At 36.1% G+C, this 56,735-nt stretch overlaps 3 protein-coding genes across 5 annotated transcripts; 2 read left to right on the forward strand and 1 right to left on the reverse strand.

Annotated features, from left to right (window-relative positions):
- Positions 1–29,416: 29,416 nt before the first annotated feature.
- LOC113332826 lies at positions 29,417–33,101 on the forward strand. The gene is made up of 2 exons (XM_026579331.1): positions 29,417–30,054; positions 33,058–33,101. The coding sequence occupies exons 1-2, from the start codon at positions 29,430–29,432 to the stop codon at positions 33,099–33,101; spliced, it is 669 nt and encodes a 222-aa protein (XP_026435116.1). The 5' UTR covers positions 29,417–29,429.
- A 2,091-nt stretch (positions 33,102–35,192) lies between these two features.
- LOC113333285 (probable glycerol-3-phosphate acyltransferase 3) lies at positions 35,193–37,329 on the forward strand. Of its 2 annotated transcripts, XM_026579796.1 has the most exons (3): positions 35,193–36,019; positions 36,141–36,740; positions 36,909–37,329. In XM_026579796.1, exons 1-3 carry the CDS (start codon positions 35,285–35,287, stop codon positions 37,029–37,031), a joined length of 1,458 nt encoding a protein of 485 aa, XP_026435581.1. In that variant the 5' UTR covers positions 35,193–35,284; the 3' UTR covers positions 37,032–37,329. The 2 variants fall into 2 exon arrangements, with proteins under 2 accessions (XP_026435581.1, XP_026435580.1); XM_026579795.1 differs by having other exon boundaries at positions 36,141–37,329.
- Positions 37,330–37,938: 609 nt separating this feature from the next.
- LOC113332748 lies at positions 37,939–40,418 on the reverse strand. Of its 2 annotated transcripts, none has more exons than XM_026579258.1 (3): positions 40,313–40,418; positions 39,174–40,025; positions 37,939–38,777 (listed from the first exon to the last, which is right to left on the reverse strand). In XM_026579258.1, the coding sequence occupies exons 2-3, from the start codon at positions 39,700–39,702 to the stop codon at positions 38,602–38,604; spliced, it is 705 nt and encodes a 234-aa protein (XP_026435043.1). In that variant the 5' UTR covers positions 39,703–40,025; positions 40,313–40,418; the 3' UTR covers positions 37,939–38,601. The 2 variants fall into 2 exon arrangements, with proteins under 2 accessions (XP_026435043.1, XP_026435045.1); XM_026579260.1 differs by lacking the exon at positions 40,313–40,418 and adding an exon at positions 40,194–40,274.
- Positions 40,419–56,735: the final 16,317 nt, after the last annotated feature.

The following is a 56,735-nucleotide window of genomic DNA, read 5'->3' on the forward strand; positions in this document are numbered from 1 at the left end:
TATGATATTGAATATGAACCTAATCTAGAGGAACATGAGTTGACTAATGACACCACAACTGCTAATAGGGACAAGTATGCATATTACTATGATGATGATGATGATAATGTTATGTTAGAAGAACATGTCTATGCTGAAAATGTTGTGGAACCTTTGGTTTCAAATACATTAGGCTTTTCTGCCCCGACCTTCATGAATGATATTTCTTCTAGTATTTCATATGCATGTGATGTTGATACTGATTTAGATATTGTGCAATTATCCTGTGAAGAGCATGACTTAGGTAAATCTTCTATTGACACTAATGATCCTATGCATGAAAACATAGTTGATGTGTCTGATTCCATACTTAAGCCACAATATATTGCTTATGTTGATGATAATTTGAATATATCGGATAACCATGATTCTGAATTAGGACTTGTGCAAATTTTTTGTGATGATGAGCATGCTACACATCTTGAGTGTGACTTAGATAATGCTGATGTGAATGATAATATTGATACTCTTGATCTCATGCATGTGAGACGCTTAGATGTCACTTTCTTGCCTAAGTCACTATCTGATACCCTTCCATCCAAGCTAGATTTGGTTTGTACCGATATTGTCAAACCAACTTTTCTGAGAGTCCCTAATCTAGGTTTGGAACTGTGTGCTTCCCAAGTCCTCTTGGACTATTTTGCATCTAAGTATAATACATTTGAGGAACCACAGTTGGAATTAGCATGTTTGCCCGTCCCTAGCACAGTTCATTTCGAGCTAGACCTTGTGCATGATGAACCCCCGAAACTGCGCGATTTTGTTTTCAAAATTATATCTTCTGTAAAATCCAGGTTTGGGGGTAGCTCATTTTGTTTCACAGCTTCACTTGCATGCCTATCATATTATTATTGTGTGAAGCTGTTGAAACCTCTACACTTTGTCTTTTGGGTTGATCCTCAACTCTTTAGATTGTTAGTGTATGGTGAATTTTTTGTATATAATCCAGTAGATAAAATTTCTTAAAAACCCTTTTGTTCCTTTTGTATATATTTTGCTAATCCAATATGATCTCGGCTGACATATGTTGGATTCTTGCCTTGAATAACGGAGTTCTAATATTGCTTTCGCCGAAATCGGGTATTCTCTTTCCTTTTTCTCTACTCAACATGATCCTCTTCATATGTTGTATTATAATTTTGTTCATATTTTGAAACATTGAGGACAATGTTTAGTTTAGGTTTGGGGGTGAAAAGTAGATACTTTGATAATATGCCATAATTGAAAACAAGAACTCTTTTTTTTTGAAAAAAAAAAAAAAAATGGAGCTCATTTACCTTGAAATGTTGACTCTTGTGCAAATATGTAATTATTAGGAGTCTTAGTCTAGATATTTAGGCACCCTGATTCTAGCACAATTCACATAGTGATAAGAAATTTGCACGCGCACGATCTACCAATACATGTATGGCCTCGATCTTCAAGGTGTTTGATAGGAAGTCACGATTGCCAATCACTTTAGAATACTGAACGAAACTTGACTAGCTTGTTCTTTGGTTGGTTGGGATAGAAGGTGGAGGTTACATTAAGAAAGACAACCATCGAATTTAACTGGGTGCATCAAAAAGGGCTACCTCTTGCAAAGTGTCATGTAATTTTATTTTTTTTGTTTTGTTTCTTTTTGTTATGTATCAAAAGAGCTACCATATGTAAAAATCAATTTCAAGTTCTTGTTAAAAAAAAAAAAAAAAACGATGTATATATTCAGAGAAAAAAAAATATCAAAAAAATACAAAAAAATCAAGTATTTATCAATTCCATTCTCTTGTTCCAAAAATAAAAGAGAGTAGTCAATGTAAATAAGAGTAGTCATCTTTTGTGTTTCATTGTAATAAGCAAGGAAGGGTGTATGCCATTGATGTACAACGCGAGTAATTGTGAAACACCTCCAACTCATTCACAATTCTCGTAAAGTCCGGACAGCTAGCTAGATTTCGACCTTGGTTCTTAGCCTGAGAAACTATCTCTTGGTGATTAGTAGTCATAACATCCGATCTTTCTTTACACATGTGTAGATACACTTTACACTCTTATCACATGTCCTTATTTGTTATCAGTGCTAGGATTGTGCCTTCGATAGCTAGATTGACATCTCCATTTTGCTGTGAGCTTAACTGACTTGCACATGTCACATTTGATGGAATCTGAGCTTATATTTTGACCTAGAAATTTGTAGGTACGTTCTAAGCAAACCTTCACGAGACTTCAACTCGTCCACTAGGGACACTTAGTGGTTTAAAAGGCTTATTGCATTCGCTAAATGCAATCGAGAGACCAGCGACAGTGGTATAGGTAGGATTTCCTTAGCTTTGTTTTACTTGAGGACAAGTAAAATTCAGGTTTGGGGGTATTTGATGAGTGCTAAAAAGTGCATATTTCTATATATTTTTCTTGGCATTTAACTCATCTTTTGTGCATTAATTCTACATTTTATCCCATATTCTGTATTTTCATTGTTTTCAAGAATAAATATTTTTCTTACTTAATTTTGCATTTTTAGGTAATAAATAAAGTTTGGATGAATAGCAGAGCGGAAAAGAGCAGAAAAGTAGTGAAAAGCCGGGAGGAATTACCCAGGAAACCGCGCGAAGAATGTTGTGCACAAGACCAAAAGGCTAGAAGTGGGCTTGAAGAAGAAGAATTGTCCTTAAAGAAGATATGGGCTTGGCATACCCAAGGCCCAAAACCCTTACTCAAACACATTTCCACTATCCAAGCCCGTCTCGGATTTCAGCCGTCAGATCGAAGCATTTCAGCATCCTACGGTCGCTCCGTCATCGCACATCAAACTCCGAAGCCCCCGCTTTACATCGCAACGCCCATCTCCATCTTGGGTCGTCCGTTTTGCTACATCCCTTCATCCGACGGTCGCTCCACGCTTACCTCCGTATCGCCGTTGGATCCACCTACCATCTTCCCATCCATCGCTCCTTGTCGCAGATCATCAAAGTTCGCTACACCCGCTCAACACCCTAGCATCCAAAACCATCGACTTCACCCAAACAAGTTCTTCTTCCCCAAATCTTTTTTCCCCAAAATCTTTCTTCTTCCCCCGACAGTTGCAGTCGAGCTCTGCTCCTGCCTCTCTTCCATGTCCACTGCCACCCTCTGCCTCACTACCATCTCCATACCCCGACACCACCTCAAACCCATCTCCCTAGCCTAGTTATTTTCCCCATCTCACAACCACTGAAACCCTAGGTTTTGGGGTGAGTAAAATAACTCGAACTAGGGAACAATTAGAGGAGCAGGAAGGTCAGAAGAAGCATGGGTCGAGTCTATTTGCATCAGAGGGTGAGTTAATTTTAGTTATTCTCGAAACCCTAATCCTGCTGATTTGGGGATTTTCAAATTAGGGTTTGTAGAAATTTAGGGTTTTGTTGTAAGCTATAAAAGGGAAGTGATGTAGGATGTTAAAGGTTGTTCTTGGTTAGCCGAGATACCCCCTAATTAGGTTAATTTAATTCTCAATGTCAATTTGATTTCACTGTTAATTTTTAGGGTTCTTCATTTGCAATTTTCATTCACTGTTTAGTAGTTTAAATGCTATGCTATTTCACATGATCATGTTTAGTTCCATTTTAATGTTAATTATGTTCTGAGTTCACTGCTGAGGCTCAGATGAAGCTTTAGTGCACTGTCTGATAGTGGAATGCTAGGTTAGAGCCTTAGTGCAGTGTTTTGATTGAGCAATGGGAAGAGATTGATGCTCATAGTGCCTGTGATTGATTGTTCTGTCAAAAGACAGTCAATGCTAGGGGCAAACTAGTGAGCAAATTAGTTTTCCTCCCATTCTAGATGTATGCATAGGATTTTCAACTCAACCTAGGATCACATTGTTTGGCTAGGACACAAGGTGGATTCAATTGCCTTAGTAACTTCACACAGTTCTGCATCTTTTTCCTTTTCTGTCACTGTTGCTCAATACCTTTGCCTTAGGCTGCTGCCTTTGTTTCACTACCACTGTTACCTCATTGCCATCCTCACTGCCATTTTCACCATTTCCTTTGCTTTTCTTCACTATCACTCTCCACTGTCACTGTCACCTGTTTTGTGTTTTGTATTTGTATCTGTTTTCTTGTGTTTGTTGTTTTATCATCCATTGTCTCATTATTTCACTACCATCTTCATTGCTTTGTAAATATCACAGTTTCACTGCCACTATTTGCTCTTTCTTCTCTTTTGTTTCTCCTGTTCTTGTTACTGCATTCACTGCCTAGTGCTCTGCTGCCTTGTTCTCCCCCAGCTGCTACTACTTGCTACTGCTTTTGCTGCTGTTGTGCACTGCTTCTGCTGCTGCTGAAGCCACCACTGCTGCTGCTGCTTCTTCTCCAGCCCAGCCTTGTCTGCTGCTGCTCCAAACAGTTAGCTTAGAACCAAAGGCTAAAAGCCCAGGTTCAAAGTCCAGGTTAAGGCCTAAAGCCTAGTTCATAGCTCAGAAGCCTAGCTAATCTAAAGGCCCAGCCAACTGAGCCCAAGGCTCAGTTCATTCCAAAAACCTAAGGCCCAGTTCACTGTTACCAAGCCCAGTTCACATCAAAAGACCAAAAGCCCACTGAGCCCAAAACCATTTCATTGTTACAAAAACCCACTAAGCCCAAAGCACAATTAGAAGCCCAATAGCAATTTAGAGCCCAAATATCTAGAAACTCCAAACACCCCCAGTCTCTGTGGATCGACCCGTACTTGCACGAGCTACAACTGACGACCGTGCACTTGCGGTATTACTGTAGGCCCGTTTTCATCTCACTTCAATTTTATACGCTTTCCCGGGTCCACCATTGCTCATGGTGGAGATTGCAGGCTGGAACTGAAGAGATGAATGTGTTGGTTCTTGATGCCTAGAATGTGTAATTAAGCTTAATGGTGCAGCAACTGGTTCAATGAGTTGTGCAGGGGTTGTGTTGCAGGAGCAAAGCTGAGATGGAACTGAAATGGGTATGCTGCAGTGAGTGTACTGGAAGGATGAGGTGATCCAGTCTAGGTGCAGTGAAGTTGTTGTTGAGCAGTAATGGGTTTTTTGTGAGGTGTTTGAATAAGGAGATGTATGTTAGGTTACAGGGAACTGATGTTGCGGGTTTCAAGAGCTGAACTGGTGGTGGATGAAATGAGTTGAGTCGCTGTTGTTGGTTCCAGGAAGAAGAGTGATTTGTGGTGCAGGGTGAGCTGATCATGAGAAGGGGAATGATTCAAGTCTGCAGCTGAGTTATGGGTAGCTACAGCAATTGATTGAAGCTACAGAATGAGCAGATAGATGAATGCTAGGATGTGTCTATGGGGCGTATGGCTGCAAGGAATTTGAGGCGAATGATGTTTACTGCCATTGGTTTTGGTATTACTTTTGATGATAGCGATGATAGTTATATTTTATATTTTGAGTAGTGAGAAAGTAATTTATTTTTGACACATACGACAGCGATCAGTAACGGTTCACGGACTTGGGCCCAATTACGTGAATAAAAGTCCTTTTTAATCAAATTGGTGATGTTTCCTATCTAGGAAAGTTGGCTATTAATCCAAACATATTTTATTTCCATATTAAAGTGTTTGTGATTCCTTCCTAAGTTAAAGTGATTTATTCACATAAATACAATATTTGCTAATTAATTATTTATTTAATTATTTTGGCAAGAGTTGTAACTTAGGAAAGACTCCCATAATTAAGAGAGTCTTGAAAAAGGAAAATAGTCAAAACTCTAGCTTAGCTTTTAAGCTACCTTGTTCACCATAAATAAAGGGTTCATGAGTGCTACACGTTTTTATCCCCTTTGGAAAATTGGTGTAAGTTTCATAAGGTTGTTTTCCATGTCTTCTGTTCTTCATGAACAAGAGTGAGATAAAAGTCTTTGTATTAGGGATCACATAACCCAGTTGGATTCAATCTTCGTGATTGATCATACAACTTGTAATCTAGGTTTTCACCTCTTGTCTATTCTAAGTTTTTCTCTTCTGATATAAAACCATTCAAGAGTTGTTGATCATAAACCCTAGGTTTTGATAGATTTCAGTTTCCGATTGTATACCAACACTTGTTAGTCGAACTCAGAAGCTAGAAAGAAAACTTCGATTAAGGTATCTCGTAAAAATCCTTAAGAAGTTCTAAACAAGATATCTCTAGACTTATTCTAGTTGTTCTTGTTGTAGAATTATTAGGGTTTTCTGAACTTGGAAATTGATCTTTGGAATCGCCCAAGTTCACTTACGAAAATCAGGTTCACGAACTCCTTGTGTGTATGCATACTGATTGTAAGTTAAAACCCTAATCTACAAGTTTGTTTTGATATTACTTTTACCTAGTAATTCTTTTTATCAAAATAAACACAAGATTTCCAAAACCTTGATTTACATCTAAAGGAAAATCAAATCGGTGTTTTGTGCAAACAAAAATCGAATCATATCAATCGTGTTGTTGTATCTTCTAAAGAGAGCCTTGGGTTCTGCTAGAAGATTTACGAGAAGAATTCCTAAAGACAATCGGTGTTGTGCTAGGAGTTTTTGCTGAAGCAGGTATTACATCTAGTCCGAATAGGTAGTAGGAAATTGGTGTAACAGCTTATAATCAGTGTGTGTTTATTATGGACTAGGTCCCGAGGTTTTCTGCATTTGCGGTTTCCTCGTTAACAAAATTTCTGGTGTCTGTGTTATTTCTTTTCCACATTATATTTTTTTATATAATTGAAATATCACAGGTTGTACGTAAGTTCAATCAATTGTGAATCCGACCTTTGGGTTGTTGACTAAATTGATTGATACTTGGATATTGGTTTTTGATACCGTCCAAGTTATTTCTTATATTCAATCGGGATCGCAAATTCCTATTTGTTTGATTGCGGATTGAATTGAGAAATTGAGATATAACTCTTTGATATAATTTTCTTAAGATTGAGTCTGACTGTCTAGTTGATTCTCTTGAAAGTTTATTGGAGTTAGTCCATACATATTGCCAAACAAATTATTGGGTGTGGTTGTTGTACCTCCGCTTTTTCAATTGGTATCAGAGCAGGCAAACACGCTAAGACCTCATAAGTCTGTGTGTTGTAGTAATCTGATTCTATGGACAAAAGTGTTATCTCTATAAACGTACCACCTGTCTTCGATGGCACGAACTATTTATGGTGAAAAATTGTTATGCGTTCTTTTATTCAAGCGCGAGATTTTCGATCATGGGTTTGTATAGTTAATGGCTATAATACTCAATTAGTTTATAGTAGACGGTGTAACAGTTGAAAAGGATATTGGTGATTATGATGATCTTGAGATTCTTGCTGCAAAGAAAAATTCTGAAGGATTAAATGCTATCATCCATGCCATTACCCCGGATATTCAGAACCATGTTACTACATGTAATAAGTATAAAGATGCTTGGAATATCTTAGAAACCGTATTCGAAGGGAATGTCGCAGAGAAAGAAGAAATGCTTCAAAATATCGCTTCTGAATGGGAAAACCTTCGCATGTCTGATGATGAAACCTTTGATGAGTTTAACCAAAGACTTTCTCGAATAGTTAACTCCTCGTATTCATTAGGAAGAACTATTCCGGAGAAAGATATTGTGTGCAAAACTCTTAGCTCTCTACCATCAAGATACGAGTCTAAGAAACATGCCATTGAAGAAGCAAACGATCTTTCTACACTCTCCAGAAATACCCTTGTTGGAAAGTTAAAGATCTTTGATAATAAACACGCATCTAGAAAAGAGGTGATTTCTCTTAAAGCTGCAAACAATTCTCAATCCTCTAAGGATAAATCTGGTTCAACAGATACTAAGGATGTTACTCCACGAAAATTTAGAAAAATCTTGAGAGACAGGAAAAAGAGTTTTCTAAAGTTACAATGTCTCCTAATGATGATGTACAATGCTATAACTATCATGGTTTCAGACACCTGTCTTCAGTATGTCCTAGATGGAGCCGTAGACAATCGGCATATGCAGCAGCTTTGCCTACTCTTGATGATGGACCTGAATATTATAATTCCCAAGAGTTCGCAGGCGAGGTTCCATAAGCTTCTGGAAAAATTCTTTCGGATACTGATTCTGATTCTGACGAAGAAGTGTTCCATGTGGATCCAGTCGCTAATAATCTTCTTAAGGAATGTCATAAAAAACTCTCGAAAGCTGAAGACACCATTTTCAGTGAGAAAGTTAAATATGACAGACTTCGTAGTTGGAATAAATACTTGAAAGACCAACTTGATTCTAGTGGTACAAAAGATTATCTCAACGAAATACGAAAGCTTAAAGAAGAAATTGCCGAAGGTCGAGATCGGGAAATTAATCTTCAAGCAAAGCTAGATAACTTGGAGAATACTGAGATGAACTTGTTATTTGATTCGGAACGAGAAGATCTCAAAGTTCAATGTGAATCATCCAAGAATGATCTAGTTATTGCACTTAAAAAGTTCAAAAGGTTGGAAGAAAAAAACTCGAGCTTAAAAGAGAGTTTTTCTAGAAATAGCAGCTCAGATAAATTAACCTCGATATTGAGAGCATGTAGAATTCATCGTGATACACGAGGATTGGGCTATGAAGGAATATACGCTACTAGTATTTGCAAAGAGGTAAAATTTGTCAAAGCTAAAGATTCTTCTAAACCAAAACCTTCCACGGTGGACAAAAGTGAAGTATCTCTACCAACTGCCGATGACGAAAAGAGGAAATTCTGTCAAGATCCAAAGCAAGCACATACACATTCAGGTAACACTAAACATAACTTTTTCCATTTTACTAAACATTGTTTTTATTGTGGAAAACCAGGTCACTTGCAAAGGAATTGCAGATATCTTAAACGAGATAAAACCAGATTTGATTCTGTTAAGATGACAAGATCTGATGTTCCGAACTGGAGAAAAACTGAGTCTCATAATATCAGTTCTTCTAGTATTCCCTCCAAGAATATTCAAAATTTTTAGTAGGGAGAAAAATAAATTTGTTGCTCCAAAAGCTATTCAGAAATGAGTACCAAAGAAGATCAATAAAGCAACAAGTACTGTTAAGAAGGATCTCCCAAACAAGAGTTCGACAAGGGATAACATCTTAAAAAGGTATGGAACAGTTATTGAAAGTTTCGAGGAAGTTTTTAAATTCCTAGAGTCCGTGTATGGTTTTGTTTCGAATACCTGTGGTGAGCAATATTTTGTTCACCTCAACACAACCTGATTGTGTTGAAAATGCACCCTCACCAAGAAGCCCTAGCAAATGCGGTGAGGATTGCAAAACAATCGGGGCGCACATATTGTGTTTGGTAATTTTTGAATATGTGGAACAATTTATTGTTTCGAGCTGAGTCTAACTCGCTTACATATCTCTCGAAATATGTGTTGGTAAGCTTTTGCTTTGGCCAAGTTCTGCTTTACCTAGTGAAGAAAGTCATGACAAGTTTCAATCACTTTGAAAATTGCTTACTTTGATGAAAAATAGTTTGTGACTGACAACTATATAATATCAACGTCCTCTAAGAATGTTTCAATGATTGAAATGAGAGTTTAGATTATATAACCATTGGAGGATATAAGCATTGTTGTGGAAACACATATATGTATAAGTCTTTATTCCTTGAACCTAAGTTTGCGAACTTTGTTGATCAAGAGAACCGGAATAGTGGCGTGAGCTAAGTCCGCGAACTCAGTCCGCGAACTGGCGGAAGTTCTCGACCCGAGAAATGCTGCTGGAGTTTGTGAACTCCGTCCGGGAACTTAAGTCCGTGAACCCAGTCCGCGAACTTGAGTAGGTTATATCTAAAAACGATGTTTGTGAACTTATTTTTATATAAACCAAGGAATGCAAATTGAAAACCGTGGCTATAATGTTCATGAACCGATTCGAGTGAATCAAATCGTTTTTGCTTCGATTGTGTCTTGTGTAGTTACATAAGATTTCCTTGCAATTGAACAACTCTCTAACTAGTTTATTTGAGTCATTTGAACTAGTTATGGTGAAGAAGAATATGGTTAAATACCACACGTATGATTCTTAATTACCTAACTTGATTTGTGATAAAAAAAAAATCTTAAGCATAATAGGTTAGAAGCAATAATCAAAACTATTGGATGTTGGTTTTTATTATCAAAAGATCTTTTTCATACTCTTATGGTAACCATTCTTGGTGTAAATCCTTATGGAAAAGATTATTCTTCCTTCTAAGCATATCAATTCTTGTTTATGCAAGGTTGTATCTTATAAAAGATGATCACAATACTTGATCTTCATGATTACATATTGTGTATTATTACCATGAGATAGTTCTATTGTTTAGTAACATGATCTCATGAGAGACTTTCAATGATTGGTTCTTAGTTCGTATCTCCTTGTGGGGTTTCTAAAATCCAATATATAAATCCTTATCTCTGGAGTAAGGTCACTCTTGTTGTTCTTTCGGGAATGACATCTTATGGGGGAGAGTTCTTAATTGAACTCGTGCTTAATTTCCATATCTTTGATGGGAGAAGCGGTTGTGGAACATGTAGGGGTTAACTTGTATCTTAATAAACTCCTTGATGAAGTCACTAACTTCGACTCTGGGATATCATCTAAAGTAAAGTTAATATGTTTTACTTTGGTCAAGAAGTTCCTCTATGAAAATTTCATTAGGATCCCACCAGTTTTTGTACTATTGCCAATTTATATTGACAAAAAGGGGGAGAATTATTTTGTAGTTCACACTATATATACATATGGTTTACGGATCATTATGTAAGGGGGAGTGGTTTTCATTGTGAGATGAAGTATTGACTAAGGGGGAGTGATATATATACCATAGTATTATTGTCAAAGTTGTGATACAATTGAACTTTGATGATATGTAATAATACTATGATGTATCTTCAACAAGTACAAGATGAACACACGCATAGTTGAAGAACCAAGGAAATCAAGCATGTTGGGTTTTGGAGCTGTAATGCTTTTATTTGTTTAAATCCATATGTAAAATGGTTTTATCACTAAAATTGACAAAGGGGGAGATTGTTAGACCATTGCTTGGTTGAACCCACTAACGTTGGTATGTCAAGCTAGTTGTCAAATTTAGTTGCCAAAACGCATTCTTGATTTAGTATACTAAAGATAGTTTCGGACTAGATTAGGTCTAAGAAGAGCTATTCTTGAAGGATGAAGACTGAAGATTGTAAGAAGACATCAACAAGGACTTCATCAGCAAAGGTATGTGGTGATCGATTTCATTTGATTCCTTGTTCAATTCTACCTTTTTAATTTATCGAAACAAGTGCTCACTCTATGGAACAATTCGTATGACGGTTAATATACATTTATGTATATATACTTGAGGTTATTTGAGCCATGACTTTTGTGACAATAACCTTTATTCTTGGAAATGTTCTCATGTTATAGTGAATGAGCTTACGAATTCAACGAGCCAAGAATCACTCAATTCCGAGTTATAACGATGAAGTTATGAGTGATTTATTAAAGTAACAATTATAAGTGTTGATGTAATTGTTACAGTTCGTTAGTAGGAAACAATCCATGGACTGTTTGTAACAGTTCACGGACTTGGGCCCAATTACGTGACTAGAAGTCTTTTTTAGTCAAATTGGTGATGTTTCCTTATCTAGGAAAGTTGGCTATTAATCCAAAAATATTTGATTTCCATATTAAAGTGTTTGTGATTTCTTCCTAAGTTAAAATGTGATTTATTCACATAAATACAATATTTGCTAATTAATTATTTTGGCAAGAGTTGTAACTTAGGAAAGACTCCCATAATTAAGAGAGTCTTGAAAAAGGAAAATAGTCAAAATCCTAGCTTAGCTTTTAAGCTACCTTGTTCACTATAAATAAAGGGTTCATGAGTGCTACACGTTTTTATCCCCTTTGGAAAATTGGTGTAAGCTTCATAAGGTTGTTTTCAATGTCTTTTGTTCTTCGTGAACAAGAGTGAGATAAAAGTCTTTGTATTGGGGATCACAAAGCCGAGTTGGATTTAATCTTCATGATTGATCATACAACTTGTAATCTAGGTTTTTCACCTCTTGTCTATTCTAAGGTTTTCTCTTCTGATATAAAACCATTCGAGAGTTGTTGATCATAAACCCTAAGTTTTGATAGATTTCAGTTTCCGATCGTATGCCAACACTTGTTAGTCGAAATCGGAAGCTAGAAAGAAAACTTCGATTAAGGTATCTCGTAAAAATCCTTAAGAAGTTTTAAAAAAGATATCTCTAGAATTATTCTAGTTTTTCTTGTTGTAGAATTATTAGGGTTTTCTTAACTTGGAAATTGATCTTTGGAATCGCCTAAGTTCACTTACGAAAATCAGGTTAACGGACTCCTTGTGTGTACGTATACTGATTGTAAGTTAAAATCCTAATCTACAAGTTTGTTTTGATATTACTTTTACCTAGCAATTATTTTATCAAAATAAACACAAGATTTCCAAAACCTTGATTTACATCTAAATGGAAATCAAATCGGTGTTTTGTGCAAACAAAAATCGAATCATATCAATCGTGTTGTTGTATCTTCTAAAGAGAGCCTTGGGTTCTGCTAGAAGATTTATGATAAGAATTCCTAAAGACAATCGGTGTTGTGCTAGGAGTTTTTGCTGAAGCAGGTATTACATCTAGTCCGAATAGGTAGTAGGAAATTGGTGTAACAACTTATAATCAGTGTGTGTTTATTCTGGACTAGGTCCCGGGGTTTTTCTGCATTTGCGGTTTCCTCGTTAACAAAATTTCTGGTGTCTATGCTATTTCTTTTCCGCATTATATTTTTTTTTTATATAATTGAAATATCACATGTTGTACGTAAGTTCAATCAATTGTGAATCCGACTTTTGGGTTGTTGATTAAATTGATTGATACTTGGATATTGGTTTTTGATACCGTCCAAGTTATTTCTTATATTCAATCGGGCTCGCAAATTCATATTTGTTTGATTGCGGATTGAATTGAGAAATTGAGATATAACTCTTTGATATACTTTTCTTAAGATTGAGTCTGACTGTCTAGTTGATTCTCTTGAAAGTATATTGGAGTTAGTCCATAAAGATTGCCAAACGAATTATTGGGTGTGGTTGTTGTACCCCCGCTTTTTCAAAGGTAGAACAGATCCCTACCTATATTGAGAGTTATGGTAAAACCGATCCCCACATGCAAAACCAATTTCTATAGCCACGTACACTTCAAGGTTTGTGTGATTTTGGAAATTGGGTTTGCAAAATAGGAAATTTCAATATGTCGATATAGTGAGTAACTTGAACATGTTCACAAATCTTATATGTTATTGTTCAAAGATATTCTTTGATACTCAAGGTGAGTTCTCAAAAATAAATGTTTGAGAATCTTTTTGTTAAGATTTTCAAATATATATGTTTTGTTTTTCCAGTAAGCAAAACATATCTCTGGAAGATATATTAATTAATTATCGTGTATTCTAGCTAATATTAAGTTATAATCCAGGAGGGATTTTGGTTATACAGTTGGATATTGGCTGGAATTAGACAAAACTGAATATAGGTGCTTATTGCATATCTTGAGAATCTTTTCGATTATGGAAATTTCTTGGTGTCCAAACTACCTTGGCATATAAAGAGTGAAGTTTGTTATTCTTACAAACTCATCCCTAGGCAGGCACTTCATATTATAGTCATTATTGGCTGACTAATAGTGTTAATTTTAATACTATCTTGGAGAGGAGATTAACCTAATTAGGCGAAATCTTTTACGTCTGCTAGTTTAAAGACTTCTTTGGGATCAAGAAGCGTCTACTAGTACCATTGGTGGGAAACTAGAATTGCATTGTTATTTTAGTTTTTAATTATTTATTTGATTTACTAATGGTTGTTAACTCTTGATTGCACATAGATTGATTATTCTTGAGAATCTTCTCTTCTGACATAAGATCACTCAAACTAGATCAATATATTGGCGGTAGTTCATATCTGTCTTTAGATATGACGGTGACTTGTGATCATCCATTATTAATCAAAATGCGGGGGTATCAAGTACACCACCAATTTCTCGTTTTGCAATTTGTATGGACAAAACATAATACAATTCCAAGTAGACCAATTTAATGATCCTTGACATTATGTATGTAGAGTTTATATATTACCTCTTTTCAATCAATATGTATCAGACAATGAGTGTAATCGTTGCTCCAGAATTAGTTGCAGGTCATGTGTCGGGGCATCAAGAGCCGTCCAATTATTATAAAATGAGAGGTGTATACACAGATTTAGATGTTGTTTATATAGGTTTACCCCCTCCAATCCGAGAAAGAATGGATAGATATCCCTGGCGTCGGTTTAATTATATAAACCACAGAAAACAATTGCATGCTTACGAGAATAATTATAGAAAGGTGGTGGCCTCCGACACACACATTCCATTTCATAGACTTTGAAATTGGTTAGTTTGTTTGACTAAAATTTAATTTAATTTTTAAAAAAAAATTTGATTAATGCAAAATAATTAATTAGATGGTACCATTGTTGTTATTGGAATTACCCCCTTGATTTGTATTTCATTGTGGAATTCCAAGTGGTGCGGGAGCCCCTTCACCGTTAACCAAAGTGAATGGGTGTCAAATGATAGATGAGAGATCCTTCTTCCCTTGTTTTCAGAATCAACCATACGAGCAAATCATAAAGAGTTGAATAGATGTGGAATACATTGTTCAGCTTTGAAGCTTTTCCTAATGGAAAAGGCACACTCAAAAAATGTCGAAGAATACGAGGAAATCAAAAGAGTATTTACCTTATGGTTATTGGGTCAGACGTTCTTTCGTAACTCAACACGTTGGTTGGATTGAAGTGTTACAACATCTTGATATTGCACCAAATTATTATTGGGGGTCTAAAATTTTAGCAGAATTGTACAATGCCCTAGATGCAGCATCCATAGGTGTTTAGAAATTCACTGGTTTTTGGGGCGTCATAGAGGTAAATATCTAAATTATGATGTTCAAATTAAGTATTTTTTTACGAACAAAACAAACATGGGAAATATACTAAATTATAGGTTAATTTGCAGTATTAGTGGTATACCTGCTTTCGCGTTGGTAAATCAATTCTTAGAGACAATGCCCATAGAGTTACAATAATGGACATGCACCACAAGAATAACTGGGAAAGAGACAGCGGTAGCGAAAGGGCGCTTTCCAGTTTTGTTAATAGGTATCAAAAAATAACACGGAGCCACGAAAATATCGTTGTTCATCCTTACAAAGATTTTCCCGAGTTCACAAATCCTCAAGTACAAACTATTCTTGATTATTAACTCTGAAGAGTTGTCTTTTACACCCTGGAAATGAACAAAGGTGTTTGGTATTTGGGAGAAAGACTATTTTTCCAGTTACAACATACTTTTGCAATTGCGATCAACCCCCCAAGACAGATGCAAGTCTCCGCATCAGATTATGATAGGTTGAGAGAACATCCATGGGATAAGTTTGAATTAAATGCTCAACATTATATTACTGAAGCACAATATCTGCAATGGTACCAGACGATTGTGAAGCCTACCATTGGTGTGATGCACATCCATGGGTTTGATTTCCCAGCGTTAGGACGTGTAGGTCGTAATAGGAAATTCATTCCTAGCCAGCCTCCTCTAGAAGAACCATGCTTTATGACTTACCCCACTACAGATGTAAGTTCTTCATCATTTTCATCAAATATGCCTGAAGCACGCTAGGAGTTTCCAAGCATAACTTCACAAGGCGAGCCAATCACAATATCGATTGTTTCTCAAGCTATGGAACATACCTATCCATATTACAATGCGGAGGCCAGTGAAGATCAATTGAAACAAGATCTTAACAATTTGTATTCGTTAATTCAACAAATGACGAGTTTGCACATGCAGACAGTTCAGAAATGGAATACATATACCATTTTGGATTTATCCCAACTATAAATTTTGATGGTCGTAATCATTTAGGCAGTACTTTTAGGTGTTAGAGCATAGCTCGGTTGAACCCACCAAGCGTTGGTATGTCAAGTTTAGTTGTCATATTTTAGTGAATCAAAACTCATTTTAAGAGTCACTTGATTATGTACTAGAGTCAACTTCGTATAGGTTATCTTAAAAGTATTAGGATATGAGACATTACAAGTATTGTGAAGACCTGAAGAAGTGAAGAAGTAAGAAGCTACAACGACAACATCGTCCTTCCACTTGAGGTTAGTAATATTTGACTTGAACTATTTCATTCCCTAAAGTATCTTTCAAGTCGTGCATATTGAAAACGAAACTACGAAGCATGAACACTCTAGATAGACATAGTATTAAGGAATACAATATGAAGTTTATTGCTTAACCATTAAACTTTGTAGATAAGACATCGACATAATCGTTTAAATGCTATTGTGATTATGTATAGGTATGAGGTGAGGATTTCATCCTAGGAAACAATGTTTTACATGTGTTTTAAGGAAGTAAGTTCATAAACTTGTTTATGAATCGAAAAGGAAATCGCCAGGCGTTATTGGGATTGCTATTCATTGCGTATCTTGTGAACATCCAATATATGTGATTTAGTAGAACTGTTCACGACTTGTTTGTGTTCTTGGTAAAACTATTCACAAAGGCTTGACTTATGTATTGGTATGACTTTTATTAGTGAAACCGATCTTAAGTAATCACTTGAGATGGTATGATCGAGTTTGTGATTTTTTGAACCGAATATGGGTAAAGGGGAACCGATCCTATGAAGAGGTGCAACACATCACAAAGGGGAATCGATCATTGTATGAGGTGCAACAAGTTTGGGCATGTGCAACACATATGAGTTAGATACCATATATATGTGGGGAACCGATCCTAGTACCTAGTCAACCGAATTTTAGAAAGCTACTGTGACTATGCACAGTACTCACATGGAGGTAGAACCGAAACTTGCTTTGGTAGAACTGTTAAACCCATGATTTGTGATTGAGTGTTTCTTAATCAATCACATAGTTCTTGAAAGTCAGATGAACCAATTCTAAACTTGTTTGGAAGTGTGAAAAATCGGTTTCAAGGTTGTAAGTATGAAAGAGGACTTACAAAGTAAGGATGTCGACATACTTTGAACACGTACACTAATGTTTATCTTTTATTTTTCAAAGTTATTCCTTAATAGCTACAGGAAGAAAATCCCAGGATCGAAATATAAATAAGTTAAGAATCTTTTAATTAAGGTTAATAATTTTATTTTAGGAAAATGAGAACTAGTAGTGTGCATTTACTAGTTGAGATTTTCCAAAGAGATTTTCGATCATTATTTTGACAGAGCATTTCCAGGAATTATGAAAACCGAATTTGGAATATATTGAATATCTTTGAGAATATTTTCGGTTTTGGAAATTCCTTGGTGTCCAAACTTCCTTGTCTATAAATACTTGAAGTTTGCATTTCTAGCAAACTAATCCTTCGTGACAGCAAACTTCCTCCGTTGTGTTGTTACTGGTGTAGCCGCCTATTCGGAGAGGAGAGTAACCTAATTAGGCGAAATCTCTTACGGCCGCTCAGTTTAAAGTCTTCTTTGGGATTGAGAAGATCTACGAGTACCGTTGGTGGGAAACTAGATAATTGCGTTTTATCTTGTGTTTTCGATTGATTTGATTGACTAACGGTGGTTGAACTTTGATTGCACCTAGTTTGTTTATGCTTGAGAATCTTCTCTTCTGATATAAGATTCACTCAAACTAGATCGAAGTTTCGACAAGGATCTTTAGACTGTTGTTAGTCCTAAAGACGATCTTATGATAATCCATTGTGAACAGACTCCGTTCTGTCCGTGATTGATCACAAGAGATTCAAGTTGTTGTGTGCAGGTGTTTATTGAAGATCTAAGAAGATTTGAAGACAAAGAAGATATTGAAGATTTCTGATTTGGGGTTCATAATCTTTGGTGTGCACAATACTTGTTTCGGTATAAGAGGATCCAACTATAATTGGTTTATCCTTGTGGTAGATTGGATTGATTAGTTGTGTAGATCGACATCAATACAATTCTTTGTGATTAAAAGTATTGATTGAAAAACATTAACAATTACCTTTGGTGATTGAACATAAGATAGATCTAAGAACCTGACAATGGAGTTTATGTTAAGATAAACAGAAGATCCTTTGTCCGACTCACATCACTTGGTTGAATAGAGTTGATACCAAACAGATTTGTTGTTCCTTTACTGTTTGGAATACGAACCAAAGTAATTGTTCCAAGTACGTGACTTATTCATAAGTTGGAGGTGTGGGAATACAGACGGAACTAGGTGAACTATAGGTTTAGTTACTTGGTCTCAACTATACGAAGTTAGGTTTAATTTTGTGTAGCGGCTTAATCCTAAGAGTATTCCATTCTGGACAAGGTCCCGAGATTTTTCTGCATTTGCGGTTTCCTCGTTAACAAAATCTTATTGTGTCATTTACTTTATATTTCCGCATTATAATTGTTTTATTATAATTAAAGTAAATTACACAAACGTTAATTCCTATTTACTTGATAAGCAATCCTATTGTGTTTGGTTAAGTCTGAACCTTTTTATCAAGTAAACATACTTCGTTGTTGTATTGTCTCGATCTCGTATCCATAGACGATCACACGAAGTGTGAACCGATTAGTTGCATTGTCTCGACTCAGTCCATAGTATCACTTTCAGATAAAGGACTTATAGGTAGAAAAAGTTTTAGCTTGAGGTATATTTGGGTACCCTCGCCTTTTCAATTGGTATCAAAGCAGGCAAACACGAAAATATCTAACAATTTGTGTTTGGTGCGATCCAACCTATAAGAATTGAATCTAATGGTCGATTCAGTTAAGGTAATGGAAGGATTTGACTACTTTACAAGATCGTGGTGGAAAACACGTATGAAGTATGTAATACTTTTATTCCTAAACCTGTTAGGAATTATGCTTATGTATGTCTTGAGTGACTTACATAATCCTTTGGCTATCATAGGATTGTATATCATTATTGTGAGTAACAATGATACAATGGCATATGTGACATGTTGTATGTTGAGAATGCCTAAGATTCTGCTCGAAATTTTTATGAACATCGGCTATTGTGTTCTGGCAAAATCAGGAATCTTAAATATATTTTGGATGGCCTACCAATACACATGTACATTTTCAGATCAAGAACTGTCAATGTTTCGCTTTCTAAGATGCTGTTTTGAAAAATATGTGATCCTGTAAGGGATGAGTTTTCATTTAATAATTCTACTAACAATGGTTTGCTTCATACACCTCACAACTATTTTGATGAAGCAAGTGATCTTTTGAAACTTTACTGGGATTATGATTCTGATGGTATTTTTAACAAATATCATATCTTGTTCAAATCTATCTCTGTATACTCTAGTAAATTCTTGAATATAATTCAAGTAATATCATCAACTTTTGGTAATAAAAGAGTAAATAGAATTTTGGACAAAAACATGGAATCAAACCGAAATAAAGATCCAGTCCATGAAAAACCGGTTTTCCAAAAGAAGGACCTAGATACAAAATCGGAATTGTTTCCCCACAAGTCACGGTTTCCGATTTTGAGAGTATTTCTTAAAACTAGTTATTTCCGGTTTTTGATATCAAGTCTTCCTATAAAAGATAATCTCTTGCTATGTGTTCATACATATTGGGGAAGATTGGTCAAAACCGTAACTAGGGTTTTTCATGTGTTCGCAAGTATGAAAAAGAGGAAAACAAGAGAAAAAATCTCTGCATTAGACAAGTATGTCTTGAATCCTTTTATTCCTCCCTGGGAAGTTGAGAAAATCAGGTATCCTCACTTGATCAAAGAGAAGCATGCCCTTACAAATTTTGTGGATAACACATGTTATGAAAGATATCAAGCCTTGAAGGGAGTAAGCTTCACTGAAGAGAAGAGATTCGATCCAGATGTTTCAGAAACCAATTATGTGAAATTTGTTCAAGACCGAATTTGGGGAAATATGTTCGGATTTGAAAAATATTCACCTGACATAGTAAGAATATTTTATGGTAATATTCACAATATTAATCATGAAAAACTTACGTTTAGCACCATGGTTGGAAGTACTTTTCTTCATGTCAACAGAAAGATGATATCAGAAATCATCAACTACAATGAGAAGGGTCATATGATTACTGGTTTTGAAATTGAGAACGATAACATTTCGAAACTCATCACTGGTAAAACTGTTGAATGGAGAAAGGGAAAGATGCTGACCAAAGATGTACCCTTTTATCTTAGGGTTTTCGGTAAACTTGCTGTAACAACCATGTTTGCTTGTACAAGAGATTCTTCTCTACGGAATAGAGAATTTGCTGAATTGGTATATTACCTTCTTGAAAGCAAGAAACGGATTGATATTTGTGGTATTATTCAAATGATTAAAATCATTGAATATTTCAATGTCACATGTTTCCATAGAAATCTTGGATATCCCTGTCTCATCACCAAGTTGTATGGAAGTGCAACAAGAAACAATTTTGGAGATGAGAAAAATACTAAAACTATTTCTCAGGAAATCATCAATCGGATGAATGGAACTCAAAAAGGATCAAGTATCTTATACGATCAAACTTATAGTAATGGATATCTCACGTTCCATATTTTACGTCTGGGAGACAATTGGACTGTATTAAAAAACAGTTGGCATTTTCCTATAGAAATGATCTGGAAACCCTTGAAGGAATCCTAAAAATCAATAAGAGTTCCTGAAAGGAGAACAGGAAGAAGACTCAGAGGAAGAATATGATGAGCAAACAAATGAAGTCTGATTAGTCTTCAAGAAAAGAAAAAAAATAGATAATAGTTGTTTTTTGATTATTTCAATGATTGTATTAAGTCTATTATGAATAAAAACTATTATGAATAAAATTATTTGATTTATAATTTTTCTTGTGATGGTTTTGGATTTACATAGCATGTGCTTGAATGCTTTATTATTGCTATGGATGTTTATGGGATGTTTGATTTCGGTTTTATTACCTTGATATTTGATCTCATAATGTTGTGAACCCTTATGGTTTGGGTGACTTTTTGATTCAGCAGGATTAAGTTCTAGCCCATGTTGGTAGGCTTTATCAAAGGATCATGAGGGGTTCTGGTAGAAACAATATGTGAAAAAGTCACAATATGTTGAATCGGTTTTGGTTTAGCATAAAAGCATATGTGTTTCGACGGTTTCAACTTTTGCTTGCAATTGTTTAAAACCGATTTTCAACCTTTCTCTGGTAAAGGTTGGTTGTTGTTATTCTTTTTTTTTGCATAAGGATGACAACATAATGATATTTCTATATCAATTCTCCCTGGAAGAAGATGCAAACATATTGGAGAAGTGGATGCGAAATTTGAGGTAACAATCTTGTTAGTTAATTGTTTTCTTGTTTAAGAAAAGCCTGATTTTTATTTCATATATATTTTGCTTTTGCTTAACAAAATTTCGGTACAATTGATGTTTTATTCCATTATGTGTGTGTGTGTGATTCAATTGGTTCCGGTTAAGAAAAAGTATTGTTATCTTGCTTTATTGTGGGGTATCAATTGTTTAGGCTTACAAAATTTCGGTGCAATTGCAGTGTTTTAATGCTTATGTTGATTCAATTGCTTCCGGTTGAGGTGAATAATTTTGCAAGTTGACTTATTTGGTTTGTATGGATTATTTATGGCTTAATGAAAGAAAAGGTTTACGGGATGGATTGTTTAGTCCAATTCAATTCCGGATAAGAGAAGTTAAGTTTATCTTAGTTAAACTTATCAAAGTGGAGGTTTCGGTTATTCAAGTATAATCGAATGCCTTAACAAGAAATGCTAGTTAACTAACCTAGTACTTGTCTTTTTTAAAATTGAAAGGTATAAGTTATATGGATAATTAAAACCTGATGAGAAAAATAGAGCTATCTTTATTTTGGTCTTATCGAATAAAGCGGTTGTATTTGTACAATCAGCTTAGCAAAGGGACTAAGTTGCTTAGTTATTTTTTGGTTTGCTAAACTAAATTTGGAAAATTGCTTCGGGAAATTGTTTCCTTGATAACATATCAAAACAAATTACTTTGTAGTTTCGGTTTTGATATTGGTTATCAAAAATGGTGTGTGGAACCCTCGTGCTTAACTCTATATGTTTGCAAGTCTATTTTTGAGATTTGTAAGATTCTTTTCGTGTTGTCCTTTATTTTTCCGTTTCTTTATCATTTTGTGACAAAAAGGGGGAGAAATATATGGAGTAAACAAGTGATACTGGTATTGATTTTATATTGATTGGTATCACTAAGGAAAAGAACATTTGTGCTTAAACGTTTATCTAACGAAAGAGTGAAAGCATAGACTAAGGGGGGGGGGGGGGTAGCATATCATATTAATTGGTATAACAAAGACGTGCGAATTAATGAAATCTACCTATCTCACCTTTAGGGGGGGTATTAGCTTTGTTATTATAATGTCAACCGCGACATTTAAGGATTGAATGAATGCAGGTTATTGTGCTGTTGAATTCGGGAATCAAGCGTATGTGTAATGAATTCATGTAATTTGTTTATCCATATGATTGTAAGAGTTTTGTCACTAAAATTGAAAAAGGAGGATATTGTTAGAGCATAGCTCGGTTGAACCCACCAAGCGTGGTATGTCAAGTTTGGCTGTCATATTTTAGTGAATCAAAACTCATTTTAAGAGTCGCTTGATTATGTATTAGAGTCAACTTCGTATAGGTTAGCTTGAAAGTATTAGGATATGAGACATTACAAGTATTGCGAAGACTTGAAGAAGTGAAGAAGTAAGAAGCTACAACGACAACATCATCCTTCCACTTGAGGTGAGTGATATTTGACTTGAAATGTTTCATTCCCTGACGTATATTTCAAGTCGTGCATATTGAAAACGAAACTGTGAAGCATGAACACTCTAGATAGACATAATATTAAGGAATACAATATGAAGTTTATTGCTTAACCATTAAACTTTGTAGATAAGAGATCAACATAATCGTTTAAATGTTATTGTGATTATATATGGGTATGAGGTGAGGATTTCATCCTAGGAAACAATTTTTTACATGTGTTTTAAGAAGTAAGTTCATAAACTTATTTATGAATCGAAAAGGAAATCGCCAGGCGTTATTGGGATTGTTATTCATTGCATATCTTGTGAACATCCAATATGTGTGATTTATTATAACCGCTCACGACTTGTTTGTGTTCTTGGTAAAACTATTCACAAAGGCCTGACTTATGTATTGGTATGACTTTTATTAGTGAAACCGATCTTAAGTAATCACCTGAGATGGTATGATCGAGTTTGTGATTTGTTGAACTGAATTTGGGTAAAGGTGAACCGATCCTATGAAGAGGTGCAACACATCACAAAGGGGAATCGATCCTTGTATGAGGTGCAACAAGTTTGTAGCAGAAAAGGGGAACCGATCCTATGGACATGTGCAACACGGTTTTAGGCAAAGGGGAACCGATCCTATGGACATGTGCAACACATATGAGTTAAATACCATATATATGTGGGGAACCGATCCTAGTACCTAGTCAACCGAATTTTGGAAAGCTAGTGTGACTATGCACAGTACTCACATGGAGGTAGAACCGAAACTTGTTTTGGTAGAACCGTTAAACCCATGATTTGTGATTGAGTGTTTATTAATCAACCACATAGTTCTTGAAAGTCAGATGAACCAATTCTATACTTGTTTGGAAGTGTGGCAAATCGGTTTCAAGGTTGTAAGTATGAAAGAGGACTTACAAATTAAGGATGTCGACATACTTTGAACACGTACAATAATGTTTATCTTTTATTGTTCAAAGTTATTCCTTAATTAAGGTTATTAATTTTATTTTAGGAAAATGAGAACTAGTAGTGTGCATTTACTAGTTGAGATTTTCCAAAGAGATTTTCGGTCATTATTTTGGACAGAGCATTTCCAGGAATTATGAAAACCGAATTTGGAATATATTGAATATCTTTGAGAATACTTTCGGTTTTGGAAATTCCTTGGTGTTCAAACTTCATTGTCTATAAATACTTGAAGTTTGCATTTCTAGCAAACTAATCCTTCGTGACAGCAAACTTCCTCGGTTGTGTTGTTACTGGTGTAGCCGCCTATTCGGAGAGGAGAGTAACCTAATTAGGCGAAATCTCTTACGGACGCTCAGTTTAAATTCTTCTTTGGGATTGAGAAGCTCTACGAGTACCGTTGGTGGGAAACTAGATAATTGCGGTTTATCTTGTGTTTTCGATTGATTTGATTGACTAACGGTGGTTGAACTTTGATTGCACCTAGTTTGTTTATGCTTGAGAATCTTCTCTTCTGATATAAGATTCACTCAAACTAGATCGAAGTTTCAACAGAGATCTTTAGACTGTTGTTAGTGCTAAAGACGATCTTGTGATAATCCATTGTTAACAGACTCCGTTCTGTGCGTGATTGATCACAAGAGATTCAAGTTGTTGTGTGCAGGTGTTTATTGAAGATCTAAGAAGATTTGAAGACAAAGAAGATATTGAAGATTTCTGATTTGGGTTTCATAATCTTTGGTGTGCACTAATACTTGTTTCGGTATAAGAGGAACCAACTATAATCGGTTTATCCTTGTTGTAGATTGGATTGATTAGTTGTGTAGATCGGCATCAATACAATTCTTTATGATTAAAAGTATTGATTGCAAAATATTAACAATTACCTTTGGTGATTGAACATAAGATAGATCTAAGAACCTGACAATGGAGTTTATGTTAAGATAAACAGAAGATCCTTTGTCCGACTCACATCATTTGGTTGAATAGAGTTGATACCAAACAAATTTGTTGTTCCTTTACCGTTTTGAATACGAACCAAAGGAATTGTTCCAAGTACGTAATTTATTCATAAGTTGGAGGCATGGGAATACAGACGGAACTAGGTGAACTATAGGTTTAGTTACTTAGTCTCAACTATACGAAGTTAGGTTTAATTTTGTGTAGCGGCTTAATCCTGAGAGTATTCCATTCTGGACAAGGTCCCGGGGTTTTTCTGCATTCGTGGTTTCCTCGTTAACAAAATCTTGCGGTGTCATTTACTTTATATTTCCGCATTATAATTGTTTTATTATAATTAAAGTAAATTACTCAAACGTTAATTCCTATTTACTTGATAAGCAATCCTATTGTGTTTGGTTAAGTCCGAACCTTTTTGTCAAGTAAACATACTTCGTTGTTATATTGTCTCGACACCGTATCCATAGACGATCACACGAAGTGTGAACCGATTAGTTACATTGTCTCGACTCAGTCCATAGACAATCACTTTCGTAGAAGGACTTATAGGTAGGAAATTTTTTATATTTGGGTACCCTCGCCTTTTCATTAGGGTCAATGCATCATGGCACGCGCCTGACGGTACACGAGGGGTGGGAGAAACACAAGTGTCGGATACAGAAAATCAGACTATGCATGTTTCCCAACATCAAGTAATTCAACCAGATCCGAGACGCCTTCAATATCATTCTCGCCCTGGAACCCGAATGAGGATCATGTTGCACCACCACAAGCAACCTCTTATACATTTGTAAGACCTTCAGGTTTACAACCACCCTCTTATATCTTCCCAAATTACGGAGAAGATATAAGTCAATTCTCAAGTTTTTTGGAAAGTGGGAGCATATTCAGGGTCTTGGAATGGAATCAAGGTGAAGAAAGCAATGATGAACGACATTAGAAGAGTTGTAACTTTTATTTCTGCAACTAATACAATTCTGATTTTAGTTAATGAAAAGTAGTACTGTATGTTGAAATCAAATTACATATATATAAATTAAGCATTATAATTACCTATAGTTAGGAATTACCATTTAATTTACTAACACAATTAACCAATCGATAGACTTGCAGTTGACCATCTTCAATGAGATGTACTCGGTGGAACATCATCTAACAAGAAGGGGTCGTGTTCAACTGCCTATGGCTGCCTATGGATTTTGAAACAATCTTGGAAACGGAAAACCATATTTTTCAATCTTTTTCATTCATCTAAAGATCTTCTTGCCATCTCAGCATTAGTTTCACCCCTCGGTCTAAATCGATTGGCTAGCATGATTAAAGCTACAAACACACTTACTTCTTCATAACTGTCTGAAAACAATTTTGTATGTCGCATATAGCACGACAACCCGGGTTACAAATGTCACTGCAGAACTTCTCGTAAATACTTGCCCAGAAATTCACACCCGGATAGTGTGCTTCAGCAAGCTGAGTTTGTAACAACACAAAATTTCTACAAATAGCTAAATCTTCTTCTCGAGTATACTGAGCTCGCCGAAGTAACAATGGTCGAGATATATTTCTACAAATTATAGTGAGTGAAGAGAAAAAATTGGTGTGAATTTTGAGTTGAAATGAGCTGAATTTATAGGGAAAAGAATAAGAACCGTTGGATGATGAAAATCATATGTAGCCGGGCATAAAAGAGACGCAGGGATTGCTCTGAGCCGCCAGCGGGTTTACTTGAACCGCACGGATGGAAAAATCCTGCTTGCGGTTGGTTGCTGATGAACTGCGCGGTATGTGAAGAGACGCGGCTTCTCAAGGACGGCAATTGGCAAACCATTAAATTTGCTCGTTTGTCCAGTCATTTTCCTTTTTTGTTGAGTCCATAGTGAGATCAAAATGAACAAATTCTTGATTTGTTGAGATCATAAGAAATTCCCTTAGTTGTTACCTTCTGTAAACAAGTTAATACATAATTGTTGGAACTCCAACTTCATTTTATGTTCATGATCAAAGCAATAACGAGCTTAGTAATTGTACTCGTGTTGTTAGCCGCTTCAAAAACTCAATCCGGGCCCGTCATTGGATTACTTGTGCTGGAGGGGTCACTTCATCTTTATCCGAGAAGCCCAAAATAGAGGTGATACAGGCGGATTCACCAACTTCTCAACAAACGAAAAAAATCCCTTTGAAAAACCAATTTCTTAATCCTGTTCATGGGAATTGGAATGAGCATATGCTGGATTCGTCATTTGATAAAGACTCCAAATCTAAAATCAAATGCATCAATTTAAAGCAAGGAAATGATCAACTGAGATGACGCTAACATGTGGGAAGTTTCTCAACAAAGGTTGCCAACCCATTAGGCAATCCACTGAGTTCCCGGAGTTCTGGAAAATTTACACTTACGCGTTGCATGTTAACATCTGCAACATCTATTAGTGTAGCAAGGAATTAACGCCCACCTATTTATTGTGTTATCCGTTTATTAATGTATTCTTTAAACTTCTGGCACTTCTAGCCACGCTGTTAACCACAAGTTTTGTCTTGGTCTGTTCTTTGAGACTAACCAAAATCCATAGAGCTAACACACCCTAAATTTATAACAATGATCCTCATTGCTTACCAGTTGTCTCTGCCAAGTGACAAACCCTAACCACAAGCATTATAGAAAATTGAAAACCACATAATAATTTGTTGGCAGTCTTGAAAATCAGAAGTCTCTAAGACTTTAACAATCAATCTTTTCATGTGGTGTTATTGTAGTTTCTCCCATAAATTCAGTGACCAGGACAATGACAATTTAACGATAATCACAGAATTCGTAGAAAATTAGGTCAAGAAATATACACAAGCGTCCGGGTCTCCCGATAATTATCTAACTTGTTGGGCATGACATGCATGACCACTAATAATACATTGATAAATCTCTTAGAAAATTTTGGTTATGTTGCAGTGAATGCTTCAACATGATTTTGACGTTAGATGGTGAGCGTCTTTGAATGCTGTATGTGACGTCTCAACTAATTTTACGTACAGCTTGCACTTGACACGAACTCCGGTAATTAAATCCGAACATGATATTCATGTCCTAAGCTAAGCTAAGCCACGTTGCTAGACTTGTTTGTTGCCAAGTGGTATCTGTTTTTGGAGAAAATTGGACGACCATTGCGGCCCAACTTCTTAACAGTGAGGACCGAGGAAGACCAACACGGATCATCGAAAGAAATCAACAGATCAAACTTCTAAGAGCATCTCCAATGCTAGGGCTGAAGGTCTTAAATTAGTATGACAATTAGGATTTGGGATATTTAGATTTTGGGTCTCAATTTTGTGACCAGTTTTGAGTTTGGGTCCTGCGAAAATTTTAATTAGAGTTTGGGTCTCAGGACTGTCATTGACCGCGTTGACAGTTATGAAACTGGTTAAAAGAGGAAAAGACCAACTAAATCTAACGTTTCTTTTTATTTACTAACTATACCTACCGTTTACACGTGTGTGGAGGAGAACTGCCCAAGAATCGACGGTTCAAGATAAAAAAAAAATTTGACCTAACTATATATCGAAGAGAATAGTAAAACTTACCATTTTTCTAGGGTTTTTTTGCTACGCTCAACACGGACATTTTTCGTCTGAAAAATGGTGATTTACTAAAATCGACCACAGAAATGTGTTTAAGCCTGATTTGAGTTGAGTGTGGTCTTATTATTGTCGTTGTACAAGATTTCTGCAGTTGATTCATTGTTTGATTAATCTGATTTGAGGTAAGTTAAAAAGTTTCATTTTTGGGGTTTTGTAGACCCATTGATTTGGGTTTTTTTCTGGGTTGTTCTGATTGATGTCTATGAATTTTAGGACAGGAATGCTAATTTAAACGATGAATTTTTTTTTTTCACTTTGTCTTTTAGGGTTTTGTTCTGTTCAAGTATTTCTTTAGATATTCCTTTTGATTATTTTTCTGCTTTTGTCGAGTGATGTTTAAATAAAGAAAGGGTACATGGAATAGTTAATTCACTGATGGAAGAGTTTTATTGTGGTCCTTGTTTTGCCTTTAATAATTTCTGTGAACTGTAAAGAAAGGAAAAGGATTTTTTCCTGTGTTGTTGTACTGTGGTTGTTTATCAATTACTGAAAATTGACTTCACGGTAGAAAGAAAAAAAATTGTTCCAGTAACAGGGCTAAACTAAAGGACAAAATAAGTAGAGAAATGAAGTAATTTTATGGTTTGCTGAATAGATTGGTTGTTTTCTTGATTTTGTATAGGTTCCATAGAAATGAGGTCACCTGGGGTAGTGTATGAAGACTACTCCAGTGGGTGGAAACTTCACTCCCACTTCTTAGAACTATTCATGTTAAACATTTCGGTCATATATAGTAGCTTATACCGAGGTGGCATTACTGTATAAATGGTGCTCACGCAGATTATAAGATCATGTACTCGGTTATATTGATATTATTTTGACATTTGAGGTGGCATTATTGTGTTCTATGTTGTTGTACTCCAAGTACCGTGGTTGTGATTTTTTTTTTTTTTTGGATCAACTATTGTGGTTGTAGTTATTGTGTGTTGTTGAGTCATTGTTGGGTAACTAATGCAAGTATGTGTGGGTATTAAAATACAGGTACCATGGATGACTTGTTTAGATATTATCCCACTAGAGGTGGATATCTTGTTGGAAATATAAAAGAGCCGAGCATCCTAATTTGGAGAAAATGCCTGACTATAGACCAGAAGAGGACTTGGACTTCCTTCCTATTTTGTACCCCAATAAAACTGCAACACAAGGCAGCTGTCAAGTTGAGTCAAGCACAACTGGAAGTCAAGCATCTGGTGTTGTAGACCCATTGCAAAGTAATGAAGTTTTTTCACAGGTTGATGATGATGAACTATTTGCTAGTACATACAATACTAGTGAGACAGTCAATATAGAGGAACAAGATATACCTGATGAAGACTACGATAGTGAAGATGTGGAACTCTTACATGAACCAGAGATAAATGATGATGAAGAGATTGATCTCACTGGTAAAATTCAAGAAACGTTAAATTCAACCCTTGAATTCAAGGAGTTCGTTGAAGATACACAGAAGATTGATGGCGACTTCAAGTTATCTGAAAAGCAAGAATTTGTGGAGAAGCTATTTGTTGGGCAGCAATGGTTGAGCAAACAACATTGCAGGGATTATTTGAAGGATCTAGCACTTGACATGAATTATTGTATGGTACAAAAAAAGAACAAGGAAAAGATTCAATCATACAGATGCAAGGATGAAACTTGTGAATGGAAGATTTACTGCTCTGTACTACCTGATGGGCAAACATTTGAATGCAAAGCAGGTTAGTAACTCGAATTTGCTTCTATTTTACATTTATAAGCTTGACATACTTCTTTATTTCATGTTATCTTGTTATTTTTGAATTTCATGAGTATCATGTATTGACTTGTAGAGATGGTCCTACTTTTGAGATTGACTTTGTGGTGTTCAAAATTTCAGGTCATTTCATTCACACCTGTGAGTCTATACATGGGCTCAATCATCCATTAGCCAATGCAAGATGGGTGGCCAAGGTGATGTTGGAATGCTACAAGGCCCATCCTAACTACAAGCTCAGGGACTTTATAACTGAGGTGAAGAAAAATCATAAAGTTGATATTTCTTATTTTACTGCATGGCATGCTTTCCATTTGTGTAATGAGAAAATTATGGGTAGTTACGAAGAAGGTTATTCTTTACTTCCTGCTCTATGTGATCAAATTAAGAGAGAGAATAGCAGGAACATAGTTAAATTGAAAACAGACCCTGTAACCGGGAGATTTGTGTCATTATGTATTTCATACAGGGTGTCTTTAGATGGGTTTTTGAGAAATAGACCTATACTAGGACTAGATGGATGTCATCTAAATGGTAAATATGGTGGTGTATTGTTGGCAATCACATCTCTTGATGGCAACAATGGTTTATTTCCCATTGCGATATATCAGTCAGAGTGTAAAGAAAGTTGGATAGATTTTCTGAGTATAATGGCTGAAGAGTTAAAGCAACATCCAATGGCCCTGACTTTCATTAGTGATAGACAAAATGGGCTGATTGAAGGTGTTTCAAGAAATTTTAGTGATGTAAATCACAGTCATAGGTACTGTTTTAGACATCTTTACAAGAATTTTAAGAAATCACATCCTTGTAAGAACCTAGAGTTTATTGTATGGAGAGCAGCAAGGTCATTCTCTGAAGTAGGTCATAAAATTTGGATGGACAGACTTAAAGAGGCAAAGCCTTCTGCACCAGAGTGGTTTGACAGAGAACCAGTTGAGACATGGGCAAGATATTATTTTGATAGGTCATCAAAGTGTGAGCATGTTACGTCTAACTTCTGCGAAGCCTTCAACTCATGGATTCTGGATTACAGGAATATGCCTGTATGTAAGTTGGTGCAAAAATTTCATTTACTTATGATGCGAATATTCTTTGATAGAGAACAAGTGGGTGAGCAAATGCCTGATGGTGGTGTGGTCCCTAGAGTGACAGATATCGTAAAGAAGCATTTGTACTTCAGCCACGAGTTCACTAAACAACCGTCAACTAAGCATCTTTGGTCGGTCTCTGATACAAAAAGGGACATATCTTGGGTGGTGAACCTGGAGGAGCACACTTGCACCTGCAATGCATGGCAAGTATGTGGAGTACCATGTGTACATGGTATATGTGCAAGTTTATATCATAGAACAAAGAACCATGACAAGTAAGTGACAAACTGAATTACTGAAATCACTGAATTGAGCTATTTTGCTTTTAACTCTCAACTGTTTGAATACTAATTACTTAAGTCAACTGAATTTATGTTTGCAGGTACGTCCATGAATACATGTCTGTTGACACCTACAGAAAACTATATGCTCCTTCTATTGAAACTCTATTGGATAAAGCTTTATGGGCAGTGGTAACAATCTTAAACAATGTTGTTTTTTAATATGACATCTCTTATATATATCTCTTATACATATCTTATTCATTTTTATACAGAATCCCATGGACGTGAAACCTCCTAAATGCTCTAGGCCACCAGGTAGACCTAGAAGTCAAAAAAGAAGGGACATAGATGAGGGTGGGAATAATAGGAAATATATGTGCGGGAAATGTTATGTCTATGGTCATAATAGGGTAACTTGTAAAGGGGATGCTGCTGAGGACCAACATCAAGGTAATATATATGTGTGGACATTGACTGTGTATGCTCTGAATTACTTTGAATTTGGCTTATGATCAAAATGCCTTGTGCTGGGATTTTTTTTGCAGCTCCAGCCACCTTCACGGGTCCTCATGTGAGGCCCAATCCAGCATTTAGGCCACCTCCACCAACACCAGCTACTGCATCAAATTCAACTACGACATCAGCTCGAGGTGGTGGTACCAGAAAGAGGAGAGGTGGTGCAACAACATCAGCTCCAACATCATCTACTGTTGCACCTTCTTCAGTTGTCACTGCATCAACTTCAACTACACTAGCAGAACAAGGTCATGCAAAAAGAGGAAGAGGTGGTAGGGGTAGCAGAGGCGGAAGAGGAGTTTCTACTGCACCAGTTGAACCTGTTGTTCAAGTTCAAGCATCTACAACTGTTGCCTTTGTAAGAGGAGTTGCTACTACCAATGCAAGAGGTGGTAGACCAAGAGGAAGGGGATCTAGATCCAATGCAAGGGTAAGGCTTGTGCATAGAAGACATGGCGAGATTGTTGGTTTTGGTATATTACAAGCTGAACCGCCAACACTGCGTAGAGAACCAACACTAGCTCAGGTAACATTCAGGCTCAATTTATTCCCGTTTGTCATTCTTTACAACTTGTAGTTTCTTGTTGCTTGTCATTTTTTTGTAATTTACAATTTCTTGTTACTCAATGTTTTAGGTATTCAATACTGGCAGAGGGGGTGGCAGAGTGGTTCGCGGAGGAGGTGGCCTAGTGACAAGGGGTGGAGGTATATTTTCATCATCATATGGAAGGGGAAGTAGGAGGTTCATAGACTGGTTTGGCACACCAGAGCAGTGGTCCAATGATGAAAACTAAATGCATCAGGCTTGTTTAAGCTCTTCGTAGTCTTTTATTTAGCATACAAGTTAGTTTCTTTTGCAGACATCTTACTATGGGATAAAGGCGAAACATTGTCATCTTTCTTTTGAGAATATGAACAAGTTGTAGTGACAAACAAGTTGGGTACTATTGAATCTGATAACTCTTGGTTTATGAATGCAACTTACCTCTGGTTCTTGTATTCATGTGTTCTTCATTTTATATTTGTGGACATATATGTTGATGTGTGAAATTGTGAGCTTAAATCTGTCCGCAGGTGTAAAGTTGATGTGTGAAAAATGGTTGAAACCTGGTTTGTGAAGAGGTTTGAGGTTGGGTGCAACAGTCAGGTAACAGATGAATAATCCAGACCGTTGGTGTACATCTATTTTGCACCGTCAGATGCGTTTCAGGAGATACTAAATAACACGTGTGTTTCACATGTTTGACGGCAACTTACGTCGTTAAGTAAATATAAATTAATTTTAATTATAATAATTTTCTTAACTGTCAAGACGGTCAATGACGGTCCTGAGACCCAAACTCTAATTAAAATTTTCACAAGACCCAAACTCAAAGTTGGTCACAAAGTTGAGACCCAAAGTCTAATTGTCTCTTAGGATTTAAGCTCTTTTCCACCAAATTTTTTTCTCCAATGTAAGGATGAGGGTTATAAAAAAGATGACATGACTAAGTGGGAGTAAATGAAAAAATTTAAATAATACTTTTTTCATGACATTAGGTCTTAAGTCCACATCATCACTTTGTCTCTAAATTTAAATAAAAAGGTGTAGGTAAGACCTTAAAGATTGGAGATAGACTTTAGGTCAAAATTTTTGTCTTTATTTAATTTTGTCTTTTAACAAATGACCTACCAAAAAAAGATGATAACCTAGGATGATCTTGACCCTTTGCATTGGAGATGCTCTAATGCTAGTGTCCGACAAGCTCGGTTGCAATTGTACTCATTTAGGTAACACATTGGGAATGAGAGTTATTAATTCATAAAGATTTTACAATTACTCTGTTTTTTCCTCGGAGCATACATACATGAGATTGTCCTAAGAATCGAATTCGCATATACAGTGAATTTCCTCATAGAAATAAAACCACTCTATAAATGATGTAGTTGGATTTTGATGGTCCGTAGTCACAGTGATGATTGAATTCACCTACTAATATTTACGTACGAACACTGCCAACATGCCTGGATGCATATCGGACGGGTCGTAAAAAATTGCAATAAATTGTTTTGAACAACTAATAAACTTTATCATAAATTTTTTGAGCTGCATTATCATCTTAGATCTTCGGGGCAATTTTTTTTTTAATCGTTATTATGGGTGTCATATCAATGTATTTCTTGCTGTCTTTTTGGCAAGATGTTTTTCTTCTTCAAACAGGAGAAATTGTACGATATTTTAAAACCAAAATTTTATCTTTTCATTCATTTTGATGGCTTTTTCATTCATCAACGGTATGGGTAAGAAACTCGCATGGCTAGATTTAGTCGAGAAAAGGAAATAATTTTCATTTTCCTCATATGAATTACATCACATTTTGGCTGTATTAAATTTCTTCAACAATAAAGTACATAATCAACACATGAGACCCATCTAGATTTATTTCCGCACTGGCGGAAAAAAAAACCTAACAGAAGTTAAAAGCTTGGGTACACCTATCAAAATGTATGTATTGTCTAGTTTAGTGTTTGGGTATTAGCTAAGGTTAACAGTTGAATGCATTAAGATTTTGTTTCACCATATAATGTGATTGCGAAATCCAGTTGATGAAACTTAAAAACTACTAACAACAATAGAGTTAAATCCAGAATCCAAACATTTATAATTTATAATTCTGCCCAACCTTTCTAACATTGAATAGGTGCTGGGCAGAGTGGAAACTCTCTATGTCGGGAGAAATTTCGGGAGATCTCTTAGATGAGTCGAGCATTATTGTAAATTAAACAAGTTAAGGAGTACTTATATCCTGACTCTGACTGCCCCAAGCGTTATCATTCCAATAGACCAAAGGTCTATAACCTAATTATAGTTCAGACACATAATTGTGAAAGTGAAGGTAGCTTTCAAGGACATATCGACAATGGTTATTTGAGGTCTTTGTCCTAATTGCTTATTACAAATTTCCCTTCTAAGGTGGTTATAGATTTCTTGGATACTACTAATAATGAAGAATAAGAATGGCAATGGAATTAAATCAATTAAATATGATAAGACAGACTTACTTCATCTTGATTGAAGTAAAACATGTCATACTCTTGACAGTGTATTTTTCTTGACAATCTAGTGGTCATTTTTTTCAAGACAGCAATCAATGATTTTCATTTTTTGGTTATTTCTATTTTAAAATTCCTTTTTCTTATTTTAGTTCATCCTTTTTTTGTGGGAAAAAATAGGCTTCTATAAGAACACTTGTCAGAGAAAGAACTAGATCATATCCACATATTTATCACAAAAAAATAAGTGAGCAAAGATTTAGAAAGAATGGCAGAAAAAGAATTCTCTTTCAAAACTCTTCTTCTGTTCATAAGTAGAATCTTTCATAGGAGACTACTAAAGAACACTCATTTCCAGCAAAGGAGTAACAGAGATTGCAATTCTAATGCACTAAACATTAAGATTCAAAAATATCCATCACTCATACTTAAATCAGAGTCAGAATCAGAATTCTCAAGCCAGACTTTGATTTTGGACGTAGAAGGGGCGTTGTTGAAGCCGTCATCTTTGTTTCACTACTTCATGCTTGTAGCATTTGAAGCTGGTGGACTTCTTAGAGCTCTTGTACTGCTTCTTTTGTATCCTATTATTTGGTTGGTTAATGAAGATATAGGGATCAATATTATGGTTTTTGTTTGTTTCTTCGGAATCAAGAAAGATAACTTTAGAGTAGGAAGATCTGTTTTACCTAAGTTTTTCTTAGAAGATGTTGGGTTTGAAGGTTTTGAGGTGCTAATGAGATATGGAAAAAAAGTGGGTGTCAGTGAATTACCTAGAGTTATGATTGAAGCATTCTTGAGAGATTATTTAGAAGTTGATTTTGTTGTTGGGAAAGAGCTGAAAGTGTTTCATGGGTATTATGTTGGTTTAATGGAAGATGCTACGAAAACTAGTTTGAATTTGCAAGCGATGTTTGGAGAAGAGAGAATGAATTCCAAGGAAGTTGTTGGGTTCGGAAGTTTTCATAAATCACTTGAACATCACTACTTCTCTCAGTGCAAGGTAAGGAAATTGGTTTCCTAGTGAATCATGAACCTGCCCTTACATGAACCATAAACAATATCTACATAATTCCATCTCCTTTTCTTGTTATGATCTTTATGGTTTTGTTGTCTTTTAACAGGAGATTTACTTGGTGAATGAAACAGAAAAGAAAAAATGGAAGAATTTACCGTGGGAGAAATACCCGAAGCCGTTAATCTTCCACGACGGCAGATTAGCTTTTAAACCAACTCCAATATCAACACTAGTTATGTTTATATGGATTCCATTTGGAATATTTCTATTCACTTTCAGATTTCTTATTGGTATTTCATTACCTTACAGTATCAATACACCTATACTAGCCTTCAGTGGTATGAGATTAAAGCAATCAAAACCAATTCCAACACCAAAAAAGATAGAAAACCAAAAGGGTGTTCTTTATGTTAGCAACCACAGGACACTTATGGATCCTATTTACGTATCTGGTGGACTTAGGAAACATTTGACTGCAATGATATACAGCTTGAGTAAAGTATGTGAAATCGTTGCACCAATAAAAACAGTAAGATTAACAAGGGATAGAGAAATTGATGCAGAAATGATGGAGAAAATGTTGAAGCAAGGAGATGTTGCTGTCTGTCCCGAGGGTACTACTTGCAGGGAACCCTACCTTCTAAGGTTTAGTCCATTATTTGCAGAAGTCAGTGATGAAATAATTCCGGTTGCTATTCACGTAGAGGTTGGTATGTTTTATGGAACTACTGCTAGTGGGTATAAAGTTTTAGATCCACTTTTCTTTTTTATGAATCCTCATCTTACTTACAGTATAAAATTCCTTGAGAAGATATCAACGTCTGAAATTTTTATGAGAATGAAATCAAGAACTGAAGTAGCAAATTATGTTCAGGGTGTGATTGGTAAAGCCTTGGGGTTTGAGTGCACAAATCTCACTAGGAAAGACAAGTACTTGATGTTAGCTGGTAATGAAGGTTTTGTTGGTAAAAGAAAATCTTCAAACAATTCAAGTTGATTACAGGGAAACCAAGGGTTAAACAAGATACCCATGCAACTTTTACTTTTCTTATTCAATCATATAAACACTATATTTTAATTTGTTGTAATTTATTCACGATAATAATAAGCGAGGGCAATTCAATTAGGCTGTAAGCTGTTTTTTTATGTAAATTATACCTGGTCTAATGAAACATTAAGCCTTAATCTGGGAAAGAATAACCGTAAAGGGCTGAAGCCGTCTCATACAGGTGGTTCCTGGTGGCTCTGTAGTCTGTATGTTGTAAATAATTATTGATTCTATTCTCTGTGAACTATTCTTGACTCTGACAGATGTACATCAAGCTTTTGCTTTCGGGTGAATACAAGGAATTTCCATAGGATGTTTGGACACCTTAAAAATCCTACAGTTTAAAGTAAAAGAGAGAGGCCTGAAACTTGGTGGTTGTACTAAGAGGTTTTAGGTTAGAATTCCACTTGAAGTCTTGAATGGAAGTGGGAGATTTTTCTTTCTTCCTTTGCCTAACTACCTGGGTTCGTAGGTAGTAGACCAATTCCAATAAAAGCATCAAAAAAAAAAAAAAAAAAAAGTAAAAAGAGAGTTATAATGCTAATATTTTTGGCATGAAATCTAATACTTAAAGAGAGTTAGATCCATCGGTTATGGTTCAATATTCATTGCTTGGAATGGGGAAGGGAGAGAGAAGTTAAGAGAAGTTTGGGATCTTCTCAACTAATTCCATTCCCATGTATGTAATATAAAAACCCATCAGGTTTGGAAGGGACGTGCCTGATGGAGTAAACAGAAAGAACCCACACCATATTGTATAGTTATGGTCATAAAACTACAACAACAGAATGATTGATCCCAACATTATGTACATTAATTTTGGCCATTCACTCGAATAAAAATACAGATGAAAGTTCGTTGGTCGACTAGATCCAGGCTGACAATAAACTGTTCAAACTTTTTGAATGCAGTTCTACTTTAATGACTCTCTTACAAGTTAAGGAAATTTTCGTAAAAGAAGATTCTTTTTCTTTGTTTGTTTCACTTACAAAGACACCAATCAATGTGATGATTATTCTATGAAGCTAAAATTCAATTTAAGAAAATTATCGCTGTATTCTTCAGAAGAATATAATACAGTTATATTAACCAAGAAGTTCAAGATGTCATTGCAGTATGATAAGTTGATGGATTAAACTGGAGCATGGGAATTTAAGAGGCGGAGGAGGAAAACGTTGAAAGGATTTTACTGTTCTAGAAATCAACATCATTTGGAGCCTACATTAATGCTCCTTTCTAGCATGTGAAGGTGGATTCTCATCATGTCAGATAATACGATGCATAGGATTGAATAAAATTATCTAAAGAATGTGGTATCTAGCAGTACATGGAAATATTCCTCAATTATAATCTGATAATTGTGCAAGGGAAATGTTTCCCTAACTAGGGTGAGTCTTACACAGGGGGGATGGCATATGTCACATCACATTCATATATACATAAGCAAAAGAGGGTCGAAATAAGCAGTTACCAGAGCAAGCTAGCAATTAATCTTTAGGCGGCAATGGCAACTACCATTTCATTCTGTAACTCTACTCCTATCTACAGACTCTGAGAAACTTGAGCCCAGCGCTTCACCTCGTCTAGCTGATTTGCTTTTGTATAACTGAACGGAAATTAATTTTTTTGGTGATCCAACTTCTGACTGAAGAGGTGCCTCCAAGCTCGCACGTGGACTATCTCCAGAAAACATACCTGCAGAGGGAAGAGATCAACATTATTAAAAAAAAAAGAAAAACAATGCTCAGAATTATAGTAGCCGTTACACAGCTTCTTGTTCTATTTTCAAACATACTTCGACATCAGATTCTTCATTATTTTGTAAATACTCGATGGGAATGCTTCCTATCTATTGACATGGGAAATATGCATCCAAATGTCTACTACGAATTCAACAGGCAAAATCTAACTGGCTATAAGCTTCAGCTGATGTTTAGCAGTGAGAAATCGTGTAACATGATAAGCATTGTATGATGTTTGTGGTTCTTAATGCATGTTTTTTAAAATAAATACAACTAGCCTATACAAAACATAATTATTTAGAATCATAAAACACAAACAAACGTAAGCATGGAATGGGAAGATTTTTACCATGAAAAACTATGACAAGGCAAAATAATATGGTAAACAGCATGGCCAAAATACTGGTGAAAGGTGTTGCGGCCTTGGCTGATTTCATTTTCTTCATTGCCTTCATTCGTTCAATCCTCGCTCTTTTCAAGATAGCAAGCTCAGTAATCTCTTTCACCATTTTCCTATCAACAGCATCCAGAGCTGGACCTCGAGGTGGCCTTGGAGGCTTTTTCGAGATAGTCTTCTTACATTTTTCCTTGACTTTTTTCTTCTCCAGATTCCCCATTGTTTGTTCTTCCCCTTCTGCTTTTCTATCTGTCAATAATTCTGCAGTCTCTGAGGCACCATCCGAAGAACTCGAAATGGGGTCAGGTGTTTCACTTATAATTAATCCTTCATTGTTGCTTGTAAACCGATTCCACGCCCTACCTAACAAATTATCTGATTGTCTAAGTGAAGGGTTTATTATTCTCTCTTCTTCGCTAGTTGTACCACCACTTTCAAGATCAACTTCAAAATCTCTTTCTCTCATAACCATTTGATCCATAAAAATTCAAACTACTTTTATTAATCCAATTCTATCTCTTCTATATAACAAAAATCTCAAACCTCACAAAAATCCCAAATTCAACCCATTTATGATGAATGTCCAATTCTCCCCCAATTTCCTTTTGCAAGATTCAACTCATTCAACAAATTCCTAATTCATTAAAAACTGAAAATTCTAATACCTGCAAAAGTTTGACCCTTTTTTCTTCTTCTTCTTCTTCTACCCGACTAATTGAATTCTTACCCACAAATCAAAAGAAACAAAACTCCCAAAATTTTCAGAAATGAAGCGAATCCCTGGTAATACTCAAATCAAAACCCCTGAAATTCAAAAAAAACAAAGGAAGAATTAATTCCTGAAAATCAAGTTGAGAAAACTGCAAGAACAATGTAAACCTTTGAAACCCTAATTTAAGAACAACAAATTCTAACTACATTCTATAAATAAACCCCCAAAATGTAACAACTTCGTACAAAACGCAAACAAACCTCATAGAGGAAGAAGAAATGTATGGTATTGTAATGTAATGTTAGACATGAAAACATCAAGGAACCTAGCAGTAAAATAAGGTAATTAGAGAATGTAATAAGGAAGATCTATTACGTACCATACAAGTACTGTTTCTGTCCGTCTGTTCGTGATTCTTTGTCTGAAAATGAAACGCGTTTCTAAAGAGAGAGGAGGGAGGAGGGGGATAAGAATGAATGTTTTTCAAGACACAATTTTTAAAAACTAACTTTACAGCTAGCTTTCTTTAACCTCGGATTGCACGAGGAGGAGATGGTGGGCCCAATGTAGTTAATATCGCATATCGGTTCATCTCGGCCGGGACCGATATACTGGTACGATTTTATATCAGGGATATTATCATTGAAATATCGGTTCTAGATTTAGAGATTATAATTTTATATTAAACATTTCTCCACACATTTTCGGATAAAATATAATAGATAACATCAACTTTATCAAAAAAACAAAAGAGTAACTTTAGTAGACTTGCTTCGAGAGCTACATGCACCTCTACTACCACCCGGAAGACTTTCTTCGCCAAAATTATCCTTAAACTTTATAGAAAACGACCAATACCGTCTCATATCAGGAAATGTAGGAAAATTTCGTATCGATCGATACGGCCGATATTTGACCGAAACGGTCGATATTCGACCGATACGGCCGATATTATCGGGCGAATATCGTATCCCCGATATCCTTCTTATCGTATCGTTCTGGGCCGATATCCGAAATATCCCCGATATATCGGCCGATATTGACTACATTGGGTGGGCCACAGAGACAAAGAGCAGAAAGAGGAAAGGCACGGGTCCTACTACACACCGTTTCACGGTTTGTTAACCTGTGTCTTTCTATTCAAGCGTTATGAGTTTGGTTACCCACGTTTATAGATTTCACGGATCGTTTCTTTTTTCTTATTTTTTTTAAATTCAGTCAAATGAAAATAGTGGTTCGCTTACAAGATTAATAAAAATATCTAAATACATAAAAAAACATCACAATAATCAAAACCCTAACACACATAAGGATATTAACTACAAGTAGATCACAAAGAGAAAGAGCAATAAACTGCAGAGATACCCAATTTTTGATTATGTATAAGGGAGAGATGATGGTATATTCTGAAAATAATTCCGACCTTTTGATTTGATTCCTCCATGATAAGAGATGCTCCTGAAAGGAAGGAGTATTTTCCCCGTAAACTTGTAGATCCAAACGAACTTGGATGCACTAAATCCCTAGAGTATGGATTCAAAACGAATTTGTGTTGAATCGTCGATGTTTTTGAAATGAGAGTAGCAGATTTGTTTGTCATAATAATAATAGTACGTTCTATTTATTATAGGGTCCCTAAGCTACTATCTAAATGCAATTAGCCTAGAATTTAGACTTATTACGTGTATTTGATCCCTAATCTCCTCATGGGAGGAAGTTGAGAACCACCAAACCACTTAATGGTTCTCGAAATTATGAGTCATGTTAGATATTTTTTTGTGCATAGTGTTGTAAATTTGGGGAGTGAGACTTTTTTGAATCACATAACACAAGTTGGGATAATTTTGGTCACAATACATTTTGGAGATAATGATGATGATGCAGAGTTTTGGTCACGTGAGAATTATTGTCCCATATTTTAAGAAACAATGTCAAGTTTTGGATCATAATAACAATTTTAAGTCAAGTGGCATACTCTAGGGGAGCTCGTTGAATATATACGAGAAGGATCACCCATCAAAATTTGAATAATGATGTAACTTTTAACGGCTTGGGAAAGTGAAGACCCTACTTTACTTTTATGGATTCAATCGGAGATTTCAAATTTTGTGATTGGTTATGTTGTTGGTGTTAGTAAATATGCTTGTTGATTTGTGGAGGAATATTGAAGATCATTTTTCTAGAATTTCTGATACTCATACGATCTGATTGTGTACTAAGCTTTGAGCTATTAGACAAGATAATACTTATTTATTTTCTCTTCTTATCATTTTAAAGAAAACTGAGGATAAATTTGTAGTTGCCGGATCTCTAATTTTTGATATTGAGATGTGGTTTACCATGTCAGCTCTATCATCTGAGTATTCTTCATTTACCATATTTATTGGAATACATAATCTTCTAGGTAGTAGCATGGAGCTTCATATATAATTTGTTGCTTAGTGAGGAATTAGTTGTTGCTCGTAGACATGCATTTGATAAGACGATTAAATAAAGGGTTTTGCTGCCATGAGATCCCACTCTGTTAATTACTCTAGACCTTCTTCAAATAAAGGTATATGATATTCTTCTGGTGGTTTAGAGGTCGTGGTGATAGAGAATTTCCTTCTTAATTTTATAGACCTTCTACTCCTTGCGTTCCCACTGGCTCTGTAGCTCCTGATAAACCTCGATGTCAAATTTGATACAAGTTTGTTCATGATTCTTTGGAGTGTCTTCACAGACTTAATTTTACGTATCATAGCAGATAACTGCCTAGCAATATTCATGCCATGCTTGCTGCAGCCATGATTCACGATGATGATGAATCCACTTAATATATTGATTCTGGTGCAAATTGACATATTACTTTTGTTTATGAGTCACTCACTTTTTTTTTTCTAGGAACAATGTTACTATATATTACTCTCATAGTGTTAATTCTTGGTACAAACTTCGGGCTTTCAACAAAATACAAACGTCATAGTTTGAATGATTTTTGGTGTAGTTTTAGAAAATCTAACATCCTACATCTAATATTCAATATGAAACTCATGAAGATAAGAAAGTACAGAGAAACACAAGAACACAAAGATATATGTGGTTCGGCATGATTACCTACGTCCACGGGAGATAAAGATGGATCTTATTAATTCTCTTAAAGATACAATGGTGGTAATGCTCAAATAACACTCAAGGGAAGATATACTCAATCTCTCTCCTTACTCACTCAATCACTGGACCTCCCTTATCTCTCTACCTCACTGGGCATTCATAGACAGGGGTATACATACAACAATATTACAGTGTTAGTCTATTATATCGAAATTTGATGTTCTTGTCGGATGGTCTTGACCGAAGCTTCCCGATCCTTGACACTCAGTCTTACATCTACCCGAGATATATGTGTCCCCGTGACTCTTCGCCTATTGACAATGGATATCCCGATACGACCTATATGTATCGTTAGTCTTTTGTAGTTAGGCCCACCTTGATCTGACCTCTCTGCCATCACGCATGCCTCGTCAATAGAATTTAATGCCTTGTCACCCAATTCAAACTGAACCGTTGATTCTTCTTGAGATTTCCACGTGCTCCCTTTCAGATGGGGTGTGTTAGATACTTCGTTTGCTGCATCCATATCAATGGGTTTGATCCCATACTTTTTCTTTATTCATATATATTATGGTTTTTCATAGCTTAGGATGTCGCCACGTGCATATGCCATATATTTAATTCCACATTTATGCACCTTTCTTTCTTCTTGTGTGGTTGACACTGAAAAAGCGGGGATATAACAACCACACCCAATATTTCGTTCGGCAATCTGAATGGACTAAACTCCAATATAATTCCTAGAGCACCAACTTAAAAGTGAGACTCAATCAAGAAATATATCAAAGAGATTTATCTCTATTTGTCAACACAATTAGCAAATATAACAAATAGAATTCCGTGAGCCTGATTGAGATTAGAAATAACTTAGACGATACCAAAGACCAATGCCAAAGCGTCAATCAAGTTATATCCAACAAACAATGTCGGATTTATCAAATGATTGAACTACGCACAACCTGTGATATTTCAATTATATAAACAGATATAATGCGGAAAAGAATAACACAGACACCAAAAATTTTGTTAACAAGGAAATCGCAAATGCAAAAAAATCGCGGGACCTTGTCCAGCTTAGAACACCACACTGTATTAAGCCGCTACAAACACTAGCCTACTACAAGTTAACTTCGGACTAGAATGTAGTTGATCCCTAACCAAGTCTCACACTGATTAAGGTACAGTCGCGTTCCTTAGCCTCTAGAACCACGCTGGATTTTGCGCACTTGATTCCCTTAGATGATCTCACCCACAACTAAGAGTTGCTACGACCCAAAGTCGGAGACTTATAAAAAAATTTGTTTCCCACAGATATGTGTATTCTTTATTCGGTTTTTGTTCAGTCTTTTGATTAAAATCAAGGTGAACAGGAACCAATTGATAATACGGTCTTATACCCTCGAAGAGTAGCCTAGAAATATCAATCGCCTTATAATAACCCAACTGATTAACAGAAAAAATTTATTACGGAATCACAAGATTTTGAGACGAAGAACTGTTGTGATTACTTTTTATATCTTACCTATCATAGATAAATCTCGAGTAAATCTTAGAGAACATAAAACTCAATACGATAGAATAAGTAAGATTAGAATGCGCGACTACAGATAAAATAGTTGGATCTGGCTTCACGAATCCCTAATGAAGTCTTCAAGTCGTTAACCTATAATGGTTTTGAAAAAACCTAGGTTAAAGGAGAATCGACTCTAATTTGCAGGACACAGGAAAGTGTCGGGTTCACTTAAGAGTTACAGTAAAGTGCCTTGTTCCCTATCCAATTTTAGAAGCTCAGGGACGAGTGGAGGAGTCACATCATCTCTTCATATACAAGGTCAAGACTGACGAAGTGAGAAGTGTTTTTGCAAATCATCAACATCTTCCTGGAATAGTATTGGCAGTATCTCGAGGACTTACACGGGGATCCTTTCATCTTGGGGGTAAATGTTTGCTCATGGTGCTTCAAATGGTAAAGGTGTTGCTGGGGATTGATTGTTCGAAGTGGGAATTCAGTTTGATTTGTATGGGATTATGGAGTGAAAAAGCGGGGGTCTAACAACCACACCCAATATTTCGTTTAGGCAATCTGTATGGACCAACTCCAATATATTTCCAAGAGAATCAACCAGACAGTCAGACTCAATCAAGGAAAATACATCCAAGAGTTATATCTTTGGTTCTCAATGTAATCAACAAATTAAACAGAGAGAAATCAGTGAGCCTGATTATTATGAGAAACAACTTGAACGCTACCAAATACCAATGTTCAAGTGTCAATAAATTTATATCAACAACCAAATATTGGATTATCTAACTGATTGAACTACGCACAACCTGTGATATTTCAATTATATAGAAAATATAATGCGTAAAAGAAATAACACAGACACCGGAAATTTTGTTAACGAGGAAACCGCAAATGCAGAAAAACCCCGGGACCTAGTCAAGATTTGAACACAACACTGTATTAAGCCGCTATAGACTCTAGCGTACTACAAGTTTATTTCGGAATGGAATGTAATTGAGCCATAACCAATCTCACTCTGATTAAGGTACAGTCGCATTTCATACGCCTATGAATCCTAGCAAGACTCTACGCACTTGATTCCCTTAGCTTATCTCACCCACAACTAAGAGTTGCTACGACCCAAATTCAAAGACTTGATAAACAAATCAGTCTCATACAAAAATCTGTCTCCCTTAAAAATACCTATGAGTTTTTGTTCCGTCTTTTGATAAATCAAGGTGAACATGAACCAATTGATACACCAGACTTATATTCCCGAAGAACAACCTAGTAATATCAATCACCTCACAATAATATTAACTGTATGGTAGCAGAACAAGATATTGTGGATCACAAAGAATGAGACGAGGAGCTTTGTGATTACTTTTTATTTTACATATCACAGATTAAATCTCGATCAAATATTAGAGAAGATAGTACTCAATACGATATAACAAAGTAAGATCAGAAAACGCAACTACAGAGAAAATAGTTTGGTCTGGCTTCAGAATCCCAATGAAGTCTTTAAGTCGTTAACCTATAATGGTTTTAGGAAAAACCTAGGTTAAAGGAGAATCGACTCTAATCGACACTTTCATATCAACCTTGTTCATCTTAATCACAACTATTTCAAATGAATCAAATGAAACTAGTTACAGAGTTGTTCAGTTGTTTATATTCTCATAGAAGTATACAAGACACGATTGAAGAAAAATCGGATTTGATTCACTCGAATCATTCATGAAAATTTTAGCCAAGGTTTGCAAAGATTGCATTCATTATTAAATAAATGTATTTGTTCATGAACAACCGATTTTAGAACTTAACCCACTCAAGTATGTAAACGGGTACGCATGCTTAGAGTTCAGAACTTGGTCTGTCCGCTAGTATGCAAACGGGTACGCATGATGTCGTTCACGACCGAGCTCATTTGAAATCAGTACGCATATGGGTAATGATACTACAGTTCCCGGATTTCAACTGTTGAATCAGTACGCATACGGGTATGCATACTAAATTCCCAGACTTGGAGTACACGTGCAACAGTTAGCATACAAGTACGCATATTGTGTTATATCCAATCAATGGTTAATTGTTTTAAATTCCCATTTTAATCATTGAAATATTCTTAGAAGACGGGAATAGCTGTCTGACACAAACTATTAGCTTCAAAGCAATTTTCAAGTGATCAAACGATCAATACGAAACATTTCGAGTCTACATCAAATGAATGTCTCACACGAATCATGTAAGATGTTACCAGGAGATTTTCACATGATCATCTTTTTATTTTCTTCAAGAATAAAAAATGAACTTGGTAAAAGCAAAAGCTTACCAACACATATTTCGAGAAATATGTAAGCAAGTTAAACTCGGCTCGAAATATCAAATGTGTATAATGTAAATCTATATAGCTATATGACTTTTATCTCAATATGAGATAGAATAGAAATAGACTTCTGAGTGATAGATGATTTCAAGTCTGACATACCTCTTGTTGATGAAGTTCAACAAGCTTCCCTTAGTAGTTCTTCGTCTTCAAACGATGAACGCCGTGAAGTCTAAAGCTCAACTACACATTCTATCCTAATCTGAGACATAGCTATAAGTAGACTAGAAATCAAGACTTATAGTTTTGACAACTAAACTTGACAAACAAGCTTGAGATATCAACACTTGCGAGTTCGAATAAACAGTGCTCTAACATGGAGTGCAGGGAGTTGCGCAAGTTTCTTAAACCTCATCCTTGGGAATAAGAATATACTGAAGAGGGGAATGTTGTCATGGTCATGTGATGTCCCAGAGTTAAAATTGGGTGTTTAAATCATGTTTAAGTATAGAATTAGCAGTTAATTAGTAGTTAATTTTGTTTATGTTTTAATTGGATGGTATAATGAAGTGTGGTGATGAACCCACGTGTAGGGAAGAGATGAGCCTTAAGGTTTATTGTTAGGTCTTCATCTCTATTAGTTTGTATTAAAAGCTTATTATGAAGGACGTTCCTTTATATACCACCAATAAATACTAACGACTCCTCCTCTTGTTAGTTATATTAGTTATGTATTAGTTAATATATGTTGATGGTGGATTTTCAACAAAGGACAAAACCGTAAAATCAAGATATTGCATGTTTCTGAGTTGGCTTCAGGCATGTGACGATTCATATTTTACGAATCCATGATGAATATGTTTCCTGAAAGGCCTCCACTAGCTGAGCGTTCAGTGCCACGCATTTCATCATGTCCTCTATGTAGAATAACATAATTGGGTGGTTCTCCGTAAGATTGAGAGCAACAACGCCTTCAGGACGTTGGTGACACTCACTGTTCCCTGACTACATGAGAGAGACCTGCCTCTACATAGAAGAACAATTGGGCGGTTCTCCGTAGATTGAGAGCAACAACGCCTTCAGGACGTCGGTGACACTCACTGTTCCCTGACTATGTAGAGAAACCATGTATAAATTCAAGCGGTTCTCCGTAGATTGAGAGCAACAACGTCTTCAGGACTTCGGCAACTCGCTATGCACCTTCGGAATGGGTATGACGCTTTAACTGGCTAATATCCCTTCTGTAATAGATTAATTCTGCCGTGACATTTACCACTGAATTTCCAGAATGATCTATTATTGCTCATATTCCATGGTCGAATCCACGACCTGATCCCATGGAATGACAATAACAATTGCTCTTATTTCATGGTCGAATCCACGGCCTGATCTCATGGAACGGAAATAAACGATTTATCCTATTCCGTGGTCGAATCCACGGCCTGATCCCATGGAATGGCAATAACAGTTGCTCCTATTCTATGGTCGAATCCATGACCTGATCCCATGGAATGGCAATAAAAATTGCTCCTATTCCATGGTCGAATCCATGACCTGATCCCATGGAATGGCAATAAACAATTACTCTGATTTCATGAATCGAATCCACGACTTGATCTCATAGAATGGCAATAAACTACCATCCTATGGTCGAATCCACGATCCCATGGGATGGTAATGCTTTTTTTATTATTCTGAATTCGTGGTCGAATCCATAGATGATCCTATGAATTGATAATAAATAACTACTCATTTTTATTGCTCCGTTTCATGAATTATTCTCCACTGAATTTCATGAATTAGCAATAAATACTCAACAACCGGGTATCTGGACCTTCACTGAGTAAGCCCCACAAAAATGGTGCAAGTGTACTCGACAATGATGCACGATTGAGCACCCAGATGCACAAACGAGCATCCAAAAATATGGACGGATGAGGAATCCTATGCAAAACAGGAGAAAACAACAAATAATAATAAAATAATAAGAGGCACCCAGGGGGGCGGGCCCACAGGCCGCTGACCATGCCCTAGCCGTGGTCGGTCCCATGCTTCTTCCATTATTTCGCCCTATTTTGTTATTTTCATGAACTCATGAAAAACTCCTTCGATATAGCAACTTTCCTTGTTTGTGCAAAACTCATGAATTCCCCATAATTTCATGGATTCATGAAAATATTATTATAAAACAAGGAAAGGTGTGCGGGACCGGGCAACTTAGCCGGCCGGACATGCCCGAGTCGTGGCCGGCCCCACACCTCACAATCCTAGTTTTTTACAATTATTATTCCCTAATCTCATGAAACTCCTCCGTTTCAACAAAACTCATGGATTCTCCATAACTTCACGAATTCATGAAAAATAATATTATAAAATAGGAAAAGGTGTGCGGGACCAGGAAACATAGCCGTCCGTCCATGCCCTAGCCGTGGATGGTCCCATACCTTGCAAACCCTAGTCCTTTATAATTATTATTTTCCTCAATTCATGAAACTCCTTGGTGATAGACGCATTTATGTGTCTAATTTGTCCCAATTGTTTATATTGTTAGTGCTCGATTTTGTACTTATTTGGTTATTTTATGTCTTTGTAGGTGTTTTTGGAGAAATAAGCTTTTGCGGCGAAATTGGCTAAAAAGTGGTTTTTGCGCTCGTGGAAGAAAATTACTATACGGACTCTCACTTTGGATAAGGGGTAACCTAATTACTAAGGGGAACCCCATTTCAGTGCATGTACTACAGGGACACCAGAACTGGATAGGGGGAGGTCATCTTCAAAGTTTCAAAACTGGATTTTGGCGGAAAAAAAGGCAGCAGCTTCAACAGTTTTGGATCAAGGATTTGAGCGACCTAGGAGGCGATTCAATGGGCAAATTTGGTACCCACGGACTCTACAAGACATAAGGGACCTGTTAGAAGCGATTAAACCCATCTAATTGGGCTGGATAAGTCAGAAAATCCACACAAAGTCAAGACAGTGCACACAGTTTCTGTTTAGGGTTTGAGATTAGTTTGAGAGATTTATGGGATATCTTGCGTGGGATGTACATCAAAACAGTTGGGTAAAAGTCCTAGAAGATATTTGAGACGAGAGAATAGCTAGAAACAGCCTGTAACGCAACAATAAGAAGATTATTATTCAAACAACCCGTAAAGAATAATGGAGATTTCCAAGGGGTTTGATCGAGTTTCAAGGGGATTTAAAGCCTATAAATAGTTGGTTTTATGTCAGAGAAGGTGGATGAAGAGTTAGGGGTCGATTGGGAGGCCAGCAGAGAGGCGCAGGAGGAGTTGCAGGAATTGTACCTGTTGCTGCTGCTGCCATTAACAAAGCTCGAAGAACACGAAGAACAGACTCTCCAGGGCAGACTATTTTCAGCAGCATCAACAGCAGCAGCGGAGTGTCGTTCTTTTACTGCAGTTTTCTGGTATCGTTCTTCTCTGGACACTTATAGTGCGTCGTAGTTTCACTGTTTTATATTTTTCACTCTTTTAATCATATTTTGAGCATCAAGTATGTATTTTGATAACATGATTATTATGAGTAGCTAAACCCCAATACTGGGATGATGGAGGAAGATGTTTTTCAGCCATGTGGTTATTTAAATAATTCTTAATTCACTTTTTGCACCGATTTTAATTGATTTATGATTTCAATTAATTACTTGTGATTTTGTTTGATGGAACATGCTTAGTCCTAGGAATTCTTGATGTGCCATGCTTATAATATACAAGTAATATTTTATGGAATCTAATTTGGCAAAGATAGAGTTAATACTTGTTTTATTTTGAGCTATAATCGCCTAGGATTATTTTCTGAGCCACTTGAATATGAAACACATTGGAATCCTGAGTCCTGGTTCCTCTTGATCTTGTGACATATATTCTGTATATATCTTAATTTTTAAATCTTTACAAGTCCGAGCAACGAATCCTTATTTACCGCAATCGAATTACTACAACAAAATGGCGCCGCCGACGCGGACTTGTATATAGATTTGTTTTTAGGTTTATTATTTTATTTTATTTTTTTACTATTATTTGTTCCTTTTTACGTTTCTTTTTGTGTCTTTGATTGACAGGTTCGAAGTGGAATACTAAGGACTTGGGAACAAAAAAGCTTAAAGCTAAAAGCTAAAAGATAAAAGAGAAGAGAAAAAAGACATAATTTTTTTAGGATTTAATTTTTTTTATTATTATTATTTTTATTTATTTTTTTGTATATAGCTTTTATATATTTTTTTAGAATTTGTAAATAGGCTTTATTTTTCATAATTTTTGTAATTTTTGGACTTTTTATTTGGACTTTATTCAGGACTTTTGGACATTTTTATTTTTATTTTTAAACCCTACGGAAGGGTATCCTTAAATACAAACTGTCTGCAGGGAAGGACGACGATTACGATATCGTCTCGGCCCCTCGGGTTCGTACATGACATAGGAGTCGTGGCCCGATTCGACTTCAACGGTTCATCCCCCGTCTGGTACGGGAGGTAAGTCCATCGAAACACTCGCGAATCTCCTGTAAGCGAGTTACTGTATTCCTTAAGGTGATTCATTGATTGAGGACGAATTTGGATTGTTTTTAATTTCCTAGTAAAGGGCAAGGCCTGGCCAAATCAAGATAAGGACTCGGATTTCATCACCGTTTCCTTCTTGCCCGCCTTAGGAAAACGAAACCAAACGCGAACCTAAGCCTAAAATTTTGAATAGAACGAGACCAATAGGGTAACGAGCTTAATAGGAAACTCGTTCGAAAAATATTGGTTGCTCTTTAAGCACATTTCAAAGTTCATGATGGTTTCTGTGAGTTGAATGCGTGACTGCGCCGCCTTGTGATAGCGGTGAGGCCTTGGGTATCAAAGCTCCACTGAGCTTCCCTCGCCTCGATTCAACTTACATTAGCTCGGATTGATTCCAGAGGGGTGTGCTCAAATTGTAACGAATTCCTTTTCGAAGGAATAGAAGCTGGTCTAGAAAACAATCTAAGTGGAGCCATCATGATTTTTGTTTGCTAGATTCTATAGGTTTGATTTGGTCGAGTCGGACTTGTTTGTGATTGCGTAGAATTCCCCTGCAATTAAGAATGTCGAACTGGTATGATAGAAGCCAATACAATGAATATCGACCTGAATTTGAATATGGACATCATCAGTATTATGACCATAGTGAGAATAGTGACTGGGGACGCCAACCTTTTCAAGGTTATGGTTCATACCATGGTGAGACCAATTACTATCCGCACGCGCATCAGTCATACGAGCAAGAAGATTATAATACTAGTTCTTCGTCTTTAGAGGATACAATCAAACTTTTGAAAAGTAGTCCTTATTATGATCCTTCAGTTCTTATTCCTTCTCTAGAAGAGACTCTCAGGAATTTAGCTAAGTCATCACGTCAGTTAGCTGAATCGACGTATAAATTAGATGAGGTGAATAATGTAGTTATGGACGAAAGAACTGCAACAACAACTGAATCTGTAGAAGATATCCTCAATAGATTAACTCAAAACTTAGATCCTACACTAAGGGAACTTTCTTTGGAAGAGACCCTTGAGAGGATAGCTGAGTCGACACGTAGACTTGAGTTAGAGACGAACGAAAGTATTGCTCGAAATAACTTGAATTGCCAATAGTGTATCCAATAATACCCTTGAGAATGAAGATACTTTTTCACATAATCAAGATAACGAGGTTATAATTGGTAACACTACTTATTTAGATAAGGTTCAATCATCTTCGTACTATTATGATGATGAGGATAGTAGTGATGAAGAATCTGAAAATGTAGGCATAGTAATCAGGAATCTAGTAATCCAATTGAGCTTTATAGTGATTATATTATTTCTACTTCAAATCCAAATAATTTTTATGATTATTCACCTATTCAAAAGGACGAGGATTTGATTAGGGATACCACCGTTTTAGACGATGTAGTTTTTCCTTTTGATTACGAAGCCGATAGTGGTTTAGAGGAACGGGTTCATTTCGAAAATACTGTTTTAGAGTCTAGCGACTTAGAAACAATAGTCTTGAAGAAGATAGACCCGTAGAGATGAGTAAAGATGCACTACCTGATAATAACTTAGAAGAATCTCTTGAATATTTTAAGGACTCTGAAGATACGGAAATTCAAGAAATAATTAGAGGTCTATCTAGAGAAACTGAAAACTCTAAGTTTGGGGGTGATTATCACTTCCCTAGTGCCTTACCTTTAACTCTCAGAAAGTCCCCACACTTAGGACTTGACATCAATGCCTCAACCATTTTACAAGATTACTTTCATACTCGTTTTCCTGAACCTAGTGATGTCCATAAGGAAGTTCAGTTGTTAGAAACCCATCCTCTGGTTGATGAGGTTAGACCAGGCTATGATACTAAGATCGACTTTGTTTTCCCACCAAATATTTTTCAAACAATTGTGGGAACGTATAAATTTCAAATGTGTCAATTATTAAGTTCTGAGACTAAACCTAATTACTTTAGGATATTAGAATCGACACATTTTCTTAAGAATGACCACTACTCTCACTGTGGTCAATTATGTAAGTCAAACCTGATTGACTTAGAGGATCCTCAATTATTTAGGTTATTATTTTGTGCTTCTAAGTTCTTATTTAAGTATTTACAGACTCTAGGACCTAATAATTCGGATCTCAATTTTGAGGAGTTGCAGCCTAAAGAAATATATTTAGACCCTTTTATAGAACCTGAACCTGAACCACAATTAGATATAGATATCTTAATCAGGAAACTAGGTAAGGGCATGCTAGTCTTGTACATTTTCTTGGTTCACTGCAGTTTCCTTTTGTCAGCTCTTTTTGGTTTTAAAGACCCACAGTTATTCCGGCTACTGTTATACGGTTCGAGTTGACTAATCCTTTTCTTAGTCTGGCTGAAGACTTTAAACTTAGCACTTCTTGGGAGGTAACCCAATCTCATGCAACCAGGTAATATCCTTCCGTAACTCTTTCATTTCAAATGGTAACAGTTTCTCCTTGTTCATGCTTTTAATTTCATCTTTAGAACATTGAGGACAATGTTAGGTTTAAGTTTGGGGGTATGGGAGAAACTTTTTAGTGCAATAAATAAACTCCAGAGCTTAGAAATTATGCCTATTGAGGATTGCACTAACTAATCTAAGTGGATGGAAGCATTTTGATTGTAGGAGTTTGAGGAACCAATCTGATTAGATGGAAACATCTAAAGAGTCTATTCATAAAAGCACAGAGCTCAGGTGTTAGAAATAACATGATAGTTTCACCATATCTCGTTGAGTCCTTTTCACTTCTATTTTTATTTTATTTTGTTTTTAAACTATGTTTCTCTAAGTGATAGGTGGGGCCCACGATTCAAGTTGTTACCAATGCTAGGGTGAATTAGAGTGATTGAGATACCATGAAAAAAAAAAAAAGTTGAAAAAGAAAAAGAGATGAAAAAAAAATGGTAGTTACCAAAAAGTAAAAAAAAAAAAAAGAAAGAAATTGAGACCAGACCATTTGACCAAAAGGAATAAATTCAATAAAGTCGACCACTGGTACCCTTGTATATGCCAGTTGTGTTGACCTAGAGTTAGGTTATCGACCACTGGTACCCTTGTATATGCCAGTGTGTTGATATTAGTCAGACTAGTATCTCAATCCATTAGGATAGGATCATTTTGGCGGAGGCCTTCAGACAGATATGGAAAACGTCGTTCACTTAGTAAACATCAAAACCATCTATGTTTTCTATATCCATCTTCTTGATCTATCCATGTGATTAGTTTAGACTCCGAATATGATGTCCATAGTGCAACTATCTGAGTAGAGCTCTGTCACTTTATATGAATTTTAGTATGCTTGAGTGCAAACTCGTGTACAACAATTGGAATTTCGCATCAGGGTACTTCTTCCTGTAGTCAATAAGTATGCCAACCAAGGAGATTCTTTAGTGCCTTCCAAGGTTCTGCGTAGATAGCTAAGCTCTGGAGTATTAAGGTTTTGTGGGTACACCTCTGGTAAACCCCCCGGAGACAACACTCCGCCACTAGGGCCACCTAGTGGTTTAACGGCTTACTGCACGTGCTAAGTGTAGTCATTTTATTTTAGATTAGATTTGCTCGAGGACTAGCAAATAATAAGTTTGGGGGTATTTGATAGACGCATTTATGTGTCTAATTTGTCCCAATTTTTTATATTGTTAGTGCTCGATTTTGTACTTATTTGGTTATTTTATGTCTTCGTAGGTGTTTTTGGAGAAATAAGCTTTTGCGGCGAAATTGGCTAAAAAGTGGTTTTTGCGCTCGTGGAAGAAAATTACTATACGGACTCTCACTTTGGATAAGGGGTAACCTAATTACTAAGGGGCACCCCATTTCAGGGCATGTACTAAAGGGACACCGGAACTGGATAGGGGGAGGTCATCTTCAAAGTTTCAAAACTGGATTTTGGCGGAAAAAAAGGCAGCAGCGTCAAAAGTTTTGGATCAAGGATTTGAGCGACCTAGGAGGCGATTCAATGGGCAAATTTGGTACCCACGGACTCTACAAGACATAAGGGACCTGTTAGAAGCGATTAGACCCATCTAATTGGGATGGATAAGTCAGAAAATCCACACAAAGTCAAGACAGTGCACACGGTTTCTGTTTAGGGTTTGAGATTAGTTTGAGAGATTTATGGGATATCTTGCGTGGGATGTACATCAAAACAGTTGGGTAAAAGTCCTAGAAGATATTTGAGACGAGATAATAGCTAGAAACATCCTGTAACGCAACAAGAAGAAGATTATTCTTCAAACAACCCGTAAAGAATAATGGAGATTTCCAAGGGGTTTGATCGAGTTTCAAGGGGATTTAAAGCCTATAAATAGTTGGTTTTATGTCAGAGAAGGTGGATGAAGAGTTAGGGGTCGATTGGGAGGCCAGCAGAGAGGCGCAGGAGGAGTTGCAGGAATTGTACCTGCTGCTGCTGCTGCCATTAACAAAGCTCGAAGAACACGAAGAACAGACTCTCCAGGGTAGACTTATTTTCAGCAGCATCAACAGCAGCAGCGGAGTGTCGTTCTTTTACTGCAGTTCTCTGGTATCTTTCTTCTCTGGACGCTTATAGTGCGTCGTAGTTTCACTGTTTTATATTTTTCACTCTTTTAATCATATTTTGAGCATCAAGTATGTATTTTGAGAACATGATTATTATGAGTAGCTAAACCCCAATACTGGGATGATGGAGGAAGCTGTTTTTCAGCCATGTGGTTATTTAAATAATTCTTAATTCACTTTTTGCACCGATTTTAATTGATTTATGATTTCAATTAATTACTTGTGATTTTGTTTGATGGAACATGCTTAGTCCTAGGAATTCTTGATGTGCCATGCTTATAATATACAAGTAATATTTTATGGAATCTAATTTGGCAAAGATAGAGTTAATACTTGTTTTATTTTGAGCTATAATCGCCTAGGATTATTTTCTGAGCCACTTGAATATGAAACACATTGGAATCCTGAGTCCTGGTTCCTCTTGATCTTGTGACATATATTCTGTATATATCTTAATTTTTAAATCTTTACAAGTCCGAGCAACGAATCCTTATTTACCGCAATCGAATTACTACAACAAAATGTCTTATATGGTCCAGTTTCAACAACGAATCCTAATCTCATGAAACTCCTTCGTTTCAACAAAACTCATGGATTCTCCATAACTTCACGAATTCATGAAAAATAATATTATAAAATAGGAAAAGGTGTGCGGGACCAGGCAACATAGCCTTCCGGCCATGCCCTAGCCGTGGATGGTCCCATACCTTGCAAACCCTAGTCCTTTATAATTATTATTTTCCTCAATTCATGAAACTCCTTGGTTTGAGCAAAAATCATGATTTCGTCATAACTTCTC

This window comes from Papaver somniferum, unplaced genomic scaffold (assembly GCF_003573695.1).
Source record: "Papaver somniferum cultivar HN1 unplaced genomic scaffold, ASM357369v1 unplaced-scaffold_132, whole genome shotgun sequence".
Classification (NCBI taxonomy): Eukaryota; Viridiplantae; Streptophyta; class Magnoliopsida; order Ranunculales; family Papaveraceae; genus Papaver; species Papaver somniferum.

Coding starts and splice junctions, on each gene's coding strand:
- LOC113332826 (XM_026579331.1), top strand. CDS start 29,430: ATGCCTGACTATAGACCAGAAGAGGACTTGGACTTCCTTCCTATTTTG. Junction 30,055..33,057: donor AACATTTGAATGCAAAGCAG/GTTAGTAACTCG, acceptor ATCTGTCCGCAG/GTGTAAAGTTGATGTGTGAA.
- LOC113333285 (XM_026579795.1), top strand. CDS start 35,285: ATGGCAGAAAAAGAATTCTCTTTCAAAACTCTTCTTCTGTTCATAAGT. Junction 36,020..36,140: donor ACTACTTCTCTCAGTGCAAG/GTAAGGAAATTG, acceptor GTCTTTTAACAG/GAGATTTACTTGGTGAATGA.
- LOC113332748 (XM_026579258.1), bottom strand. CDS start 39,702: ATGGATCAAATGGTTATGAGAGAAAGAGATTTTGAAGTTGATCTTGAA. Junction 38,778..39,173: donor CCTTGTCATAGTTTTTCATG/GTAAAAATCTTC, acceptor TTCCCTCTGCAG/GTATGTTTTCTGGAGATAGT.